The sequence below is a fragment of the Clupea harengus genome, chromosome 10 (genome assembly GCF_900700415.2).
Source record: "Clupea harengus chromosome 10, Ch_v2.0.2, whole genome shotgun sequence".
Classification (NCBI taxonomy): Eukaryota; Metazoa; Chordata; class Actinopteri; order Clupeiformes; family Clupeidae; genus Clupea; species Clupea harengus.
Genome location: NC_045161.1, coordinates 20,807,095 through 20,868,548, shown reverse-complemented (window position 1 = coordinate 20,868,548; position 61,454 = coordinate 20,807,095). Strand labels below are relative to the sequence as shown.

Below are 61,454 nucleotides of genomic sequence, written 5' to 3'. Positions count from 1 at the left end.
TAAAACATTCAGGGCCTCAGAAGAACTGCCTTGACGGAGGCAAAAAGAACACGAACATTCTTTGGAGCTCGAAAAAAGTAAACATTATAACCAGGCAGGAACTCTTCAAAGAAAAACACGCAACAGTGGGGTTAATCAGGAACTGAAATAACACTAGCGGTCATGCAAGTAATACCCAGCCTCTCAACAAGCCTCAGAGCAAACACAGCCAAAACCACTGGGCCGCGGGTTTCATTTTTTTGTACACTACATGGTCTCGAATCCATCAGTCTGTCTTGCCCGAGTTCTCAAACACACTAGGCACTACACCTGAGAGCCTCAGACCTGGCTGTGGCCTGAGTTTTTTTTTTTTTTTTTGGCGACCAAGTCAGACATCTCCCTGGCGTAAAACTGGGAGACGCCAACACCAAGCGTACAGCTAACAGCTGCAGAAGCCAGGCCAGCTATGGGAGTGCTGCACTGGCAGGATGGAATACATGGGAGTGGAGTCAGAGCGGAATGGAATAGGGAATTGTGGCTACATTTCCAGTCATTCCCTTACCTGATGCTTGTGTTACATGAGTGTGTGTGTGTGTGTGTGTATGTGTGTGTGTGTGTGGGGGGGGGGGGGTTGCATCAGACATGGTAAGAATAAGAATGGAATACAGAACACAGAAAAAACACACTGAACAGCTTAAACATCCAGCCCTACTCTGGCAAAGTCAGTTGAGTAAAAGTCACTGCATCCCAACAGCAAGTGCACATATTAAGTTTTTTGTTTTTGTTTTGGCTTTTCTCTTCTTCCAAACACATCCGAGCTTTGTACTGTACGCAAAAAAAAAAAAAAAATGTATTAAAACTTAACACTGATCCTCTCCATCCACCCCTATCCACCACATTGCATGGTGAGGTATGGTGGTAGGAACAACTGATCTGACCTTTATCACAAGTGACTTCATGAAAGGGAAATGTCAGAAACTAAAAGCAGCCCTCTAGTAGCACAGCGCTCAAGTATAAAATCCCCTCCGGGAAGCCCAGCGCAGGCAGCCATCCTCCTTCTTTAATTTATATCTGCGAGCAAAAAGAAGGACGGGAAAGAATAATAATAATAATTAAAAAAAAAAGACATAAATAAATACAATAGGAAAAAAAAATCGTCATATCTGACCTACTAAAAGTTCCAAACTAGGAACTCCATGTCATCATCCCATACAAAAACGAAAAAGAAAAAAAAAGTCAAAGAAGGCAGTTTTGCAGCTTTCGCAATTTTCTTTTAGATTGTGTGTGTATTTGTTTTAAATAGTGTTGGCTAACTCGTAATATGTACATGTAATCCATCCATCCATCCATCTTTTCATCTTCATCTTCCTCCTCCCCTTCTCGTGCACCGCTCTCTCTCTCCCTAGTCCTGTGATTAAGTGGAGAGAGGCAGTGTGGTCAGTGGGGTCTGCTGCTGGACTCTGAAGGCTGGCGTTTGCGGGGTGTGATGTAGCCGTTCACATAGCCGTTCTGCCTCTTGGTCAGGCCGCCGTTCACAATGTCCTGGATGTGCTGCACGATCAGGTTTATGGCAACTAGTGGAGAAGGAGGAGACACAGAAGAGGCACAAAAAGGTTAAGTGTTGACCTAAAGATATACAGCCCATTATTGAAACCCACAATGGAATTATAGCCAACATTTCTACAAAATGTAACTGTATTTTGCTAGGTAATGCGTAAACTTAATGGACTATTTCTTTCATGACTATTCCTGAAACTTATTTCAGTTTGAGGCTTTCAGTTAACACCTGTGATTTAATGTGCTAGGTAATTGCATGCAACTAAATGTAAATGAGACAACACACACACTGGACAAACCAAAACCTACAAACAAACAGTATAGGCTAATAACATGACTTCAACAAACAACATTTCTACATAAATCAGTGTAAAATGTCAAGTATCTACATAAAGCATGACAAATCATTGTGTGGATCTCTCATCAACCTGGTGTAAATACTTGCAGTTTCATGTCCACTACCAGACATGGTTTGTTATCAGTAGACAAACCGGAAGTAGATGTTTCAGTTTGCCATGATAAACAATCTTTTGAATATTTGTAAGACAACTGGAGCAGACTCACTCAGTCACCATCAAAGTGTTCCCACACTCTGTGGCAAACTAGACACTATGGGGTAAAATTCTGGTAAAACTTTAGTTTGGACCAAGACCATGGGCTAAAAGCTTGTGAAATACACCAGGCAAACGCTGATACACCAGGCCAACGCTGATACAACAGGCCAACGCTGATACACCAGGCCAACGATGAAAATAGCTTCACTGCAAAATATCTTCTTTTGGAGTTTCCCAATTTGTACAATAACCACTCATACCCGAACATTTTCGCAAAAGAACCTTTAGACTTGCTGACATGGATGGCAAGGTCAACGTTCCAGTTGTGGACCAACCACACACAGGACATTGGTCCTACTCCAGACACAAAACAAATTAAAACTATTGACCAATTTAATATGAGGATTGTCCAGGCTCATGTCCAAAATAACCACACGCAGCTGGGTAATGCTCGTCTAGGGCCCCGTTCCTTTGCTTTCCGTTCGGATAGACATTTGTGCTTAGGAAGGTTCCTAACTGAGTGAAATTACCCGGAAGTATCTAAGTGGCAGCCATATTAGGAGCTGGTCGAATTCTTTAAATGCTTGGGAAAAGTGTTTCAGTGCTTCCTTTCGTAACTCCTTTAGCATAGGGTACACGACCATCCTTTAGCATAGTGTACACTGGACCATCCTTTAGCATAGTGTACACTGGACCATCCTTTAGCATAGTGTACACTGGACCATCCTTTAGCATAGGGTACACTGGACCATCCTTTAGCATAGGGCACACTGGACCATCCTTTACGAAAGGAAAGCAGATAGTATCGCCCCACAATTCCTTGCGGCAGTGACAACAACCCAATCAACCACCTATTAACATCCGCCTTCGCATAATGAGAACCTAGTGTGTGTGCATTCAGATTCTCTTAGCACTGCAGTTGTCTTTTCCTAAGTCCTTAGGAATTCTACTTCACATCTTTCCTTGACCTCATGATTTTTTCCAGTTCATGGGAAAGTAGTTAGGAAAAGACAATCCGAACCTGGACAATCCGACCGCAGCCCGGGTCTACCCTGGCGGCCCCTTACATTCTAGGCATATCCTCCCATAAAAAAAAGCCACTTACCACTATTGTCAGCCCCTCGAGGAATAATTACGTCAGCGTATTTCTTGGTCTGAGGGAGAAACAAAATGTTTTTTTTTTTTTTCCTGAAACACCTATGCATTTTCATTTCAGAAGCTTCTTCAGAAAAGACTTCTTGTGCAATTCAATCCATCCTCATGCAGACTAATAGAACTGCTGTGGGCTTTTACATGGAACAGTTGTGGTTTAGTGTTCCAACCAATCTTATTTTCTCATGCGTCATCTAAAATTAGACTCTGCTAATTGAAGGATGAAACTCCGAGCATCAGTAACCATGGAGACGTGGTTTTAAACACTGAAAAGCTTCACGAGTGATGCCTGTGAGCATTTTTCTGAATAGCTCTTGAAGTGCTGTGAATAGCTCACAGATCTTTACAAATGCATACAAGCTATGATTCAATGCACCTAGATCTATATCACATACATGATGCATATCCTTTCAAACAAGGTTTCAAACCATTTCTGAAAGACTTTCACAACAACAGAAGCTTTGAAAATATATGAATTCAGTTAAATAGCCAAATGTCATTGGAAGTTATTCAGTCATTCACAGTCAATTATTATTATTATTAGTCAATGCCTTACTGAATTCAACCCTTAATGACTGAGGGCCTATATATTTACACCAGTTGAACTAAGACTACTGTACAGCATGGGAAAAACAGAGAGGTGTAACTTACAGGCAGGCAGAACTCCTCAAAGGCTGGTTTGACGAAGGTGATATACTGCGATAGTACCTGTTCCAGATCCCTGCCTCGTTCGTTAATGTCGCGCAACACTGAAAACCACACAAGCAAGATAAGAAGTTAGCAGATGACAGTGAAAATATCACACATTCAACAAGTGTAAAAACAATTAACTTTGCATGCATATTGTCCTATGATAATTGTGTGTAGCTTGTGTCCATTCGACTACTGAAGCCAACTAATGTGTCCTTGGCAAAATCTAAATAACTCCAGGGTTACTGATTTTTCTAGAAACATAATGTATTGGAGTCATCCAGTCATCTGTGACGACTGCCTTGGCTATCAATGCTCAGGAATGAAACAGACTTGAAATGAGAAAAAAACGAGATGTTTAACATCCCGGTCATTTGTTGGTGTTTAAAGGGCTTCTCACCCCGGCGTGATAGTCGAGTGTCTGCATCTGTGTCGACAAACAACTTCATCTGAAACAGGTCCCTTATCTCCAGGGAGTAGAACATTAGGATGCCCTCAAACAACACAACATCTGCTGGGTAAACTGTAACGGTCTCCTCCTTCCTGTAGAGCAAAACCACATGCTGTCACTCGTAGAAATCACACGTAGACACAGGCTACATATATTTCACCAAGACACCGGATACATTTCTGAGCATGATTACAGCATGTTTGCAAATGCCATACGACAACCATGATTCACCTGGAATGAGTGACAAAGTCATATACTGGAATCTGGACGGTTTTGCCTTCAATGATGTCCCACAAGGTCTTCACGACGAGCTCATTGTCGAATGCATCTAAGTGGAAATAATGACAAAGGTGATGGAAGAGAGTGTGAGTGTGTGTGTGTGTGTGTGTGTGTAGACCTAACACCCAAACCCCTTCAGCTGCCAATCCACCCAGACTGCACACTTGCCACAGACTTGACCAGCTGGACAAGGTGTTCTAGGTAGAAGTCAAACTGTATACAGCGATAAAGAGCAAGAGAACATCCTTGGCTGGAGTAAAGACAGGAGTCGAAGCAAGGATCCTAGTGTATGAGGTCATAATGCTACTGCTATTATGCCTTAGCACTATGACAAACGAATTTACAGTTATATAGATTCAATAGTAGCATAAGAAGGACGTAGAAAGGCAGTTCTCAGTGATCTGATCGGGTCAGGTAGTGCAGAAAAAGGGAATGATAAAGCAGTACGAGTGACAAATGTCACCTCTGTATCAACTTGATGCTAACACGAGTCCACAGCACAAATATGGCGGCAGGCTTTTTGGAAGTGACGTCTTTGGAACCCATGAATAAAGTTATATACCGTATGCAGAATTAACCGCAACCTACCACCTGAAGAATTCCCTCTATTAGCAACAGCTAACAGCTGTCAAAGTAACACCACCAAGACAATGTATCTTAGGGCTGAGAACACTTCAAGGCTTGCATTTTCATAATATTTATTGTTACTGGATGTGAACAAAAGAACAGTCTTTTTCAGCTACTTCATTCATTTCCCAAGTGGTCTTGCCACAGACTTTTTCCCACACCACCCACACATCTTCCCACAGTGATCACGCTTCGCCTGAGACACAAACAGATAAGCAGACCAACAGTCATCACAGGGCCAGATAAGGGGAGGGGATTTGGGGATGAACCCCAGCCAACCTGGATGGTCAAAGTTGAACTGGCCCTTGAGAGCCTTGGCCTTCTGCTCGGGTGTGAGGACCTTGTAGAAGCTGTCTTGGCTGAGGATGGCGACCTGTCTCTGGTGGTGGTCGATCTTATTCTGCCCCAGCAGCTCCAGGATCTTCCCGCAGACTGATGACTGGAGGGGATCAATGACACACATACAATAGCATATTTAAAATCCAAATTCAAGAATGATGCCTGCACAACCAAATCGGTAATTCTGTAATATATGCTTTGATTATTATGTAACACAAACCTACAAGACATTTAGATACCAGGCTACAGCTTCAGTACATTTTGTCTTTTCAGTGTCATCTTCACTCAGGCAAAGACGCTGAAAGAGTTTGAAAGACTGACAAACCAAAGCTGACTTTACTGCACTGCTGTCCTTTGAGTCGCCTCCGCACTCCTACGCTTCCTGACGATCACAGAAAGTCTGTCTTACCCCTCGGCCGCTCTCAAGCGCAGGCTCCCTGCCTACTCTCCAAACCTGCTGGCCTGCTGAAGCAGCGTCTGCTCAGCAAGCTGCACAGGGCTAAAGAGTTCCTTAAAGGCATTGACCGAGGCTCAGTGAGGTATAACATGCATCTAGGCCCATCCACACCGGCATCAATAGTTATAACGACAACTGAAAAAAAAACTATGGTTTTAAATATCTCTTTAGCTCATAAGAATGGCAACGTCCACACCGCAAACTATAACGACAACAACATGAACAACGATATGGTTTGGCATAACTTTCACAGTGTTTATGTGAATGATAGAAACACTGACAGCCAATCAAGATCCATTGAATTTTAAAAGGCATCACGTTACAACATGAATGACAATTCTGAGAGGCTCTCCTTGTCGTTGGTCAGCGTGGACGCTAATATCATTATAGTAACACTCTTCGTTATAGTTAGCAACGGCAGTGTGGACAGGACTTAACATGTTAAATCCTGCAGATCTATGCTGGAAAAAACCACCACCCGACAGGCAATAGAAAGGCAAATTTCACAAGATCTTTTAACATTCGGCATCCACACACACACACACACACACACACACACACACACACACACACACACGCACTGGATGCTTAACCCACACGCTGTTATTATACACTGGCCATCACCGTCTGCATCGTGCCATCTGACACCCTTCTCCCCAACCAAAACAGACTCATCAGCTTTAAAGTGTCTGGATTTAGTCAAAAACAAGGTTTATAGTTTACTGCAGTCTCCATTGATCACTCATCTAGTCAAACAAAGACTTGTGACTCAATGGATGACACACACCTCTCAGCATATGCAAAATGGTTGTCACCCAACTACTGACATCATATGGAATGTCTTCCTTTCCGCTTTTCTTTCAGTACTGATCAGATTACTGTGTAGGAGTGAGCAAACTCATAACTGATAACAATTTAGGAAGGTTCACAAAAAACACACCAAGAGTCATCATTGTGTCATCTAACCGGTGGCAGTAAAAAAGGAAAAAAAACATAGTACTTCTATGCAATCCCCCGACGACACTGGGGTCCAGTCTCACTTGACAGTACTTCAAAGAGGGTGTCTTATAGAAATTCTCTATGAACTGTGTGGCCGTTTGACGCCTGCAGCACCAGCACACATGACTGATACAGACAGTCAATAGCAAAGCACTATTCTTAGAAGCCCATCACCTACACGTCACCACAGAGATTGCACTGGTAGTCTTACGGTTTACTGCTAGCCTGATACTGTGACAGCAAACTCACATCACCTGAAATTCACACTAAAGTAAAATAAACCTAGGAATTTCCACAGTGCAAAAGCTACCACAAGAGATTAGAGATCGTGCTTGTGACACGGTTGTGGAATAGCTTAATATGAGCAAAACATCTGCTGAAGAAAAGGTTGAAGACCTGGAGTTTGGTCACCACATTTTACACAGCGACAACAGGCCTCCTCCAGTCTCTGTGAACTGTGCATTGCACTTCATCTGCATGTTCCTTAAATCCAGTCTCAGAGCGTTCTCTTTAAAGCCTTCTCCATGCCAGCTGCATCTCTAGCTGCAGCTCTAGCTGACTCCCTCAATCCTTTTAACAATTAATCCAGACGCCTGTTCAAGCTTGTCCCTGGACTTCCCCAAGAAAACCCAAATCAGATGGCAAATTCCCTGTTTCAACCACACTGTGGTAATGACACTCACTGAGCTCACTCACTTTTATTTGTCATCAAATAAAATTATCCTTTTTTTTTTTTTTGCAGTTTCACACAATTGTTGAGTCAATTATGCGGCCCAACCAAACTTATAGGGGTAAGAGAAATGACTGCTGTGTTTCTAGTCTTTTCGGACAGATCAAAGTGCTTTGGCACAGGGCATAAGCCAGTTAGGCCTTGTTCACCATTGCAGACAGAGGGCCCTAAACGAACCTTGCATGACAGACAAAAAAAAGTCAGTCCCTTGCCAGTGCTGACTAAACATTCTTCTGCCTCAGTCCAAAGTTCTTTTGTGTTCCCCCAAAAAAGGCAAAACTGCCATTCAGAGATTCTACATTAGTGCTGCTTCAGCTAGAGCTCTGGGCATCAATTTTATTTTAGTAACATTAATAAGGTTCTTCAATGTTCTGTAATGGGTTACATGTCCTCTTAAAAGGAACCTTGGGAAACAAGGCTAGTGCACTTGCTCGCAGGAGACAATGGTATATGTTTCACAAACGGTGTCGTTTAACAAGATGGTCGGAGACAACCCAATGAAAACATTCCTAAACAAAATGATGAAGGACTATTAAGGCGACACTTAGAAAATATTTACCAGCATGATAACATTTGTGTGCCTTCTCTGCACAAGGCCAAAACAAGCACTACCTTGACAAAAGCAGTCAAAGCATACAGTCATTCAAAAAATGAAGACTAAACTTCCTTCTAAGAAGAAAAACAAAGGGCGATGGCGGATGAGCACCTGTTTTTAGGCAGGTCATGTGATATCACCTACCCACAGGATTAAGATTGGCACTTGAGCTGTTGTAGATGTTGAAAAGCTAACAACTGAAATACTCTGTTCCTCACAGGAATCCTATGCTTAGACTGACTATGAACTAATCTGTTGATTAGCATGGAGTGCTGCAATACTCCACCGATTATCAAGAAACATGTAATCACCCCAGCCAAGGAATCTCAAATTCAAACATCCAAAGTGCTGATGATCCTTGACATCCACCTGCACCTAACATACTTATTGAGGAACTCCTTTGAGTCATTTAGGGGATAGAAAGGATATAATAAGTCAAATTTTGACATTGGAATAGTGAGTGGACTTATTGAAATTTGCGTTAAATAAAAAAAGAGAACAAAGACAAAATCAAGTCAGCAACTACATTTATTTCTAAAGGAAGCCCTTTCAGACGATTATATATTGATGCTCTATCTCTGGTTCATTCAGCTATCTGGCTTCGCCACACAGACCACGCAAAGCCTTACGTCATGAGGTCCGAAATGACACATCAACCGACATCCGTGTGCCGCTGACCCCATTCTCTTGGAGTTATGGCGGCTTATTAGCGTCACCCTCTGAGTTGACATAACATTTTGCAGCTTGTGTTCCGGTAACTTGAAAATGAAAGCGAAATTTCATAACGTCGTCTATTCTAAAGATATTGTAATGGACTAATTTAACATAACGAGGCAATGGATTTCTTTGTCTGTGTGCATGGTTTCTGCAATATCCCGTAACACAAGAGCACTAGGATAACTGGCATTGCGATTTCCGTTAGCTTCTCCGTTAACGTTGCCACTTCAAAACTAAGAAGGTCTCCAATAACCGGCATTAATGCCATTCATTATAACATCAGATTATTTAAATAACTAGCGAACTTTATACATAGAGCTTGGTTTTCATGAATTCTTCAGATGCGATTCAAAGATAAAGACAAGCCATGGAATCTGATTCATGAGCCATGGAATCTGATTGAAAAACAATGTAGCTAGCTAGCTGCGCACATTAGCACTTCTAACAAAAGATGTTCACTGACATTGTTTGATACAAGCAATATCAACGCATTTCATCAATGTGGACAATGTAATTGTACTTAAAATGTCGGTCTTTTGCCATCATTATAACATCGTTTACCTTACTAAGATAAGAAAAATAGGTTGAAACAATTATTAATTGTTGGTTAAATGTGGTTGTGTGAAATTGTAGGCGGAAAAGGTAACGTTAGCTAGCCGCATGTTGATATCCTAACTAGGATAACTGTACCACTCTTGACACACATCTTGGGGATGTGCATTGCAAATAATGGTTAATATAGTATGAAGACAGTTGCAGTTTTACATGGTTTGGTTTTAAAAAGGGATACAGGTCAGATGACATTGATATTTTCATTTAGCCTGTTAAAACAATAAGATAGCCTATTTTACTTAGTGGTAATGGTTAGCCATCTAAAACCTCTGAATTAGTCACCTAAATAAATGAACAGACATGGCAAACAGCATGTCATTGAAGTCAACATAATTACACTTTTTATAATGTGTCGAGTGTTTCACGTTGATTTGGTAGCCTATGACATGAGCCACGCGGTCTGAACATTCTCATCTTTCAGCTATCGCCGCGTTCAAATAGCCCGTAACATAAGGCTGGTGACAATCAATTGAATTTTAGATAATAATAAAAAAATTCAAAGAGGTTAAGAATCTGAATGCCAACCTTGCCACTGGCAGTACCCCCAGCCACCCCGATGAGGAAAGGCTGCCGGGTAACATGCTCTTTTTCGGCTTGATTATCCAGCCGGGTTTCGCTGTCGCCTGCCATGCTTGCCGTCAACACAAATAGTCGCTCAGGTTTTGGTTTGGTTCAGCTGGTGCGCTCCTCCTACATTCTACCCCCACCCTGTCTCAATTATGCGCATTGAAATTGAAATACAGCCCAGTCTTCAGTTGGTCGGGTTTTAAAAAGAGAGGTGTACCATGAAAAGAAAACGAAATAAAGCCTTTGTTTGCCCACAGGGTACTTTATGTGTCTTTGTGTTAACTGTGATTATACTTTTGCACGTCTGTTAATTGTAATCATAAATTGGAGAATAAGTAGCCTAGTAATGGTATAAACTTTTTTTTTGTCAGCTGATATGCACTCTGTGATAGCTAACAAAAGGCTAGTTTGGTCACTGCTAGGCTAGGCTACACCTAAATGTGTTTTATCATGCTGGTCATTTATCAGACTATACTGAAGCAATTGTGAATGATGAATGGGTATTTTGTTCTATGTGGGGACTGATTCATTGTAGTATGTCTGGCTATAGTCATATACCACATAGGTTAACAAATCAGTATCCTACTGACTGTGTCCTACACAGTAAGTAACATGCTTTTTAAATAACTTGTTTTTATATAAAATGGATCTGTTCACTGAATTTAAGTATTATTATACTATTTAAGTTTCATATAATTTCGCATACGTTATGGCATTTTAGATTTTAAGAGCATTATCTCATTGTCCGTCCTACATATCTGCATCATGAATATTTTAGTTAGTTTAACATGTTCCAATACATAGACAATTCAATTAAATTCACACTATGTAATTTTGATGCAAATAAACAAATCTTTGTTTAATTTCACATTGGATTAAAGTTGTGGGAGTTAAGTCCTCATTTATAACCATTGTGCACCACCTCAATGTTCCCACAGTGAGTGGTGCACTGATTATTTTAATTCATAAATGAACAAGTAAGAGGTGGAAATCATTTTCTACTCTATCACTACATCTTAGGAACATGTCACTGTTTAAAAGTTCAAGTAATCATTACACATATGCACTCCCAACAGGCCTATTCCCCCAAACCAGATCAGGATATTGCCATCATATAGCTTGAATAGGAGAGCCTCAAACTTTGTCTGAAAGTACCATCTGCCAAATCTGTCTCAATCTGTACCATTTTGACTTACTGAAAGCCCGAGGTCCCCATATTTGGAATAATTAAAACAAAAGGCCCACGTCTTTTCCACTCTACGATGTCCTCAACATTCCAAATCAGTAGGTGGCGGTAATCTTACTTTTGGTTCAAAACCCTCCGAATTATCTACCAAAGAAGAACATTTTGACGCACGTCTAAAACGTCACTAAGCTTGACTTATATGCTGACGCTGACTATCAGCCTTTCAAATTTTCTCGCATTCATGATATAATATTTGTGCTTATATATGTATTGACACATCCATTATATCTCAAGATGAGTACTATGTTCGCAGACACAATTCTTATTGTGTTCATTTCGGTTTGCACGGCGCTGTTAGCCGAGGGTAAGTTAATTAAAAACTCGCTGTGTCCTTGTAAGTGAACATTAGCCTTCAATGCTATGTTAACTAGCTATCGCTATGGTACTTAGTTGTTTTGTTTGGCAATGTGTAACCGACTTTCGAGATGTTTATAGTAATTTGCGTGAATTTTGAGTTTTGCAATTTTACAAATTTCAGGTATCACTTGGGTGTTGGTGTATCGAACAGACAAGTACAAGCGATTGAAGGCGGAGGTTGAAAAACAGAGCAAGAAATGTGAGTAACGTTACTCGGCTATAGCTTGCTAGTTAACGTTAGACCTGAGCATGCTTTCCGCTGTGGCCTGGATCTTGGATTTACTGGGGATTCATTTTAGTGGGGAGTAGCAGCTAAACTATAAATTAGTTTTATTCATCAGAATTGCTTATTTTGTCGGGTCAATTAATTGGTGAAGCTAACCTATTATAATCTCAATTTTGATCTCAGAAACACCATAGTGCTGGCTGGCAATCCTTATTTGATAACCGTGTAAACTACTGTAATTTAGATGCAGTATGCCCATTTATGCTTTATTTGATCCTGATGGTGTTATCATAATACAACATTTCAGATACTTGTTAGGGTTGGGGTCATACCACCTAACCCTGGACCGCTAGAAAGACATTTTCTAATCTTGCTTCAGTCATTTGAGACTTCCACTCCACTGTGTTATTTATACGACGACGGTTGTCCTAAAATTAGATTATACCCCCCCTGTATGTGTCGTATTGTACGTTTCTGATAGGTATGGTTTTGCCATATTCTTGCCAATGTACAGAATTAAGCAGCACTGGGTAAAAACATGCGAAACATGCCAGAAAGCCACATATTTAATAGACTGCACAATGCAACAAAAGCTGAATCTTGGCACCAAACTTTGGTACCACACCCCTGACTTTTGAGCACTGTTATCTTTAAATCATATGATGTATATATATTAATGCAAGTCCTATAACCCAAACCTGGAAATAATATAGAATATACAGTTTTGAAGGACCTATGTAAGAGTATACAGGAGTATACAGGAATGTTTTCTGTATTGACTTGTTGACAGTATATCACCACAGATGGTGTCAATTTAGTTTTAATATGTTTGTAGTTCACCTTCATGGTTGTCCTTATGAGAAGGAAGTGCAACTGTGGACTAATGTTACATCCCAGAGTAGTATACTGATTGTTTCTACTGTGGCAATTTCAGTGGAAAAGAAGAAGGAAACCATCACAGAGTCTGCCGGACGTCAGCAGAAGAAAAAAATAGGTATAGAAATGTTTCAGTGGGTGATGTGTATTGTATGACCATATAAGCACTATGATCTGTAAAAACTATATTCAAATCATTTTAAGTGCAAGTTATCCTAGAAGGCATTATGTTGCTAGTCAGTGTTCATGTTCAGAAGCCTGAATTGAAATGTATTTTCCATGATTCTCGTAGAGAGACAAGAGGAGAAACTGAAGAACAACAACCGAGATCTGTCCATGGTAAGAGACACTTGCAGCCACCTGAAACTTAAAAAATATTCTCTCACTTGATTTAAGTCTTTATTGAGTCGCAGTTTCATTGGGAACACCTTTGTCATGTTGCAGGTGCGGATGAAGTCCATGTTTGCTATAGGTTTTTGCTTCACGGCTTTGATGGGAATGTTCAACTCTATGTAAGTAAAGTTAATTGTAGGATGTCATAAAGTGTTAGTTGTCGGTCATTCCTAGGCATAGATATTAAATTATGGTTTGTAAATCCATAAAATTTGTGCTTGACATCCGGATTTATTTCACATCACAAATTAAATGTTGGCCAAGAATAGCAGGTTACTGGGGGTGTAAGAGTATGCGGTAGCCTGTGTCCGACGATTGAAGTATGTCATGTGGAACCAAATTCCACAAGTTTGAGTTACACCCCGAAACCTTAAGCTGTAAGCCGTTAGCAACTAAACAACACTAGGTGGATCAAACTGTACATTTGTGTACAGTTGAACAACTGTACACAGCACTACCAGCTGTTCAAAATAAATGAAAAGACTGCTTGCTGTATGCATTTGGGGGTGTTGCTTTTTCCCCGTTGGACCAAACTTGTACTGAACCGTGATGTCCAAACCGAGACTTCTGTGTACTATTACACCCCTACACGTTGCCACGTAATTATTTTCTTCCCTGTTTATGTTTCCAGCTTTGATGGGCGAGTTGTGGCCAAGCTTCCCTTTACACCACTGTCCTACATCCAAGGCCTCTCTCATCGTAATCTACTGGGAGAAGACTTCACAGACTGCTCCTTCATCTTCCTGTATATTCTATGCACCATGTCCATTCGACAGGTAATCCACTGACTGTCTAAAGAAAAATGCAGCATTAGTTACCTCTTTTAACTGAAAATGACTTGCATAAATAATCTTTTCAGATAAATTGATATAGTGTAATTCAGAGGGCTATTCCAGTGGTTGAAATGTAGTATTCACAACTGTTTAAAATTGTCCCACCAGCTGGCTGTTCGCCCAGGTCTTACCCAGAATCGCCGCTCCATGTAGGGTTTAAACCGTCTTCTTTGCCTTTTCCCCCCATCGTTCAAGCACACCAGCGAGTACAGCACTCGCCTTCTGCGTAGGAGTAAAGCTTAATTAACGCGTATCTATTCAGGACAATAACTTGTACCTGAAGTACACTAACTAAACTAAGTAAATTGTAGAGACAGAGCAGCATATTCATTTCACCTTCCATGTTTATTTTGACGTTATAGCCTCTCGAGCGCAAGCTACCCCCAGTGCCATGGCAACCAAACGTCATTGTATCTGAACCTCCGTTTCCCCTGACAATGCGAACCCGGAGTTTTCAAATGTATCCGCCTAGGGCAGTGTTTTTGAAAAGCATCGTTTTCAGTGTCGGAATACGCCGTTTTATTGTGGCGTAAGGGCTAAACGGAGAAATATTTATGCTTTTCCCATATTTACCCAGGTTAGTGTGGACGGGGTCTAAGTTTGCTGTAACCTCGTGAACCAAAAGCTCTAATTCTAATTCTAACTCATCATCCATGGTGGCAGGAACACGCAGACCAATTCTCCCCTATTTTAGCGGCGCGCTAATGACCGTAGAGGGCGGAGTAAGGCGTTGATTACGCGACAAGGTTCTTGTTTGATAAATACTACGCAAAATGTGGAAACTCATCGTGCGCTGTATGCGATTTGGCAAAGGCGCTGATTACGCTGCGCTCGCAAATGTACGTAAATGAGGCCCTGAATGTGGTCCTCAATTAACACATTGTGCATGCTGCTTTGCAGAACATCCAGAAGATGCTGGGCCTTGCTCCATCTCGTGCTGCCACCAAACAGGCCGGAGGATTCCTGGGGCCCCCCCCTCAGGCTGCCAAGTTCTCTTGAAGGGTTTCCCAGGGGAAGTGAGGCCTTATGTTCAGCGGACCCACCAGACCTTGAGGTTGGGAGGGAGCTCTGCCGGTCTCCTCTTGGTTCAGAAACTGTAGAGCCCTCCTAAAGAATTGGGGGTTGTGACTTGAGCAGGTGTGTTCAGATTGGGCAGCTATTTCCACCTCCATACCACACTTTTGAAAGTTTTTTTTCTTGTCTTTTCTAGATTTGATTTGATTTAACCTCTGCACATTTATGTGTATAATTTATACAAAAACCTATGATTTTAATTTAAAGTACCAGTCTAAAGTAGTTGCTCTTTGAAATCCCTTGGTGTTTGCAAAGCCTGTGTGCCTGTCCCTGTCCATGGTATACAGGAGACACTTTCATCAGTATGCATAAGGTCTTTGACAAACCAGTGAGAATTTTGTCATATGTGATTGTTTATAGAAGTAGAATAAAGGCCACCTGACCACATTTTGGTGACATTTCTGTGTTTTTCTCTAACAGCAGACATACCCACTGGGACAAATTATGTTTTGAATATCTAATGTGAAATTATTAAAAATAATGTGTAATCTAATGTGTTTATTAAAAATACCCAAACATTGCCCTGCATTTTTATGTTTGGTTATTTACATTCTTTTACAGATCTGTGACTATGGAAAAGTAATTTTAAAAAGCAAATTGCGGTCTGAATGCTGCGGTCTGTGTTTAAAAAAAAAACAACGAAGCTGTTCATTCACAATTAGTATGGACTTTTGGACCGGGCCTTGTGGTTTTGTTCAAATTTGGCCCTGATGCTGCTCTCTGTTATAGAATTGGGCCTAAATGCATTTGCCTGTCCTGGCACAGTGCAACAGACTATTTTGGGCATCATCAACCCATTAGGACCGGCACCACAGATTTAATTGCTGCCAGACCGCATTTGCACTGTCTGGGCTGAGATGATGTGGGACACATCTAGGTCCTAGGGCAACTGTGGAAGATTGGTTTCTTTTAATTCTCTCTCTATGGCCATTCACTGAAAAACGGACATCATAGGCAAAGTGTAAGATCAGGACTCAATGAACAAAGAAATGTGCCATAGATAACATAGTTATTAAATAGCTGCATAGTGCTGTGTCAAAATGTAGTGATGTGAGGTTTATTGTTTCTGACGAACCAATAAAGCACGGGTTAACGGGCCAGATGGATTTTCAATTGGCTACGCGAATGTCTATCAAAAACCAAGATGCCCTTCTTCTGAACTAAGGAACGATCCCGCCCATATTGAGATTATGTAACACTTCAATTTATATTCTGTGGTTCAGTGCACAGAACTGAGCGGGTGTGCACTTTTCGTGGTCAACTGAAACAACTAAGGATAGAAGTTCAGCGCATTGAAGGTGGGATTTCATTTATCTATCACCCAAAACTGTAGTAGTGGTAATATATAATAGATAGACCTGCTGAAATAGTTTTAGTAAGACCAATCGTAAATATTGCTAACAACAGGTTTTATATATGCACGCAGGGTCACTTGTTGTCTGTTCTGCAGTCTTATCAGTATTTTACCAATACATCATCAAGACAGCTCAATCAAGATGTTTAAACGGGCGTAGCCAACTTTTGACGTTTGCTGCCAAAAGAGTCCCGACCCAAACTTTAATACTGTAACCATATGCGCCCATTTGCATTTTTTCAGTCCAAACAAAATGGCCCAGCGACCCCTTATTCAGCTTCCCGAGTTCACCAACGTCTCCACCGGTACTCTGGTGGTGAAGGAGCCGTTGAATTTTTGGAACGGCGAAAGGGTGAGACCGAAGGACACAAAAAATGGCGAGCACGTTTATGAACCTGCAACAGGTAGGTAACGCTGTAATCCTATACAACATAGCCGTTCTAAACACCAAGATGCGTGTTTCAACGATACAATGTTTCACTTTCAAGAAACTGCGTGATCTATGCTGAAACAGTGTAACACCTCTCTCAGCGACGAATTTGGCGAGACCATGGAATTCCGCTGTTTAGGATTTATCATTGGTGATTAATGCGATCCTCAGACAACTCAAGATCAGCACAGAGATGTAGATGTAGCATTTGGTTCTCCTGAGTTCCAAGAAGACAAGTCTGTTAAGTCTTAAGTCAGCTGATATGGATGGAACATCGCTGGACAACCATGGCTTACTTCCAATAATTCTGTCATAAAAAGTTGATTTGTAGAGTTCAGTAGGCCTTTCACACCCACACATTGTTTTTTTATGATGAAGGTAGTACCCTTTTTGTGTGTATGAATGCCCCAACAACATGTGGTAGGTGTCATGGTTAGAGATGCATGCCTTCTCCCAGTCCCCTTCCTCAGGTTTGATTTGGCATGACTAGTTTGTATGAAGTGTTGTTTGATGACTGGCAAATTCACCTGTTTTATGCTGCTGTTCATTGTTTAAATACTCTGTCCAGGCCGAGTGCTCTGTGACCTGGTGCCCTGTGGAGAAGAGGAGGTGGACCAGGCCATAAAGAGCGCCCACTCTGCCTTCCTAAAATGGAGCAAGTTGTCTGGCATGGAGAGAGCCCGAATCATGCTGGATGCAGCTCGCATCATCAGGGTAGACATGCAAAAACTTAGGTTTTTTTTTTTAACAGACAAATGTATGTATGTGTATGAAGTTTGTGCACTTCAGAAGTATTGATTGTTTGATCATGCTAAAGATAAAGATTTTTTCTTTTGTTTCTCTCTCTCACACACGCACGCACACACAGACACACAGACACACAGACACACACACACACACACACACACAGACACACAGACACACAAACAGACACACACACACACACACACACACACACACACACAGACATTGTAATTGACCGTTTCAATCTTGTCCAATCGGTCACTACTCCCATGCACGAACGTGGGCATACTGTAGACTGTTATAGATGTTAAAGGTTAAATGCGTTGTGCCATTGGTTGTGGTCTTCTCACAGGAGCCAATCCTCTCACTGTCACATGCAGGTACTCATACACCACCTACCCTAACCAATACAACAACTGCCCCACCATAGACCCTGAGCAGCAGGATACAACAAGAACAACTTAGTATTGTCATATGGTTTTACTTTTTGTGATCTTGTAGTATTGAGTACCAAGAACCACTGTAGGCCCAGGGTCTTGCTCAACACTATTAACGACTTCCTTAACCCTTTTACTGGCTACACAACTTCCTGTACACTTTCCAGCGAAGACTTTAAATTATTTTGTTAATTAAATGAATGGGCTCAGATCATCAAAATCATCATCAGTTACCAACTGTCACAATACATATTATAATGCCTCTTATATCATTTGAATGTGGTGTCACTCTCGTGCCTCACTGACCTGGTGTCCCATATGAAGCTCACAACTTGGTCCATAGATGTCATTCCATCACGTCTTTTAAAGGAGGTGTCTCGTGTTGTGGGTTTTAAGTGTGGTTGACAATATAAACAAATCACTGGTCTCGGAAGTTCTACCTTCAGTTTTTTAAGCATTCAGTTGTGCAACTTTTTCTTAAAAGGCCTAATCTGGATCCAGATTCGCCCTCCAGTTTCTCTAAGCTTTTTTTATCAAAAAGGTTTAAAAAAAAATTTTAGTTATTGACTGAGAAAAGGTTGCTCAATAGTTACCAATCAGGATAGGGTAGACTCCTAACTAGGACCACAAGGTTTGAGCACATCGTAGCTGTTGCACTACAATTGGCTTCAGGATAGTTTTTGAGATTTTACTGTTTGTTTTTAAGGCTGTGGATGGTCTTGCTCCAACCTGTATTTCAAATGTTTTGTCTTGTGTTATCCTTTTACTATTATTGATTTTATATATCCTATATATTTGATATGTTTAAGTCTTTTTAATATCTTACTCTATTCTTTTATTCTTTTTTATTTTGTATTGTCAATTGATTTGCCTCAACTGGAAAGCACCTGTTTTTCTACAGATAAATGTGACTTGACTTGATACAATGATGACTATCTCCGTGTGGTTAGATCATCCTGTTCATCTCATCCTAACAGGAGCGTAGAGATGAAATAGCCAGAGTGGAAGTGGCCAACAATGGGAAGTCCATCCTAGAGGCGAGGGTGAATATCGACACGTCCTCAAGGTGCATAGAATACTATGCTGGGATCGCCCCAACTCTGGCAGGTGGGGAGTTTATAAAAAGACTTAAGCTTATATCAGTAACCTGGGCTGTGAAATGTCCTTTGTGTAACTGCTTGGTGGGCACTGTTGTTAAGATTTTGATATGATGTTGTTGATATCAAGAGAAATATTTCTAAAAAACGTTTCACAGTCAATCTTTTCTATATGTAATCAGTAATATTGAATTTTCTTTTAATTTGTGTAAATTCTATTTGGGGTTGTTGTGTGTGTATATATCTTTGTCTACTTGTCCGTAAACAAAACAGTGCCATTGCTCCTCAGGCCAACACATCCAGCTCCCAGGCGGCTCCTTTGCCTACACCCGTCGGGAACCCCTGGGTGTGTGTGTGGGCATCGGTGCCTGGAACTTTCCCTTCCAGATCGCTGTGATGAAGTCTGCTCCAGCGCTGGCATGTGGTATGACTGTTACGGCTGTATGTGTTCCCTGTGCTTTGTTTGTCCCTTGTCTATGTTGTTGGTGTCAATTTTCGGTTTTCAGAACGTGGCTTTCACAGTTATCTTAACGTAATACATGTCTCATTTGGTTAAATGTGGATTCAGATGCCGTTAACTCCCTTTGGACATTTAAACATATCAGCTCATGCAGTTGATCCAGGTCAAGATGATTTAAAGCTCTGTGCTTATTGTTTGCCACTGCTAAAATAAATTTTTCTGACCTTTGCTAACCCAGCATTTTCCCTTTTCAGGTAATGCCATGGTGTTCAAACCCTCCCCGATGACACCAGTCACAGCAGTCATACTGGCAGAGATCTATAAGGAAGCCGGGGCTCCAGACGGGCTCTTTAACGTGGTCCAGGGTGCGGCAGAGACCGGGACCCTATTGTGCCACCACCCAATGGTGGCCAAGGTGTCTTTTACAGGCAGCGTCCCGACTGGGAAGAAGGTAAAGTACGATGGCTTTTTAGTCGTTTGACAACCCAATTTTTTTTTTTTTTCTTAGTCTATTTTACCAAGAGGGTCATACACGTAGCATTTATACTTAGATATTGCTCTGGTTAAGATAAGATACGTAATGTTGCATGAATTGACAGTTAAAGGTCATCAATTCTGTGTTAACCTAGTTGTTTTTGTAGTAGAAAATTAGACTACAGCCAGATGACAGAAGTTTGGTATTTTAGTTTTATGGACGAAATAGGCTACACAGTCAATTAAAGTTCATCCAATCTTCAGGACTTTAGAAATGTACCCTTTGTGAAATGGCTGACAGAACACTGGGGGGACAAAGTATACCAATAGATATGCTACTGCTTACTCAGCAGTTCATACTAATATCTAGATTTTACTAGATAAAAGCTTATCTGTCGTTGCTCAATTAGCTTTGAATTCTTAACTACAACCGCATTTAGTATCACATATACTGTGTAAATTCACTGTGTAAATCGACTAATATTATCTTCATGTCTTCAAGGTCATGGAGATGTCCTCTAAAGGAGTGAAGCACGTGACCATGGAGCTTGGGGGGAAGTCTCCTTTGATCATCTTTAAGGACTGTGAGCTGGAGAATGCCGTAAAGGGTGCGCTCATGGCTAACTTCCTGACCCAGGGTCAGGTAGGTAAAGTTTTAAAATGTTTTGGTCTTAAAGAATGGCATCCTGAAGTGTGTGGATTGCATTGTCTTAAAGTAACTGAACTTTGGATAGCTGTTTCTACTGTACAAAAGGCTGCTGAGGACAAGGTGTCTCAGGCTTAGGTTTTAGTTCGATCCCAGTAGGCTACCCTTACTGTTTACTACCCTGCTGTTCAGTGGGTATAATACATATTAAGACCAAGATCCATGTCTGCGATGGCGGAGAACACTGTATGATGGTGAAAACATGCCTTGTGCGCTGCTGTGCTCAGGTGTGCTGTAACGGCACCCGAGTGTACGTCCAGAGGGAGATCATGCCCCAGTTCCTGGAGGAGGTGGTGAAGAGGACCAAGGTCATCCCTGTGGGGGACCCCCAGCTGGAGGCCACTCGCATGGGGGCTCTGATCAGCAGGCCACAGCTGGACAAGGTGCTGGGCTTTGTCACCGAGGCTAAGAAACAGGTACAGTTCCACACAGCGTGAGAAGAAACGGAAATAAAGGTTTGACTGTGATCTGATTGGTCATTTCATGACTTTCATTCTTGGATTGACTATTCGTTTGCAGGGATTGATGTGTTAGTTAAGTAATGTGTCGCATCCGTCTGAAACACTTGTCAGTACAAATATGACGTGACATATCTAAACACTTCAGTTGCTGTATTTGTTTATTTTGTTCAGAAAGTTCCAAATCACTATTGTTAATTTCAGAATCAAAACCTCTGTATGTCTAAAGTTGTTTTGTTGTGGTGTGTATTCTAGGGTGCCAAGGTGCTTTGTGGGGGTGAGCCGTTTGCTCCCAGCGACCCCAAACTGAAGGGAGGTTACTTCATGTCCCCATGTGTGCTGGGTGGGTAGCCTAGGGTTTCAACACTATCATTTTACCCTAGGCCCTTTTTCCACCATTCTTTTACTGGGGGCTTCCCAAGGCCTTAAAAGGGTATTTTTAAAGGGTGAAAGATGGAAATTAGAGGGCAAAGGTGAACCTGTTCATTGCAAATGTAGCTATCTGCCTGTTCTTATAGACAACTGCAGGGATGACATGACCTGTGTGAAGGAGGAGATCTTTGGGCCTGTCATGTCCGTCTTGCCCTTTGACACGGAGGAGGAGGTCCTGCAGAGAGCCAACGACTCCACCTATGGCCTGGCCTCGGGCGTCTTCACCAGGTACCAACTCATCTTCACCCGCTTTACATTTATATGATACTCCTCCATCAGTAGCACTTTGTTCAAAAATAACTACTTGGAAGACCGAGCATTTAATTACAATTCTACTGTATTTTTTATGGCTCTGTGAATTAGGTATTAGGTATATTATTAGAATTAGGTTTTCAATAGGAGGAAATTATGACTAAACCAAGTATTTCTTCTCACAGGGTCAAATTACCCAGTATGCACAGATGTTGTGCTGTGATGGCTATCTTTCTGTGTTTATTTGCTTTTCAGTCAACTTTAAAAACGTTCACGTCAGGCTTCTATGTTTAACTACCTGCCTCTGTCTCATTCTGCTGTACACACATAATAACTTGTGCACGCAAGATAACAGTTTTGTGCACGAGGTAATATGACGCTTTGAAACATTAGGAGGCTCAGTAATTCTTGTGTGTTTTTGTTTTCTTCCTGCAGGGATGTGTCCCGCGCTCACCGCGTGGCTGAGGCCATGCAGGCAGGCTCCTGCTTCATCAACAACTACAACACCAATCCCTTGGAGATGCCCTTCGGCGGCTACAAGATGTCAGGTACACCTACCGATCCAAGTGCAGCTGAACTCAGAACAGCATTTATATACCATGTCATTTGTCAAAAAAAAACATCTTGTCTCTCCTTATCAACTCTTCATCTGTTTTGTCTGCCCACAGGCTTTGGTAGGGAGCTCGGCCAGGTGACGGTTGAGTACTACACCCAGCTGAAGACTGTGGTGGTTGAGATGGGAGATGTACAAAGCCTTTTCTAACCGTCGGTGACTTCATATGACTTATGACCCTCCCATGATGTGCCTAAACCTCATATCCATGTGATATGCAGCAAAGCATTGAGAATAGTGAAGATTTGCACTTCTATGGCATTAATGTTTTTTTCATCTGAAAAACACTAACAATGGCCCTTGATGCTGACCGCTTGTTAACTTTTAAAAAGTTAGTGATTGTATTGATTACCTAGTGGTTTGGCATTCCTTCTGTAGCTGCTCTTAATTTCTAATCTCAGTGAGCACTTTTGTATTTTACTTAATTCTGAAGTATAAATCCTCAGAATCTGACTTGGACACTTTAACACATGTTCAATATTTTCAAGGCATTTCAAAGTGTACTTGAATTTGTTTTTGTTTTGTCACATTCAAAATAAAAGACTATTGTGGATGCAATGAAACAATGAAACAAGTTGTTTGGTGTACAAAGTATATCAATATATTCTTCTTTATTTATGATTGGACAGCCTTTGTGTTTGAGCTAAACCTGGCCGTCTGGAAAGGAAAGTATTGGAAACAATGGAAAGCACTGTGTTAAACAAAAATTGTATTTAAAGGTGCTGTATGTCATTGTAGAACACATTCATGTATTTACAGCACAGGCCTTGATAACACTACGTCACTACTTTCACACACATTCTGTTCCGCTGGGATGGACCAGCACCTCATTCATCTGCTTTTCTCTGCACATGATCTTTAGAGATGGACGACAGGGGTTGGAAAGTTCTTAAGCAGGCTGAAAACTGAAAGGGGGGCAATCAGAAGTTATTTAGGGTTATGGGATTTTAAACTTCTGAAGACCCTCTAGAATTATTGTGGATGAAAACATATATGTTAAAAAATTTAATGTAAGCCTGGAAAAATTCTAGACAAGAACAGGATGTGTGCAATTTTTAAAAGTCGTGAGACTCATAGTTTCATTAGGCCTATGCTGCTCAGTTGAACTATTGCACATGACCCACATTGAACCTGGACAGTTTATTGAGGGTCAAACAAAACCAGAAGCATCAGAATGTAGACTAATTAATGGCCTGTTAGGTACAAAATATGCGAAGCTATCAGCTGTTTCGCCTGGCAGTGGTCTAAAACTTTTAAAATGGGTGCATCGAAAATAATTGTATCTCATGAGGGGTGATAGTCATAAAAAACGTAGTCTAGGTTACCTTACATTTACATTTAGTCGTTTAGCAGACGCTTTTGTCCAAAGCGACGTACAAGGGAGAGAACAATCAAGCTACGAGCAATAGAGACCTAGTGTAACAATAAATACTATTTTAAATAAGAAATAGAAAAAAAGTGCAGGAATGTAACTGCTGTAAGTGCAAGTTAAAGCAGCAATATTATGATCTGTTCCCAAACTAGTAAGCTAACTACCTAAAAGGCATGCAAAAACCTCGCAAACACCACCAACAGCCTAGCTGACACTGACAGAAGCTTGCCAACACACTAACTGGTGTCTTTTGGCAGTTTAGCTGGCAATGTCATGCGTGTAAAAGCTTTTCATCCATTTTTGCAGGGTGTACCAGCCCGTTACACATAACTACATAGGGCATATCCTGGATGGCTAGTGGGGAAGACACAGGTGTTTATGTGTCCTTCACATGACCCTAAGCTATCAAAATGAATTTGAGGATGGTACCAAAACTAGTTGCCTATAACCATATCTCAAGTGTCAAATTGTTGCATAGTATTACTTTAAGTACTAGTAGAAGTGCAAGTTAGGGAGGAAGTTGCTCTGTGAAGAGTTGGGTCTTCAAGAGCTTCTTAACGGTAGAAGAGCTTCTTAAAGTTAGCTCATGCTGACCACGCAGAAAAGTAGTCAAGTTCACAGATTGTGCAACATTTTTTGCAATCGCGGAAATAGCTGTTGACGTGGATTTATCTTTGCCAGACACAATGATATGAACGTAATATTCCCGACCAATTGAACAGGATTCCGAAATAGGGAGCGATCAAGTAGCCCAGTTTTCAACTGGTTAGTTTAATGTCCATCACACGCTGGACTTCCACCGTCCCGCCTACGTCAGGAGTGTGTAAGTTCAATGTCGAGTGTTTTAGCACTTCCTTGTGAAGCAGGACAGTGCCATCAGCAGTCCAGGGCGTATTTCATACTGTGCAACATAGTGTCGCCTCGCACGCCCGCTTTTAGGCAGGAACCACACACGGAAAGGTATGAAATAATCATTTCGTGAATTCGTACTGTAAGCAGAAATGCTCACTAGTGCATACTGAATACAATTTCATGCAACGCGGGCTAGCGATAGATACCATCTGCATGTTAACAATGTTGCAGCTATGCACGGTTGCTCGAATTGAAATAGTGATGCTTTCATTTTTTACAGTTTCTTAGTTCATGCAGATATACCTGCAGGTACATTAAAGCTACGTCAGTTAAAGTAAACGGTTGTCAAACACTTGTCAAGTGTGTTGAGTCTGCCTGAATACCCTTAACTGTGGCTAGTTTTCACACGTCCTAGTAAGCTAGTGATCTTAGCTAGTAAGGTTAGCGAACAATCACTCTAAGGTTGTGTTTTTTTTTTGGCAAACTAATTATGCTGTCAAAATCACCCCAAGTCTGATGAATCATTTTGTTAACATAAGGTTGTCTTTGGCGTCTTTAAATCTAACAGAAAATGGCCCAGAAACCTCTTCTTCAGCTCCCCGAGTTCTGCAACGTCTCCACTGGCACACTGGTGGTCAAGGAGCCGCTGACTTATTGGAATGGTAGTAGGGTGAAACCTAAGGACACAAAGACTACTGAACCTGTGTACGAACCTGCAACCGGTAAGTTGATGTCCTGAAATGACCAGGCAGCCACCTAAAAACACACAGGGTAAGAAAGGGTGAAAGACGCTGTTAGTCATTAACTGTTGGACATTTTGGAAAGTCAATTGGGATTTATAACCTCTAGAGTAGTTTGCGAAATGATTATTGATTAACTCTGTTTCACAGAACCTGTTGATAAGGTTTTTGTGTCAGGTGGTCTGGTAGACCTGGGTGAACTGAACCGCAGGGGATCAAGAAAAAAATCCCTTTAGCTAATGTAACGGGTCCTTCTGCGTTGTGTTCTTTTCTTCAATAAAACGACCACGAACTGATGTTTTTACTCATTTATTCCTGTACACACACATAACATGTAGTTATCCCATATGCTAGACATTAGTCTGCTCTCTTCAATTCAGGAACCGTTGACTGAAGCTCTTACAAGAATAAACCTCATGTGAAAGCACATCAAATATAGCATAAACTCTTCACACATTAGAACAACAATAGAGGAAACAATACATAACATACACTGAATTCAAACATACCTGTACACACACATAACATGTAGTTATCCCATATGCTAGACATTAGCCTGCTCTCTTCAATTCAGGAACCGTTGACTGAAGACTAAACGGGGTTACCTACAGACTAAACCAAATCTCTTAAAGGGACAGTACAGGTTAGTACTTAGTATGTTCAATAATCAACATTTAATATATACAAGATAGAAAAGAAAGACATAATCAAATCAGAATGTGGTTACATTTCATTAAATAAAATGCAAACAAAATAATACATGATAAAAATGATTCGTTACACTAATCAATTTTCAATTTTCAAAGACAGAATTGTCTTTTAGAGCCATTGAATACATCATAGGAGCTTGATTCATGAAATAATTTTGAGGCACGATGAAAGTTTAGTAAGAAACCATCAATGTCTGGAGATAAACCCATGCCTGATTTCATAGAACAACATGTCATATTGTTAGCGAGTATGCCTGAGAATGAACCTGCCATAGCTAGATATTGATGTCTGTTTCTCACTGCACATATACGGAAAATCCAGGTCATGTCCGTGTTTGCTGTCTTTTGTAAATCTTGAGAAAAATACAAATTATGAGATTACAGAAGTGTCAATCAACATTTTCCCGGCTGGCCTATTGATTCTGCTGCTTTTGCTCTGTCTAGGCCGAGTGCTCTGTGACCTGGTGCCCTGTGGAGAAGAGGAGGTGGACCAGGCCATAAAGAGCGCCCACTCTGCCTTCCTAAAATGGAGCAAGTTGTCTGGCATGGAGAGAGCCCGCATCATGCTGGAAGCAGCTCGCATCATCAGGGTAGACATTTGCAGGCCCCCTGCACATTTATGTATACTAGGATGAAGCCAACTTCATAGTATCATGTTTTTTATGGAGCTTGCGGCCATTTGTCTTTAGAATGTGCTAGCAGAAAACTGACATTTGTTAATGCTAAGAAGTCGTCCCCCGTTGTTACACCATGTTGGTTTTCAAGTGAAAATGGTCAACGCCGCGTCATGCTTCACCATTGGCCCATGCTCTCTACAGGAGTGTAGAGATAATAATAATAATAATAATAATTTATTTTATTTGTAATGCACTCTTCATTCAAAAGAATCTCAGAGTGCTAACATGTTAAAAACTAACTATAATAATACAATAAAATAAAAATGAATTAACATAAGCATAATAGAAAACTTTTAACATTTTAACATACGATTTAACACAAGGCCAGAAATGCCTTGAAGATGAAATAGCCAATGATGACCATCTCCGTGTGGTTAAATCATCCTGTTCATCTCATCCTAACAGGAGCGCAGAGATGAAATAGCCAGAGTGGAAGTGGTCAACAATGGGAAATCCATCACAGAAGCCCAGGTGGATATAGACATAGCCTGGCAGTGCATTGAATACTATGCTGGCATTGCCCCAACTCTGGCAGGTAGGTTTTTACCCCCCGTGTGTCAAAGTTCTCTAGCTCATTGACCTTTGTATCTCTGTATCTCACAATACGTTGATGGATTTTTCAGCATTGTAATATTGTCATTTATATTATGAAAGTGTTTTTATATATTTAGTGTGGTCTATCAAAAGCAAACTATTGTCTTTTTCATTATCCTCATTGTGTTCTTCAGGCCAACACATCCAGCTCCCAGGAGGCTCCTTTGCCTACACCCGTCGTGAGCCTCTGGGTGTGTGTGTGGGCATCGGTGCCTGGAACTATCCCTTCCAGATCGCAGCCTGGAAGTCTGCTCCGGCCCTGGCATGTGGTATGTTCAGTCACTTTCAGTCAGACTGATTTACCATGCAAGAGTACATTATCATCTTATTAATTATTTTAAATTAATTTATTATCTTTTTTGGTATATTATATTGTCCTATTTTCTGCACTTCATTAGCACTTCTATTACTTTGTATTATTGTTGTTGTGACTGTCTATACTATGTTAAGCACCTTGAGATTTCTTTGTATTTTAAAGTGTGCTATACAAATAAAATCCATTATTATTATTATTATTAACACAAACTGGACGCTGGTCTCATTATGTGTTGATATGTTATGTGTCATTAGTTCAGAAGAATATATTGTAATGTGCAGGTGACCTGTTAAAATCAAATTTATTTCATATGAAGTGTTCAGTCGAAGAATTTAGGATGTCATTTCCAAAAGTGATGTGACCCAGGGATCTGGGTTGAATTTTAAGTATAATTGTTTCTCTCTGCGTCTGGCTTTCAGGTAATGCCATGGTGTTCAAACCCTCCCCGATGACACCCGTCACAGCAGTCATACTGGCAGAGATCTATAAGGAAGCTGGGGCTCCAGACGGGCTCTTTAACGTGGTCCAGGGTGCGGCAGAGACCGGGACCCTATTGTGCCACCACCCAATGGTGGCCAAGGTGTCTTTTACAGGCAGCGTCCCGACTGGAAAGAAGGTAAAGTACTGTGGAATGCTACATGTGTTGTCTGGTTTGCATTTTTGAACCACAAGAGGGCCGATATAAGCCATTTTATGATCTGTTTTGGACAATCAACACATGAGAAGGCTCTGCCGAGTGCATGGCCATTAGTAAAGTCGACTTGCATTGGACTGTGAGTTGTATTTGGATTTCTAGATTTGGTTGTTGTGTATTGTGCTTATTTCATGTGTTAAGAACTAATTTAGAGATGGGCACCACTCTGCACTCTAAAGAACCAGTACCATGTACAGTGGGGAAAATAAGTATTTGAACCCCTGCCGATTTCGCAAGTTTGGCCACTTGCAAAGAAATGTGTGATCTATAATTGTAATAGTAGGTGTATTTTAACAGTGAGAAACAGAATATCAACAAAAAAATCCAGAAAACTGCATTTTATAACATTTATGACTTAATTTGTATTTGATGCAAAAAATAAGTATTTGAACCCCTAGCAAAAAATTCAATTCAATTCAATTTTATTTATATAGCGCCATAACAATACAATTGTCTCTAGGCGCTTTACAGAGCCCAGAGCCTAAAACCCCCTTAGTGCAAGCACAATGGCAACACGGGCAAGAAAAAACTCCCTGTTAGTCAGGAAGGAACCTTAAGCAGAACCACGGCACATAAGGGGGAACCCCTCTGCTTGAGGTTGGCCGGGTGGAGATAGGAAGGGGGGAAGGGGGGAAGGGGGGGAGGGTTGTGTGGCAGAAGGGGAAGGGAAACAACAGGTGTTGTACATAGCCTGCATTTGGTAGATGTACATAATATATATACAGACATCCAGTGGTAAATACATGATACAGACAAGGCCAGTTTAGTGGATATACACTGTGCTGATAGGGTTACTATTACAGGGGTAAGGGGAGTAGGAACAGAGAAACATGTCGATGGTGGCAATAATATATATTGTATATAAATGCTAGTATAGGGTATGAGGTAGAGTAAGTGTACGGCAGTGCGGTGGCGGTGAGTGCAATTGGTCGAGGGTTTCTGCAGGTAGACCGGGTGGAGAGACTACAGCAGCGTCCCATGGCGAAGATAGTCTAGATTAGGAGAGAAAGAAAAAGAACAGTGGGTGGGTTATTATAGGCATTAGCAATGTGATAAGAAAGGAGAGGGAGAGAGAGGGGCTGCCTGGCTGGGTGTATGGGGATTTTATTTAGTATTTAGTTGGCTGGTGACAGTCGCAATACGCGCCGTGTGCTGTACCCGGGATCTTCCGCACTCCTTCACGGTACAACATACGCTGTCTGTAGCCCAGTTATGTTGATTAGGGGGGTATTGCATGTGTTTTAGATGTGTTTAGCTGTGCTGGCATTTAGCATTTAGTTTGGTTTGGCATTTAGTTTGGTTTAGCATTAGTTATGGTTAGTTATGCTGCCATTTAGCAATTAGTTTGGTTTGGTACATATGGAGATTTTAGTCGTAAGCTTTGTTAGGGTTGCAGGGTACAACATACGCTGTCTGTAGCCCAGTGATATACGTTGTTTTTTTTTCTTTTTTTTTTTCTTATGTGTTCAGTTATGTCCAGTTATGCTTGCTGACTGGCTGGCCCAGCAGGTGATGGGTTTGTTGACGCAATTACTTGTGGCTATAGGATGCACTAAAGAGGAATGTCTTTAGTCTTGATTTGAATATAGGTAGGGTGTCTGCATCTCGGATGGAGGCAGGGAGATTGTTCCAGAGGAGGGGGGCTCGGTAGCTAAAGGCTCTGCCTCCTACTGTGGTTTTTGATATTCTTGGAATTACAAGGAGGCCTGCACTCTGGGAATGCAGCGGTCTTGGAGGGCAGTAGGGGACAACTAGTTCCTTAAGGTGACTTAGTACTTGGTGGAATAACCCTTGTTGGCAAGTAATGACTTAGTACTTGGTGGAATAACCCTTGTTGGCAATCACAGACGTCAGACTTTACACACATCTCAGCAGGGATTTTGGTCCACTCCACTTTGCAGATCCTCTCCAAATCCTTAAGGTTGCGTTTTCAATGGAAGGGAATGAGGTTCAAGCCCAATATTCCACGTTACATGGCCCCATCCATAGTCCCCTTGATGCGGTGGAGTCGTCCTGTACCCTTGGCAGAGAAACAGCCCCAAAGCATAATGTTTCCACCTCCATGCTTGACGGTGGGGATGGTGTTCTTGGGGTCATATTCAGCATTCTTCCCCCTCCAAACGCGGCAAGTCGAGTTGATGCCAAAGAGCTTGATTTTGGTCTCATCTGACCACATCCTGTCTTCCAATCCTCCTTAGAATCATTCAAGTGTTCATTGGCAAACTTCAGACGGCCCTGTACATGTGCTTTCTTGAGCAGGGGGACCTTGCGAGTGCTGCAGTACTTCAAACCATTACGGCGTAGTGTGTTGCCAATGGTTTTCTTGGTGACTCTGCTCCCAGCTGCCTTGAGATCATTCACAAGCTCCCCCTGTGTAGTTTTGGGGTTATTCTGCACCTTTCGGATGATCACCGATACCGCACGAGGGGATATTTTGCATGGAGCCCCAGGCCTAGAGTGATTGACAGTTGTCTGGTGTTGCTTCCATTTACGAATAATCGCACCAATAGTTGTCTGCTTCTCACCAAGCTGCTTGCCGATGGTTTTGTAACCCATTCCAGCCTTGTGCAGGTCTACAATCTTATCTCTGACGTCCTTGGTCAACTCTTTGGTCTTGCCCATGGTGGTGAGGTTGAAGGTGTGAAGTATGATTCTTTAGACAGGTTACTTTTATACACGTCACCAGTTGAGATCAGGTGTACCTTGTTAGGCCTAATGAGGACTAATCTGTGTGCTTCTTGGGCACATAACTGATCATTGGGAGCCAGAATTCTTGCTGTTTGCTTGGGGGTTCAAATACTTATTTTCTGCATCAAATACAAATAAAGTCATAAATGTTATAAAATGCAGTTTTCTGGATTTGTTTGTTGATATTCTATTTCTCACTGTTAAAATACACCTGCCATTACAATTATAGATCACACATTTCTTTGCAAGTGGCCAAACTTGCGAAATCGGCAGGGGTTCAAATACTTATTTTCCCCACTGTATGTGATATATTCTATGTAAAGAGTTGTACAATGACTGGACCTAAACAGAAAACGACACCAAGACACCAGAGGGGGGTCTCTGGTCGAGGAACGTGAATGTTTAAGCTCAAGCTATAATGATAAGTCTCCAGCAAGACATGTTTACCAGCAGGTAATCAGGCAGGTTTATTCTACTCTGTGGAGAACTGCCATTGGCATTCACAATTGTCCATGAAACATTAGCAGGTTTTTCTGCTCTAGTGCTGTCAATCAATTTAAAAAGCAATTAATGGCACAATTTGCTGTGATGAATCACTTTCCTTCTTCTTAAGACTGAAGCTTGTAGTTTTAGCCATACACAGGAAGATGTGAAATTCCTTGTGCGGTTGGTGGGGATTTACCACAGAGGCCAATCCTCTCACTTTCACACTGAATATCACCAACTGCTCAACCACAGATACAACAACAATGCACAACTGGCTGAAGACGGCTGCAACACATGCTGCATGTTGTAATATTTCAATGTAAATTTACCACAAGGGAAGTATATTTAATATATTATATCAATGAAAAACGTCATGAGGTCAAGGAAAGCTGTGAAGTACAGTTCATAAGGACTTGGGAAAAGACAATCTGACTGCATTTACAATAGGTTATTGGGTTATTGTCACTGCCACAAGGAATTGTGTGTCGGTACTATCTCCTTTCTTTCATAAAGCATGGTCCAGTGTACACTATGTTATGGTAAGGATATACGAAAGGAAACATTAGAGCACTTTTCCTAAGCATTTCGAGAATTCGACCAGCTCTTTATCATGGTTGCCACTTACTGTAGATACTCCTGGGTCATGTCACTCAATTAGGAATCTCCCTAAGCCAAAATGACTGAACAGGGGCCTAAGTCTGCAGCCTGCAGCCTGTTGGGCTAGTTAAAGGACTCAATAGAGTTGCAAGCTCAGTGTCGGTGTTCATTGGATGCCCCCAGGTACTTGAACCATTACACATGCACTAGCAGACATAAAAAAAAAAAACCAGGCCATATGAACCAGTCCAATCCAATTATGAATCATAGGCTTAGAGGAATGATGCAGTAGCATGATATCATCTCGGTTAGAAAACCGCACTACTTCCTTCGGATAAGTCCCTGGCTCTTATTGAAAAGTACACAAGGGCACTGATGTGGTATGTGATTAATGTGTGACGCGTAGTGCGTAGGTTGTACCTTTAACATTTACATTTACAGTGGGTACGGAAAGTATTCAGACCCCTTTACATTTTTCACTCTTTGTTTCATTGCAGCCATTTGCTAAAATCGATTAATCACATTAATGTACACTCAGCAACCCATCTTGACAGAAAAAAAACAGAAATGTAGAAATTTTTGCAAATGTATTAAAAAAGAAAAACTGATATCACATGGTCATAAGTATTCAGACCCTACGAAGGTGGCACTGAGAAAGAATTGTGTTTTTCCTTTTCAGGTCATGGAGATGTCCTCTAAAGGGGTGAAGCAGGTGACCCTGGAGCTGGGGGGCAAGTCTCCCCTGCTCATCTTTAAGGACTGTGAGCTGGAGAATGCCGTGAAGGGTGCGCTCATGGCTAACTTCCTGACCCAGGGGGAGGTATGTGAAGTCCGCAGGGCTGACAGAAACGCTGGAGAATTTATAACAATTATTCATTAAGATTTAAGTATGTTATGTCATTTCTTAAATGGACACAAACTGTCACGTGTGAGTCTGATGGCATTAGATTGGTGGAGATAATGCATCAATGGAGAGAGGGAGGCTTTACTCAAAAGATTCACCTATATCTCTGATTAGACATTGAAACAGTCCCAGTTTTAGTATCCTACATAGCATAAGGGGTGTCACCATAGCCCCGACCCTCCATGAATATGCATCAGTCTGCTATTCCTGAGACGGGAAGCTTCACACTGTTGGTTTCACAGGGGAAGTTGTTGATTAACAGATGTGTGAGAGGCCTGTAGGTGGGGGTATAGGGAATACAAAGACACTTTGACATGACCTGAGAGGGGGGGGGGGGCGCCTATGACCTCACACCTCTTCTAGGGCATCTCGTATATCAGGAAAATCAACCAGAAACCCTTACAGTTTAACCCAAGTCCAATTAAAAGCAAAAAACAATATAAGATTCATTGGATTATTGATTATTGTCAATCATTATGAACTCTGATCCTTATTTCTGATTTGCGACTCATTCAAGTTGAAAGTCAAACAAATGAATGAAAGTGCAGAAATGCAGGCATGGCAATTTGACTACATTATTATTATTTTTTTTATCTGCTGCTGTGCTCAGGTGTGCTGTAACGGCACCCGAGTGTACGTCCAGAGGGAGATCATGCCCCAGTTCATGGAGGAGGTGGTGAAGAGGACCAAGGTCATCCCTGTGGGGGACCCCCAGCTAGAGGCCACCCGCATGGGGGCTCTGATCAGCAGGCCACACCTGGACAAGGTGCTGGGCTTTGTCAACGAGGCTAAGAAACAGGTACAGTTCCACACAGTCAGTGCATATATCAAAATCAAATCAAACTTTATTTATACGACTCATTTCATACCAGGAGGTAACACAACAACATTAAGCAAACCACAGATGAATGTTCGTCATTCAATTACTTGTGGTTCCATCGCATCGTATTAGCAATGTGATAAAACACTGCTGAAATATTGACTTGTGGTTTGGTTTGTTTGCTTTGGCTGTGAGTTGGTTATCCACAGAGCCCAGGGGATTTTTTTTTAACTGATTTGGTTCGTCCCCCTCTTTATTTCCTGGATGTCTTTGGTTGTGGTGTGTATTCTAGGGAGCCAAGGTACATGAACCTGATACCTTAATGGTTAGTTTTCCATGTCTTCAGTGCAGGAAGTTATCCTATTGGGAGTTGGTTATCCACAGAGCCCAGAGGATTTAGTTTTAACTGATTTGGTTCGTCCCCTCTTTATTTCCTGAATGTCCTTTGTTGTGGTGTGTATTCTAGGGAGCCAAGGTGCTTTGTGGGGGTGAGCCGTTTGCTCCCAGCGACCCCAAACTGAAGGGAGGCTACTTCATGACTCCATGTGTGCTGGGTGGGTAACGTGTTCACTGTGTGTTTTCCTTTTAACTACAGTAAATCTGAGAAATAACGGTAAAACTACTTTAAAGACTTAAATGTGTTATGGAATGATCTAAAGACATTAAATAACAGACACGACAAAGAACACAAATAAGTTACTGAACTATCTCTCATATTTAAACTCTCATATTAAAACATAGTTAGGGGTTGGAGTGACTTAACATGCAAACAAAAAGATTGATTCATTGCATATGGAGATCGAAGACAAAACATTCTGACGAATCGCCACATTCATTATTTTAGACACCCTTAGTAGGTGGTAAAAGTGTTACCAGAATCTGCATTTACTGAATAAATTCATCTAGGGTGTTTAGCTAGAGAGATGATATAGGCTAGTAAAACCGGTGTTCTGCAGTGCTACGTACATGTATCTGTTGAGACGATGGGTTTGCCCCACGGCAGTGGGGCTCACAAACAAGCCCCCTTCATCACACTGACTCTGAGTTTGCTAATTCCAATTCACTGCATCTTAGCCCTGCACGTGCCCAAATTGTTTGTTATTATTTAATATTCTATCTTGTAAAACATTTGTCTTTTATTCTTGTTTTTGCTATTTTATTGGTATGTTATGTGTTTTATGTCCTATGCACCAACCACACCAAGTTAATTTCCTGTATGTGTAAATATACTTTGCCATTAAAAGAATTCTGATTAATGAGTGTAAAACGATCCTGTGCTCACAGACAACTGTAGGGATGACATGACCTGTGTGAAGGAGGAGATCTTTGGGCCCGTCATGTCCGTCTTGCCCTTCGACACGGAGGAGGAGGTCCTGCAGAGAGCCAACGACTCCACCTATGGCCTGGCCTCGGGCGTCTTCACCAGGTACCAACTCATCTTCACCCGCTTTACATTTAAATAATACTCCTCCATCAGTAGCACCTATGGCCTGGCCTAAGGCGTCTTCACCAGGTCTGTTGCCATCCAGCACATCTACACAGTCCCTGCAGTATTTTGTGATCTTGTGTTTTCACAAATTCAAGGATTTCCTGTGAAAGTCATGGAATTCCTGAATTATTTGCAATTGATTTTATTTAAAAGGTGCAGTGAGTAGGATTTAGGAGCGGAAATGGAAAATGGAATATGGTATTCGTAATTATGTTTTCAGTGTGTATAGTCACCTGGAACTACGAATCGTTGTGTTTTCGTTAGCTCAGAATGAGCCCTTCATATCTACGTAGGGAGCAGGTCCTCTTCCACGGAGCCCCCCTTGTTGCACAACCATGTTTCTACAATAGACCAGAGTGGACAACATCGGCTCTAGAGAGGGCCTTTCATGTTTTTATGAAAAACGCAAAATGAAATTGGGACAGGCGACAGCAGAAAACAAGGAATGCTGACCAGCTGACCCCAACTTTTTCCCCAGTATTTTGCAGTGTGCTATCTTGAGTCAGTAACAGATCAGTATAAATTGGGTGAGGCAATCCTTATAGAGCAGGTCTCCTGAGAGTAACAAACAATGACCTGTGATGCACTCTACTATACATTTTTGGGGCGATATTCTACACATTGTTTACAGATGTATGAAATAATGTTAATGTGTGCTGATGCACTGATTGAAAGCAGCCAGCAAGCTTCTCCACAGATAAGTGTAACAAGGGCCTCTTGGTTATTCAAAGCCATCTGACGGATACGAATTCTGCTCACCATCCCAATAAAAGCTAAAGTACCCCCAGTTGTTGTTTCAAGTGCATCCTCAGTCTCAGCTCTTCATCACCACTCTCCTGTAGGGATGTGGCCCGTGCTCACCGTGTGGCCGCGAACCTGCAGGCAGGAACCTGCTTCATCAACAACTACAACGTCAGCCCGGTGGAGGTGCCCTTCGGTGGCTACAAGATGTCAGGTACAAAGGCTTTGGATCTAACATGGCGGTTGGCTGCCTGAGCGTAACTGAACATGGCATAGACATTCTGTTACCGTGTTTTGTATACGTAAGAAACGACTGACACCTGTTTTTTTCCTAAACATAGGCTTTGGCAGGGAGAATGGCCAGGTGACCATTGAGTACTACTCTCAGCTGAAGACTGTGGTTGTTGAGATGGGAGACGTTGACAGCCTTTTCTAACAATATGAGCCAACTGTGACCCAAGTCTCCTACCCTTCCCTTAGCACTGTGACTAATGCTAGCTTCACATACAATAGTAACGTTCTTGCTTTTACTCTGTGTAAGGTCCAAACATTTTTTTATAATGCAGCATGGTATTCCTAGTCGGCACTCCCCTGACCTTGATGCAAAGCACGAGTGCATTCAGAACCATTTAGGAGTCCGGTTGTATAAAGTTCCTTATCACAATTCAAGCTAACTGTTTAAGTACATCAGAGGTTGTAGGTTCTAAAGAAAACAATTTGACTCTGTCATTTCTGTAATCAGTGGTGCATAGATTATTTGTAGTCCCGTTTCTTGTTAAATATACCTTCATAGGGTGTGAAGTATCCTAAGCATTACAGACACTGACAGTTTTTCCACACATTTAAAATGTATGTTAAGTGTTTTGTCACTTGTGAAATAAAAATAATTAGTTTCGCAAAATATTCTATTTTATTTGTGTCCATTTTGAAAATTATACTTCCACACATTGTGAACGGGACAGGTAAGCGATTTTCACTCGTTCTATGTCTGGACACGAGTGTTGTAGGCCAACACTGTGTCCGACAGATCAAATGCATAGGTGGTCCCCCTTATAGCGGTGTACAGCAGGGTATAAGTCTACCATCGAGCTCTCTCATTGGGATAGCTTAGCTGGACCCTTCAGGTTGGGATGTGAGTTAGGGAGCTCTGTTGGAACTTCTGCACATAGAAAAGTCCCGTTCGCAACAATTGGCTTCATTGTTTATTATCAGGACCAAGACAACCCTATTTCTGAGGTTTGTATAGTAATATCCTTGTATTTGATGGACAAGGATTAACTCACGAGGTATGAATTGAATTATTTAAAACAGCCGTTACTTTTTAAAATTGGGAGGTGAATTCTGCCGCTCGCGTCTTAGAAAATGGGCTTGGTGCCATACAGGTAACACGTTCTGATTGAGTAAAGTTCAGATAGCGGGATTAAGCCCAATATATGCTTAGTCTGTCGACACTTTCCAATAAATATAAATTAAGCTTTAGATCCAATTGGCCGTAGGGGTCAACCAAACAAAAGATAGGCGGGAGTTACCAGGTAACTTTTAAAAAGGCAAACGCGCCATTCATACAGAAAGATATATCCGTGGACCATCTCCGTATTGTGGCTTAAATACTACAATAAAATCGGTGAGAACAAAACATCTGAGCTTCTGATTGAGGACGTTTTGAGGGAATCCGCAACAAAAGACGACAGTTTGTTTCAGCATGCTGTGTTTGCCTGTCCCATGTGGTATGTGCATTTTGTAGGCCTGGTGCCCCTGCGGCTGTTTTGCCCGACGCACTTTGCCAAGATGTTTTTGAAGCGTCTGCCGATTTAAAAACTCGTTTGGTGTGTTTCGGCTGGCCGCGCAGTTGCATCGAGGGACTCGTTTTGGTGTTGTAACCAAAGTGTCAGTCTCCATTTGGAGGCGTGGGATCGTGGCACCTCCTAGAGCAGTGGTTCCCAAACGTTTTACAGTCCCGTACCCCTTCAGACATTAGGGACTTTAAGCAGCGACGGTTGAAGGGACGGCTACGGCGTTCGAGTGACAGTTTGCGCACGCGAGATTCTATCTCGACATTTCCTGCTGTTGTAGCCCAACTGTCTACTACGGGAGAGCCACTGGTTTGACGTACTCAGTAATACGTAAGGATTTCAAGCAGGTCATTATACGTTTTTATCGTATTTGACACTGTCATTTCGTTTATATTCGATTCCACCGTTAGTAGCTTTATGGATTATTAGTACATTTGTTAAAGATACCCGCTAATTTGACCGATTTTCCTGTTTGTTCATAGACATGTCATAGTTGCCAGCACCCAAGATGATGGTCAGAGCGAACGTCAGTTTGCCCAAGAAGTAGCCGTTGAGAGTTACAATTAGTTGCTTAGTGATAGTCGATTAGCGTAGATGCATCAGTTATCGGGCAGTTTGTTGAAAAATCGATATGCTAAGTCTATTTATAGATTCACGTTATGTATAGGGTTAGCCAAACTTACGGTGTCACAATATGTTTTGACAAGCAAATGTTAATCTAACTAGTGTTATTTTTGTTTAATTTGGGTTATTTGTGGGCTTTCTTTGACCTGATTCAGTTGTAGGTGCAGTCTATTCACTTAAACATGCACAAAACAAACATGGCATGATTATGTATGTTATGTATTAAAAATGAAGACATTTATTATAACGGTATTGTAATTGTACTTTTGTTCGTGGAAATACAACATTTTAATCTAATTCAACTTTGTTTAAGTTAAACTGTAAACGCAACTACGGAAGGCGACCTTCCTCACCAAATCGCGTTATTCTCCCGCCCAATTTCTCAACAAGTGCCTTTCATATTGACATAGGTCTAAACGACCAGAGTAATCGGATTTGGTCTCTGTAAGCATCCGTACTTACATTACATCATGCTAGCTGTTTTTAGCATTTGAAATGACAGTTTAAAATCACAGTCAAACTTCATCTGGAGAGAATAAATCTGACAGTACAACTTTAAGACGAAATTAAATATTCGTCGCGCCGCTAAGTGTCCCACACTATAAGGTACACGCAAAAGTACAACACTATTTCACAAGTTTAAATTAGTTCTACAGAGTACATTTTTTTCAAAAGTAAAGCTTAAATGCCATATTTTTGTGGGAGCTTACGTTTCTTTCCATAGTCACTCACGAGAGTGAATGTAAACATGACAACGCTGAAAGTGTCCTATAATTGACGCGTACCGGTAATTGACGCAGTTAAGATACCACTACTACGGCAACCCGTTGGAATGTTTCGTGGACGCCGTAGCCGTCCCTCTAACGTCACTGCTTAAAGTCCCTATTCAATCTCCAGCTACGTACCCCCCCCCCCCCCCCTTAAAAAAAAAAAGGGTGAATTCCTTTTAGGTGAATTCCGTTATATTCAGTTTTGGCTCATTTTGTTCACCCTGAGGTAGATTGATGGCTTAAAATGAGTGAATAATATGTGCCACAAGTGACCCAAACCTTCTAAGGTTGTTGTTTGCCAGCCATCAACAGAACAGAAGACTAAAAAAACATTATTTGCAGGCGATTGGGGAGATGAGCGAATTAATTTTACAGGCTGTAGCAGAGGTGTGTGTGTCAACCGAACAGGGGGGCGTGGCCGGAGCACAGACGTGACATTTTCTTTTTTTTAATGAATGCTTGTTCATTGTTGCGATCGTTGTTGTGTTTATTAGAAAGAATGTAATGACTACTACCAACCCCCTCCCCCACCCCCTCTCTCTCACAGTCAAATGCTTAATCTTCCGTTAACCCCCAATACTGTTGTTGGTTTCTCATGTGAGATTAATTTGATCTACACACAGTTAAGAATTTGGAATCCCAGGGTCACCCAACATCTCATGTCCATTCAGAGGTAGAGGTTAAGGTGCTAAGGTGATGGACTGTCCACCCTCCCCCAGGGATACACATACCCACACTAAAGTGAAGGACTTGACAATCCTATGGCCACAATGGATACATGGCCCTTGGACACCCGTACACTTCAACCTGCCATCCATGTGCTTGGAAGACCCCTCTGGAAACTGTTCCTGATTCAGCACTTCTTGTCATGGCCGAGGCTGCCCACCAAGAAGACACAAACATACATGACAGAAGGGAATCTCCATATAGATGGTGGTTGTTTACACATATTACAGTTTTTCTCGATTGATTACATTCAAAAACTGGAACTTATGGCACAATGACCACAACCTGTAACTCATGTGCCAACTCCCTAAACCAATTCTGCTAAACTATAAGCACAATTATCTGCTTTAGACACAAATTTCAATTGTTAACCGCACTTTCTTCAAAACACAACACACAATTATCTGCTTTAGACACAAATTTCAATTGTTAACCACACTTTCTTCAAAACACTAAACACCATCCTCTCTACTTTGCACACTTCATCAATGCCAAAACCTCCTTGTGTTCAGACAGAACACACTGCTATTCAATTGGCAAAACTTCCATTTCAAAGGCTGTTCTGCAATTTGAAATCAAAGCTTTAGCAATATGATGGCCACAGGTTAGCTCCTGGTTTGGAGAACAATTGATGGCAACATTGAAGTGAGAGGTGATCAGAAAGGCAGAGGAGTGAGAGGAAGAGGATGAAGAGAAAGAGCAAGAAGGAGAGCCATTATCTCTGATGAGATTCGGGCCACTGTGGTCAATGGTCAACCATGGTTTGACCATGCAGGAGGCTGGCCAGAGGGTTAAACCAAATATAAGCCGCTTCTCAGTTGCATCCATTCTCTGGACATTCAGAAGAGGGAATAGGTAAGAAACACTACTATGACAGGAAAACACTAGTTTGAATGCCTTATCAGGAGCATAGTATTCTTGTATTTTCCATTGTACTGTATCTGTAAAATTACGTAAACAAATACAAAGTGTTTGCCACAGTGGACTGTTCTAAGGCGGAACACCTTGAGAATGAAGCAGGTGTACAGGGTGCCTTTTGTCAGAAACTCTGACAGAGTCAAACAGTTATGCTATGACTATGTGCAAGTAAGTCATATACATTTCCACAACTGATTGCGTCCTATCAGCACTGACACATTACTGTACTGTATTGTAATCCAATCCAATGTTACAGTTTTTCTCGATTGCTTACACACATGAAGCATGCCTCGTTTTCTCAAAACTCTTAACACAAATCCCTAAACCACTCACACAAAATGCAACAACATTCACAACACTGTGTAGGTCTATTTCTGATAGCACATTGTCAATATTGTCTTGAGCTAGAACAGGATGCAGTAGTTTTTTGTCCTTTTTTATTTTACATTTTTCTTTCTTTTTTTTTTTGACTGTACTGGCCTATATCCTATTGTTTGTTCTGTGCAAATCATTTACACATTCATTTGTGTTTGCTGTGATGTATAGGCTACAGCACTTTTGGAAAAAATAAAGAAATATTTTAGTTGTTACTGTATATTTGTGTGTTGTTTTATATTTGCGTAAAAACATTATACAGTTATATTTTACTACAGGAGTAAGCGTATAGTAACATAATGTTCCTGATAAGGCCTTCATACTGGTGTTTTCCCATTTCATAGTAGTGTTTTCCATTGAGAACATCAGTGTTCAATCGATGCTTATGTCTACTCATATAATGGGCTGTGTTTGTCATTAGAAAACAAAGTACCCTTTTGAGGTGACATAACACTGTTTTGAAAGCAAAGTTGCCTTTTGCAGGATATATAAAGGGTTTTGCATTTTGTGTGAGTGGTTTTGGGATTTGTGTTTAGAGTTTTGAGGAAACGAGGCATGCTTTCAAAAACTGTGTGTTAGCAATCGAGAAAAACTGTAATTCTTATGTGAGCATAGAAATGCTCATATGAGGGACTGATGGAACTGAATATTGCTATGCTCCTGTTGTGGCCGACAAGTACATTATCATCTGACTCTGTAACCCATACCCCTGGATATGTACTCTGACTTTGACTCATTAGCATCTGTATTCTACCTGAATGAATTATATAAATTCCAACACATTCCTACAGTCAGGTAGGCCATTCTCTGAGCAACACGCTTAGAGGGTGTCTCCATGCTGAAATAAGCTAATCACAATGAATCACCCACTCTCTGACACACACACACAGGAAAAGCACCACTTCCTGTCATGAGGGCAGATACCTAAGACCAAAACCTTAGTCTCAGTGCCACTTTAACTGTCCCCGGGTGTGGTGTGTCTTACACTCTTAAACAAAAGTCAGGAGGCTGGATGTGTAGATCTGAAGTTTATTGCTGGCTTTCCGTGGAGGTGGTTCATGAAGCATCTCTGTGTGTGTCTGCTGAAGCGTGTCATTTTAGCCATACAGAAAAGTGTGAAGGGACTTTATTTTGAAACAAGGATTGAGATGAAGTTGTTGAGAAGCGGAGAGAAAGATTAGACTAGCAGAAACGATGAATGTGAAAAACTGGTAGAGCAAGTCCAACCCAATGTTCTATTAATGCCCTTGTGACTTCCTTGTGATAACATGTAGTCCAGGGCTCTTCAATTACAGTAGTTTGGAGCTGGGGCCGGTTCTTGAAACTGAGGCAAAGTCAGGGGCCGGAGGATATGAGTAATTATTAGGGTTAAGCAGTTCATCTGTTGTGGCCAAAAGTACACTGCAATTTGCATATCTGTCTATAATTAAATAGCCTCAGATACCTCAATATTCAGTCCAGCTGAACCATACCACATCAAGCAAAACATTAAGTGGATAATATGAGGTGAATTACATCATACTGTTACAAAAATGAACCTTAATTGCTTGCTTGACTAACATGCCTATTAACTTGCATGTAATTTGCCTACATTTGCCATCTAATGAGAGAAATGGCATCTTTTTGACCTGGCAAGAGCAGTCAAGTCAGGCATATAAGTTGTCAGGGAACTAGTGCACACTAGTTACTAGTTATGAGGCACGCGCGCCCACACACACACACACCTTTAGGCGTATATGTATATATTAATATATTACCAACAATGTGTTGGATTTTACGGTCAAATTAGTTACTTCGGGTATTGTATTGGGAAAGTAGACAAGTCAAAGAGAAAGCTATCAGAAACATGGATAGCACTCTGACACACGGTAATTTAATCATTTTATCATTTATCAGAGGTGCAAAAGGCATATATTAATGTGGCCACACCCCTCACTGCCTTCTGCAACACATTTCATAGCCATAGGAAGCCACAGGATTTTTTGCATAGATTAAATAGTTTCCCTTATGAGGTTTTCCAGCAAGAGTTTGCTTTTACCTAGCTGAAAAAAAGGCTCGGAATTAGTTAGGCCTTCAGTCAACAACATGATAGCCATTGGTACACTTGGCATCACAAGAAGAGGTGGGGTGGTGGCCAGATTTCAGATTGCTTTGAAATGTGGTTAGAGCTTGGCCTTGCATATTGTGGAATTAAAAGAAAGGAAAAAAAGAGACCAGTGTAAGGATTTGGATGTGAGGCCTACAGTGTAAGGATTTGGATGTGAGGCCTAAAATTGACTGGTTGGTTGGACACCTGAGACCAACACCAGGACTTTGTCAAACAATGACTGAAGTGTATAGAGGTCTTTTTAAAAAACAAACAACAAAAAAACGTCCTGTAATAAAATACTCAAATTAATTCATGTTGCTTATTACACTGATTTATTGTATTCAATACATTATTTAAATACTTTTTGTATTCAAACCGCCACTTGAGAACGGATAACAAGGAAACAATGAATCACATCAAGCGGAATAAAGGTAGACCAAAAGTAGACCATCAATATTAACTCTAGCTGTAAGCGTGTCTATTAAATCTCTCAGATGTAGATGTAAAAAGAAGATGTAAATTCTGCCACAACCGAATCTTCAATTCCAAAATAATAGTACGACCCCCCTGTTACATGGTTCACATCACACTTGCGGCAGTGGCCATCAGGGTTGTTCCCTCCAATGGAACATTAAGGTCTTTTTCCAGTATCAGAGGATTAGGGTTATAGGTCAAGAACAGGCTCTTGGCTTTTCTGTCCCATCCCGGTCGTCACTCTGCTCAGTGACGAAGTCGTCTGGAATACCGGGAGTATAAGAATGCGTCAGGGCAGTTATCGTCTGTGCATCCATGATGGGTCTGACTGAGCTATAACCAGTTTCTTGCAGAGGCAATGATGGGACGTCATCTGTGGTACAAATTAGAGTTTTCTTTTCAACCATTTATGCACTACAAGTAGGCTGCAGGTAAACAACTTGTCTTTTAAAACAACCTATTTAAAACTATTGTCTTACTATAGAAGGCCATATCTGAACCACAGAAAAATCATACCTTCACGGCATCTGGAGATGTACCATCTTTTCAAGTTGGCCCACGCTCTTGAGGCGTAAACCAAGACACCCGACACTCTGTCTGATAAGTCGAAATAAGAAAATGGTGGTCCAATTATTTTTCCATGGCTTTGTGTAAAGCCGTCAATAAAAAATGAAAATGAAACTGTGTAAAGTAAGCTATAATACTGCAGACTGTTAAAAGTTCTCTTCGAGACACTAGAAATAGTTTGTCCGCATCAAAATCACTAAAGGGTAAAATATCACATAGGCTTGTATGGGTAATTTCTATATGTGTTACGTGAGCGAAGCTACACAACACACTTCCTGAGCGAAATGAACGAAAAAACATTAATTGAGGAAAAATGTATGTACAACTCCAAATCAGAAAAAGTTGGGACAGTATGGAAAATGCAAAAAAAAAGAAAGCATTGATTTATAAATGTACCTTGACTTGTATTTCATGGCAGACAGTATGAACACAAGATATTTAATGTTTTGTCTGGTCAACTTCATTTGATTTGTAAATATATATCCATTCCGGCCATTCAGGCCTGCAACACATTCCAAAAAAAGTTGGGACTGGGGCAATTTAGGGGTAGTAATGAGGTAGATGAATTAAATAATGATGTGATTTGAAACAAGTGATGTCAACAGGTTATTGTAATCATGATTTGGTACAAAAGCAGCATCCAGGAAAAGCCTAGTCCTTTAGGAGCAAAGATGGGCCGAGGATCGCTAGTTGGCCAACAAATGTGTGAACAAATAATTGTTTCTCAAAGAAAGATAGGAAGGGATTTGGATATTTTACCCTCCACTGTTTATAACATAATTAAAAGATTCAAGGAATCTGGAGGAATTTCAGTGCGTAAAGGGCAAGGGCGCAAGCCTAAGCTGAATAACCTTGAACTCCGATCCCTCAGACGGCACTGCATAAGGAACCGTCATTCATCTAAGTGGTATAACCACATGGGCTCAGGATTACTTTGGCAAACCTTTGTCAGGCACTACAATACGTAGTTATATCCACAAATGCCAGTTAAAACTTTACTGTGCCAAAAGGAAGCCTTATGTTAACGAGTCCAGAAGCGCCGTCGACTTCTCTGGGCTCGGAGGCATCTGGGATGGACCATCACACAGTGGTGGTATTTTGGGTCTTTTTTGGAAGAAATGGACGGCGTGTGCTTCGGACCAAAGAAGAAAAGGATCATCCAGACTGTTACCAGCAACAAGTCCTAAAGCCAGGGTCTGTCATGGTATGGGGTTGTGTCAGTGCCCTTGGCAAAGGTAACTTACATATAGGCAATGTGATGGCACCATTAATGCCGAAAAGTACATAGAGATATTTGAACAAGACAATGCAAAACCACATTCTGCACACATTTCAAAGGTATGGCTGAGGAAGAAGGGTGTGCAGGTGCTGGACTGGCCTGCCTGCAGTCCTGAGTTGAAATGAGACAACGAAGACCCCATTACCCCCCATACCGTTGCACACCTTAAGGCTTGTTTGCAGGAAGAATGGGACAAAGTTACACCTGAAACGCTTCCTCACTTGGTGTCTTCAGTCCCTAAACGTCTTTTAAGTGTTGTGAAAGGGAATGGCAACATTACAAAAAATTTGAATGCTTTACTGTCCCAACTTTTTTTGAAATATGTTGCAAGAATCGAAATTGAATTAAGTGTATATTGAAAAAACAATAAAATTCATGAGGTAAAACATCAAATAATATGCTTTTGTATTGTTTTCAATGTAATACAGGTCAAAGGAAGTTTTCAGTTTTAATTTAACATACCTTCCCAAAAAATGGGAAATGGTCTAAAATGGCACTGCTGTTGCTAAAATGGCTTCTGGTGTGGGCGCGGGTTATAAGGTGACTCTTTGTGCATCATAACTAGCTTTTGTAATTTATATTCTCAATACACGTAGAGATAGACAAGTTATTCGTTTAAAGTGGCGTGCCCCTTGCTGCTTAAATAAGCTATGTCCACGATGGAGACAAGAAGCCGGCTTCAAAGACAGGCTTATAGACAGTAGGTTACGATTTTATAAGGACTCATAAACTTTAGGTTAGAGAGTAAAACAAACTCTTGTAAAGAAAACGATGATCATTCTTACCGCAAAACGACAGCCAAAAAATATCCATGTGACAGCACCGTACGATGATTGGGTTTGAAAACTCAGTTCTCGGGAGAGAAGCACAACGTCGTCGCGCCAGATAGCCAGTACCTACCAATCAATGTCAAGTATAGGAAGACTCCGCCCAGGATCTCTCCCAATCTCGTTCCGTGTGTGTGTGTGTGTGTGTGTGTGTTGGGGGGACACGTTCTATGTCTCTATGATGTATTCTAGCAAGTTGTATACCCACAGTAGCATATCCGTGTCTTTGTCCAAACTATCTAGCGGTATTTTTTAGCGGTATGTGCAGTTTTACCCGCACTGTAAGAAACTGGGAGCTATTGACAAGGAACTTACTTTAAAATAAAACCCAGTAATTACTATGTAGGCTACTGTATTTTTTGGTTACAGTGGTAGAGTTTTAAATAGAAAATCAAACACGGTAATTTCCAAGTGCTGTGTTTTTATTTACGGTAACAGTGTTTTAACTGTACAATAGGAACGTTAATATTGTGTTTTAAGTAACAGTAGGCTATCTGTACTGTATGTCATGCTGGTAATTTTACAGGTCACCAGTATTCTGCTGTTAGAATAACATTTCATTGCGAATTCTTGATACACTTTTAGGCTTCAACAATAACTGCAAAGAAACAGCAATACCTTTAGAGAAGAAACAATACATTTACCTTTTTTTATTATTATCTGTAACAAGCAACATTTATCTGTACAATTTAAAAGAAGCTGCAATCTCTCTCAATTTAAATAATTACCAACCAAAACAATTAAAAAACATTTAAATGTCCTTGCAGATGAGAAGGTTTGGTCACACAAAGACATTTGAATTTGGGATGTAGATGTAAAAAGAAGATGTAAATTCTGCCACAACCGAATCTTCAATTCCAAAATAATAGTACGAATAATAGTACAGAACATTTTTCACATCACACTTGCGGTAGTGGACATCAGGGTTGTTCCCTGCAATGGAACATTAAGGCCTTTTTCCAGTAACGGGTTATAATTACGCAGAATTAATTGAGGCTGGATATGAACCCATTACATCGAAGGGGCAGGCTCCATAGAGCTAACAACAAATGGAAATACCACAATACACAACTGTTCAATAGAAACACGTAAGGCCTATAAAATACACAATAGAAACACGTAAAGGCATATACAAGTTAATGTAATACAGACAGCAATTTCACAACGTAAACCTGTATGAACAAATAATAGCTTATGCTAGAAGACCTAGGAATTTGGGGGAAATGATTCACTACGTCATTAAACACGTACATTCTAACTACTAATATGGTTCAAACTTTCATAATAGGCCACTATGTTGGTTCAACAGTTTTTGGAGATCGTCGTACTTTAGATGTTAGTAAGTTTAGACTAACATGGTAGGATGTATCGTTAATGCTAACCTGTCGTTGTACGGGGAACTCAACCCTAGTATGCCCTTCATGTAGATTATTGAAATTACCTTGATATATGTGTACCTCTGTTATCAAATATTCCTTATTTTTCAAAGCTTCACCCCAGACCGACCTAGAGTAATTCAAATGCTGTTCATTCTTTTCTGTCTTTTCTTTACATTGCAGTGGGAAAAAGTGGAAGAAGGAGTGGATGACAGGACGCAGATATCCGTTATAGATTATCTGTTGTCATCCCTGGTTTATTCCTATTTGAACGTTGAACGTGCGTCTGTAAGTGAAAATAAACAGTCAGTCAGTCAATCCGTTTACGGAGTTAATTTAAATGTTTATGTTGGTTGAAAAATAGAATTAAAATAGAACTGCTACAAGGCACAGTCCTCCATTATAATTTCTCCTCCTGGTCCTCTATCTATAGTCGTTCTGTATGTGCACTCAAAAAAAGAATAAAGAAAACTCCGGGCTAGTCCTGGCTCTGTCAAACTCCGGTGCTCCTAGTGCTGGCTCTGTCAAGAGGATAGAGCAGGACTCTAGCAACACCCTATGCCAGCAATTTAACAACGTCGCTTCAGGAGCACTTAAGGGAGGGCTAAACACGCAGGCAACACTGCTCGAAATAAACCCATATGCTGGTCATTGATTTTGCGCTGCTTATGCTGTAAATTAGAGCTGAATTACAGTTTAACATAAAGCCTATAGAACGTAACTGTTTCACTTATTGCTGTGAGACTGGTTTGAATACAGTGATTTCAAATTAGTGGTAGGGCAAACGAATTTTTGGTTTATTACGTTTGCATGTGCGCTCGTCTAATTAGCGTCGTTTAGCACTGTCGTCTGTGCAAGTAGCCTACGGCAATCCAGACTATTCTCATTTGTAGTTTCACGTTGGTGGAACGAACTGCCTAGCACTACCAGAGCAGGGGCGTCCCTCTCTACCTTTAAGAAGCTCTTGAAGACCAAACTTTTCAGAGAGCACCTCCCTTCCTAACTTGCACTTTGACTACTTAACTTGCACTTACAGCAGTTCCTGCACTTCTTTTTTCTATTTCTTATGTAAAGTACTATTTATTGTTACACTAGGTCTCTATTGCTCGTAGCTTGATTGTTCTCTCCCTTGTACTTCGCTTTGGACAAAAGCGTATGCCAAAATTACTAAATGTAAATGTAATGTAAATGAATGATACATTAATATTACGTAACTGTCTCACAAACTCTTGTGCGACTAGGTTGATATGTTCACATTAAATCCATCGACACCTTTATCTCATAGACTATAGCTGCCCTGTAGGCCTACACTAACTAACTAACTAACTTGCAGCAGATGGCACTTACTGCTCTTGCGCGCCTGTGCCATTATTTTCTCTTTATAGGCCTACACCTTGAGGTTATTACTTTTGACTTGTCGGTTCTTGTCTTCCAACGAAAAAGGATGGCCGGAATCGCACACTTTTATCTTCATCTTACAAATAGCCTAAGCAATTAACAACAAATGAATTGGTCTTCCTCATGCTGCAGTATAGGCTAGTGTAATGAAATGACGTTATGTGTGATGTGTTAGGAATGTTTGACATGACTCTTGTATGGGGGGAGGGATCGATCTAGGGATGAGTTAGCGGTGTTAATTAATGGGCTACACCTGGTCATTGATGAGGGTGGAGGAGAGTGAACGTGAAACATAATCATTGCTGAGACAACAGGGATAAAAGAAGACCACAGCGACAGGTGAGGTGTCTGGGAAGCGGTGCTAGATTGCTCACGTCGAGCTGCATTCAAGGTGTAGGGGTGGGTGCCGTTCGCAAGCTGCTTAGGGCTGCCGGCGGTGAAGAGTGGGATACCTGTAGCTAAGGCTGGGAAGAATTAGGAGTGCGTTGACTGCTTCTCAGTTAGGGGTTTTCCGCTGGCGTTACTGGCGGAGACCTCACGAGTGCTGGATCGGTGGTTTCTGTCTCTCCCCTTACCGATCAGTGCCCAAGCTCAGACCCCGGGGGAGGGTCTTGTAACTCGGGAGAGTTACGTTTTAATCGCTATTCTTTTGTGTGTGTGTGTGCGCGTGCGTGTATGAGTGTGTTTTAAACTGACGGCGTAGCCAGTTTATGATCTGGGGTGGGAGGGTGAAAAGAGACGGTGGCTTTGTGTGTAGCCCGGCTGGCGTCTTGTGTTTGCCTATTGCAGTGCCGTGGGAGTGTGTGCAGTGCCCTACAGCGGTGGTGTGTGCTGGAACTTTATTTACTGTGGTGTGTTGTATTGCTGTGTAACCCACCTAGTTTAACAGGGCCTTGGGGTAGTCGTTCAGTCGAGTAGCACTGAGGCTTAGTAGCACTGGCTGAGGCTGAGGCTGAGTAGCACTGGCTGTTTTAGTAACCTGACCTGATCCGGCATTACTGGTAGCTGTATGAATTGACTGAGTAACTTGTATAATAATAAAGATTGTTCACTATTTCTAAAGTCCGTGTACAGCCTCGTTCTGTGTGCATTCTCCCAACCGAAAGAACCTGACTACAAATTAAGTTTATTACAGGCTATTAGCGCTGCACCGTTTAGCGGCCAGTTTGTTAAAAAAAATCGATATGCCAAGTCTATTTATAGATTAACGTCATGTATTAGCTTACCCAAAGGAAAGGTTTTCGAGACAATTCGAGAGATATTTGTATATTTTAACTTGTACGTCTCGTGTAACACCGCAAGAAAACATGTTTCGAAATATTAATATTAATGTTTACGGTGACACGTTGCATGAGTATGGATGCCATTAGGATGGTTATCGGCCACGCCCACTTCCTTCCACTTACTGCATTGGTTTTCAAAATATGAATATGCATGCGCGGCGCCTACTTTTACATATACCGGTCTATGTTCTATCCACCTTTTCCCAAACTGGGGTACACGTACAAGGGCCAATTACCGTTATCCCTTTTCTGCTGTGCCTGCTGTCTTACCGGCATCTGAACAGGAGAGCCTCATTGATGTCACCAAAAAGTGGTTCCATGAAAATTGAATTCAATCAGAAGCCTCTGCCCGATTCCTGGATAGGACTGTGCACAGAGTACCCTACACTGACCAAACGCGATGTCAAGACGTTGATGCCGTTTGCCACCACGTACTTATGTGAGTGGGTTCTCAGTTCTCATGAAAATAAAATACAGGCACAGACTGGAAAACGATTTAAGACTCAGGCTCTCAAATTCAGCCAGACATTGCGGAGTTATGTCCATCCTCTCAACCACACCCTTCTCATAAACCTGTGTTGAGTAGGCTATTTCACAGTTTTAGGTGTCATAGACTATGGCATGATTTTGTATGTTATGTATTCATAATTTAGAACTTTTGTAATAAATAAGAAAATATATCATATAATAAATAAATAAATGCTTTATAAATAAATATATACATAAATGAAATTAAGAAAACAAAATCATGGCTTCACCGAGGACAGGAGCAGTGGAACCATTCTTCACAGAGGGCACAGAAAACCCACGGCACCAGGTCCTCCTCTTCCTCTCTGGGAGGTGTCTGCTGCCAACGCCTTCCACATCGGTCTAGGAAACACGTGAAACAGAGATACAGGCTTTAGTTCAGGCTACAGTATTTGCACTTTTAGCCAAAACGAAACTAGCTAACTAGGCTACTTGTCGGGAGGAATGTAACATGAGAGACAAAAGTAACATAAAATCATGAACATTTCCCACAACACCAATATCTTACAACATACCATGATTGTTTCTTTAAAAATGTGTTATTTTACTGCTGGGTAACACCAGGCGTTTGTACCATACTTATCTGTAAACATAGCCCTTGTCATTATCAAGCTTGTATTTTATGTAAATTGGGCGGTTATGGAAATATGCTGTGCTATGGATGATTTTGCCTTTTACATAGATATAACTGTAAGTTTTCGCATCTTTATCATGTTTCTAACTTGCAAAATGTTTTTTAATTCTGTTTATTTGGGAGTCAAACCGTTGCACTTCCAGATAGGTGCGCATCGTGACCTTAGCCCATCTGCCTCGATAGGTTATGGCCACTACCTAAATCCCCCTGATACGCCCAAAGATATTTGTATCATACTAAAACTGTTCTTCCATGTCCCACTTTAATTCTCCATTTGTTTATTATTTCGTGTGGGCCTAGGCCTACGTTTTCTTAAAAAATCCACGCTTGACCGACCCCACGAATATGCGTTAATGAAACGTTTAAAATTATTTCGAGACATTTCAGATTATGAAATATTTCACAAAAATATATATAGTTTATCTTCACTTACTTCAAAGCACGGACACTGCAATATCTCCCAACGTCATTTAGCCTATACGCTTCGCTTCATTTATAAGCAAGCAGCCCCTTTTTATTTCAGAAGTAGTGAAAAAAATGTAATGTAAAGTTCGACATATAACAAACACAGAAATTATTGTAGGTACTTCAATTATTTTCCCTAGGTGAACTTTGAAGCTACGAGCCACTAGGTCAGTTGTTGCTCCCCCTTATTCTCTTATAGCCTAATTCTGATCATTATATAAAGCTAAATGTCTCTCCGTTAGGACACTGTATGGTCTGTACACTGGTTGTGTGTAAAAATGTGTCCATCACATTTTTCACTGACTTAGTCGATTCATCTGCTATTTCACATTAATGCTCAATCCAGGGTTTCTCAGAATGTGCTTATGACATAACACAACATGATTAACAGTTATATTCATATAACTCATGCAATTCAATCATACAAAATTTGCAAATATTTTGGTTTTGAAATCATGTGAATTTTCATAATAGTCGCCACGCCGCCTGCTAAATACTCTCGCATATTTTGTGCAGAATGCGTTTATTCTAATTTGATATGACATAACTCTACATGATAAACATTTTATATTCCTCATGTGCAAGTTGATCTTCCAATAACCCACCACCAAAATCAAAGAAACAATCAAAACACTAACTTACCAGAGCTCTTGGCCATTAACGTGCTTCCGAACAAAAAGCATTACGGAGAAATAAATATGCAACGGACATCACAACAACGAGATTGAGGATCAACAGGCAAAAACGAAAAACCTAGGCTATGAGATGGGTCCAAAACAAATGAACGAGCCCCCCATTTTGTCACGTCCCTGTCTAGGGCTTTAGGACATGACAAAGATTTTAAAACACGGGCAGACAACGGAATAAAAATCACCGTGAATTTATTGGACAAAGAATAAAATAATTAAACTAAGGCTCAAAAGTAAGTAACAAGCAAAAAACACAAGGCTTCGCAAACAGGCCTCAACATCCTGGCACTCTCTCTCGGTCTCTCACTCCGGCGAGTAGCGAACATGATTGTAGTGGCGCGGGTAAGGCCCGAGGTTGGGCTTAGCGGCAACGAGTGGTGGCAGACAACAGAAAATGCGCGATCCCCAAAGCCAGCCACTTATGATGGAATCCCGGACGCTTTTAAAGGGCGGGGACTTCTATAGGCCCAATGGGATTAGAGCCCCAATCAACTGCGCACCAACCCACCTGCAAGACACACAAGACAAAACAGAAGCACAGGCAAAAATACATAGGCAGACCCACAGGGTCGTAACAATGTTCACTCCTAAACTGCACCTGAGTTATTCTTATGGCTTTTCCTCGAAGATGTGTATGAACTGCTGCTGGTTGATGACAATATACCTATAACTTAACAACCTGTAAAGCCCAATTTATACTTATGTCGCCGACACTTTTGAAATGGTCGCCGACAGAAATTACGTCATGGTCGACACTCTACTGTCATAAGTAGGTTTCCCCATCTCCTCCCATACCATGGGCCAGAGGAGCATGACCACCTGGGTGAAAGCAATGAAAGCAATTACTAAATCTGCGTTCTACCATCTCAAAAACATTGCCAAACTTAGGGATTTTATGTCAAAAGATGACTTGGAAAAACTAATTCATGCCTTTATCTCCAGTAGGGTTGATTACTGCAATGGGCTGTTCACAGGCCTTCCCAAAAAAAACCTTCAAATGATACAAAATGCAGCAGCCAGAATTCTTACAAAAAGAAAAAGAACTGACCACATAACCCCTATACTGAAATACCTGCACTGGCTCCCAGTAAGTTACAGGATTGACTTTAAAGCACTGCTGCTTGTTTTCAAGTCACTTAATGGGATAGGGCCAAAGTATCTATCTGACATGTTTCAGCAGTACGTACCACTCAGATCTCTCAGATCGCAGCATAAATTTCTATTAGTAAAACCCACTGTCCAAACTAAACAGGGTGAAGCAGCACTTAGCCACTATGCGGTTCACCTCTGGAACCAACTTCCAGAAGACATTAAAAACGCTCCAACTACTTTCAGTTTTAAATCTAGACTAAAGACCAAACTTTTCTCAGATGCCTTCTGCTAACTGGCCATGAACAGTTCCTTTGAAGTATTATTGCTTACTCTAGTATACTAGTGATTGTTATTATTCTTTTTATGCTTTTATTTCCTATATTTTACTATTGTTATGCCTTAATGTTCTCATGCTTTTATTTTCTATAATTAACTGTTTTCATGATCATGCACTGACCTTTTGCTTTTTTAATTTTTTTTTTTAATGTGAAGCACATTGTTGTGCATGTATGTGAAGCACATTGAATGACCACGGTGTATGAATTGTGCTATATAAATAAAATTGCCTTGCCTTGCCTTGCCTTGGGTGAGGAGTTTCTGAATTATCAGACCATGCCAACCACCTCCCTTCAGGACGAAACTGAGATGGAAAGCCTCTGGGCTGGAATAGCAACACGGAAACATAAGGTATACATTTTTTTTGTCTTTCTTTTTGGCAAGTGTGGCTTGGCTACATCTGTTGCTATTATTGATGCATGCATATATTGTGTCATACATGATGCAAACTATGCATGTTGTATCTGAACTTTGTTACACTATACTTACAGTATTAATCAAAACAAAATATGGTATGTTTTTCCATTTTGTTCTTTGTTCATTCTCAATAGGTGGCAGGAGCCAAAGAATTTGAGAGGCTTGCTGCCGTCGCCAAGCTGGTCCTGGTGTTGCCCCATTCGAATGCAGATGCTGAGAGGGTGTTTTCAGTTGTGGGACTGAACAAAACTAAGACCAGAAATAGCCTGGCATTGGATGGCACCCTGTCTTTAATAATGGCCATAAAGATGGCCGACCTGGAGCCTTGTTTCAGATGGGAGCCCCCCTCAGAGGTCATCAAGGCCACCAAGAAGGCCACAGGCCAGTACAACCTTGCCCACAGATCTTAGAAAATGACTAACCAGGTTCTGATCTGCATTTGATACCTCATTTTTAGTTATTTTTGTCATGTGTTGATCCATTTTATTGCTCAAAAAGGCTACTGTGTAAGCACTTTATTTGTTGCACTTTTTTGTTTGATGGAACGTGTGGTGGGAGGCTTTGAATAATGAAAAATATTTCTCCCTAACTAATCTTGTGTCATTTTTTGCTGGACATAAATCATTAAGTGCTCTTAAATTAAGTGCTCATAAATCATTAAATACAATTATTAACAATATAGGTTAGGTTTCAGTTAAGAATTAGTTGAATACCATTGTAATAAAAATGTCAATCAACCTACCTTGGTAAAATCTTAAACACAGGTCTATTAATTAGGCTATATTGTGGTACATAGACAGTCATTGAGGCACAAGAATAGTTTTCAGGTTGAATGTTCAGCTCAAGTCTAAAAGGCCCTACAAGTCATGATCAGATGAACATGAATCAGAATAAGTTCAGGTATTGCACATCTTTAGCATACCACCCAAAAATCCACTAGAATGCAGGAAATAACATCTACTTAAACCAAAATGTCCTGGGGGTGGACCTTCAGCTATGTCTTTGCTTCACATATCGTAACCAATGTTGTCCATCTCCAGTAGGCCCCACAGTAGGCAGACTTTGGGCCCAACAAAACAACAGAATGCAGAGCACAACATGGGTACAACGCAAAATTAATTCCAATTCCCTGATATTTGAGCCACCAACGTGTGTGGCTGCGTGCGCGGCAAAATGTTGGTCACCCCCGACAAAATCTCACTCCAAGGTTTTTTGAAAAGTTGGCAGCTCTGAAGTTAATGTGTGCAGCTGAAACGACCGTTTTGGGCGTAATTAGCATAACAAATTGGGGGAAGTCCTATGCAAATGAGGAGCGTTTTTGCCCGGCAGCGGCTAATCAGATTGTTTGGTGTTGTCTCTGACAGTTTGAATATTGCAGGACTATGCCGTCGTTCGGTCGTTTACTTTGCTAAAAAGAAAGGCTTGGATGGCCTTTTAAGGGCATGTTGTTGTTCCTGGTATGTTAGATATTTTATCCTGGGCTTACTTAAGTGATGTAATTTGGATAGTTCCTGGCAGTGACATAAGGTAGATACGACGGGCCGCAGTGCAAGCTATTATGACAGGCCCTAGTGCACGTTAGTTTCTAGACACGCACACACACACACAGATATAGCCTATATATATTTTGACCAATAACGTGTTGGATTTTACGGTCGAATTAGTTGTGCTGAAGCGTTCTGATGAAAGGCATGATTTGTTTTACGGCGGAACACACAGCAGCTTAACCCACATCTGAAAAACACATACACAATGAAACAGGCGCTAGTCTGACCTGACTCCGAATTTATAACAACCTTTTAAATAGGGGCACGGCCGCTTGAATGATAGCAGTTGTGCAGGAAACGTTATTGCTATGTCCCTGTTGTAGTGGTCATCAGCTCGCAGGCGATGGTGCGCTATGACAAGGAAAAACGTCTCTCTGACCACTACAACAGGGACATAGCAATAACGTTTCCTGCACAACTCCTATCATTCAGGGCCTGTTTAAGAGCAGAGATTAGTCAGCAGTCACCAGTCTCCCAATTTGCCAAGATGCTGATTGTGGATTATCTCTCCGTAACATCCACCTTCGGTGAGGTGTGCACTGCCCTGCTATTGTTTCTGACATTAATCGTAGCAACAGCCGAGAGATCCTTTTCCAAATTGAAACTCATTAAGATCTACCTGAGGGGCAGAATGGCGCAGGAGAGGCTGAATGGGCGGGCTATCCTGTCCATTGAAAAAGCAAATCATACATCACCACTTTTTTGTTTGAAAGGCATCGTTTGGCTTGCAGGTGTATGTGCCTCTGCTGTCCTCAGTCAGCTTCGGTCTTGATGTTCAGATTTTGCCCTTTTGTGCCTCGGCAGCACGGATATGTTTTTGAGACTTGACATGTTGACGGACGTCATTCTTACCGCCGTGCCCTATGTTGAAATCGATACGACAAGCTTTGCAAAAATCTTGACTAGACTAAATCTAGATGACTGTTCGATATGCATGGAAACTCCTCTGTCCAACAAGACTTAAATTTACAAACATATGTACACCGGCGTCGGCTTCTGCCATTTCCCCTTTCCTTTCAGATTCAACTTCGCGCGTCAATATCCTGCGCAGAAAGATCAACTGCGCAGAAGGATGTAGGTTGCCACATTGACAAATAGGTTGAAAATGGTATAGTGTATTTATTGCGTAAGACATGATTGTGTTTCATAGATGATCTGCCATCTTTAGAACATTGGACAAACATTTTGATTTGATTATTAATAAAATATGTTTGGACCTCGTAAAATACGGGAGATTACCGGGAGAAATGTTCAAAAGGGAGAGGGGCGGGAGATGAGTCAGAAATACGGGAGACTAGCAGGACAAACGGGAGACTTGGCAGGTCTGCATTAATCTGAATAAAAAAAAGTCCTGCAGCATGGTTGATGGTCGTAACAATACACATTGAACGCCAAAATCTGGCAACATTCTTTACATGACACTCCATAGCTTCCTTAAGCTTACACTACCGCTGATTTCAAAGTACTCCTGCTAATTTACAAAGCCCTAAATGACCTGGCTCCAAACTACCTTAAGGAATTAGTTGTCCCCTACTGCCCTCCAAGACCGCTCCGTTCCCAGAGTGCAGGCATCCTTGTAATTCCAAGAATATCAAAAACCACAGTAGGAGGCAGAGCCTTTAGCTACCGAGCCCCCCTCCTCTGGAACAATCTCCCTGCCTCCATCCGAGATGCAGACACCCTACCTATATTCAAATCGAGACTAAAGACATTCCTCTTTAGTGCATCCTATAGCCACAAGTAATTGCGTCAACAAACCCATCACCTGCTGGGCCAGCCAGTCAGCAAGCATAACTAGACATATCTGAACACACAAGAATTAAAAATAAAAATGTATAACATTGGGCTACAGACAGCGTATGTTGTACCCTGCAACCCTAACAAAGCTTACGACTAAAATCTCCATATGTACCAAACCAAACTAATTGCTAAATGCCAGCATAACTAAACATAACCAATGCCAAACCAAACTAAATGCCAAACCAAACTAAATGCTAAATGCCAGCATAACTAAACACATGCAATACCCCCCTAATCAACAAAACTGGGCAACAGACAGCGTATGTTGTACGAAGTGCGACAGATCCCGGGTACAGCACACGGCGCGTTTTGCGACTGTCACCAGCCAACTAAATACTAAATAAAATTCCCATACACCCAGCCAGGCAGCCTCTCTCTCTCTCTCTCTCTCATTCTCCCTCTCCTTTCTTATCACATTGCTAATGCCTATAGTAACCCACTCACTCTGTTCTTTTTCTTTCTCTCCTAATCTAGACCATCTTCGCTATGGGACGCTGCTGTAGTCTCTCCAGCCGGTCTACCTGCAGAAACCCTCGGCCAATTGCACCCACCGCCACTGCACTGCCGTACACTTACTCTACCTCATACCCTATGCTAGCATTTATATACAATATATATTATTGCCACCATCGACATGTTTCTCTGTTCCTACTCCCCTTACCCCTGTAACAGTACCCCTATGAGCACAGTGTATACCCACTAAACTGGTCTTGTCTGTATTATGTATTTACCACCGGATGTGTCTGTATATATATTATGTACATCTACCAAATGCAGGCTATGTACAACACCTGTTGTTTCCCTTCCCCTTCTGCCACACAACCATCCCCCCTTCCCCCCTTCCTATCTCCACCCGGCCGACCTCAAGCAGATGGGTTCCCCCTTATGTGCCGTGGTTCTGCTTAAGGTTCCTTCCTGACTAACAGGGAGTTTTTTCTTGCCCGTGTTGCCATTGTGCTTGCACTAAGGGGGTTTCAGGCTCTGGGCTCTGTGAAGCGCCTAGAGACAATTGTATTGTTATGGCGCTATATAAATAAAATTGAATTGAATTGAATTGAATTGAATTGAATTTTATTCGGAGCTAAGAGACAGATATTTCCTTGAGATGTAGGCTATCTTTTTAAAATAAGTCTTGTGTTATTTCGACAAGGACACGACAGGCAGTCTACACCGTTCCACGTTGCACCAGAAGTCTATGGGAAGCAGATATATCCCAAGACACGAGCGAATTTGATACTAATTAAGTCTCCGTGATAATCTGTGCATTGTGCTGTTTTAGATATGGCCTGTACGGTCTTAACTTGACAGTCTGGCTTCACGTCAGGGTCCTGATCGTCCTCTCAGGATTTATTTTTCATAAATGAATAGTCTATGTTAACATAATCCATAAGTCTACATAATTACCAAACTCATCCTCAACATATGGTATTTTAATAGTCCAAATACTTTTATTTTATTAACATCTTTTCAAATAAGAATCACCTAAAAAGGGCCTTTGGCATGAATTAGTCTTGTTTTTTATTTGATCTATTTGATTTAATGTATTTTCATACTACCTTCATGTGTGGTATAAGGTCACACATTTTTCTACATTACAGGGGTGTCATGTGTTATACAAGGCTATACAAACTCCAAAGTAAGCCATAGCCAAAGTTGAAACTCTTAAGATTATGGCGAAAAGAAGCTTCATGAAACCTTGAAGCTTTCCAGCACGGTGTGTTGAAAAGTGGTTCCTTGGAACTTCTATCAATTTCGCTTTATAGGCATTACAAATTGCGAGCTTCGTGTCTACTTTGTGTTTAAATCTGTAAGGCTGTAAGGCCATTTATGCATGTTTTCCAATTGTTCTCATCACAAGCTCAATCCCATTGTGTAAATTATGTATGTCAACATCCTTTCCTGTCTGCCTACGGTAGGTCCCCATGGTCTTGCTAATATGTTTCTCATGTTCCTCTTTAGGACAAGGAATTTGTGTATGCACCAAAATGCATATTGCATTACGCATCAATCACACTAATACAACTTAAGAAGAGCAATAGTGTGATTGCTTATGCAGCAATCATACTAATACAAATAAATGAGAACTGTTAACAGTGATTTGTGCATTATCTTTGATCTGTATTATATTAAAAACAAATGTGTACAATACATTGTATATATAAAATAGGGGATATTGAATGATTAAACCCCAAAAGGACTGTATGACTGGTAACTGAATGACTAGGTGACAATCGCCACAGACTGATTGATGACTGAGTTATTGCAAACACACACTCGAGACATGAATTGAATGATAATGAACTGTGAATATGATTATACGTGTAAAGGACTCATATCCACACTTGAATCCTTGAATTGAGTTATCCGTGTTAGAACCGTGGTTTCTATGGAATGACATGAATAACAAGACATACAGATATTAACAATGATGTACAACAAGCATGACTATATTATACACACGATGAATAAGACGGCTATGACATGAATATGGATAACACCGTGCCGCGTAACAGTGAACATTCCACTCCTCCGTTACCGACAGTAACTCGTTGGTATAACAGTACCATGAATGAGATATGACAGTGAATGATTCCTACACAAAAAAACTTACATATATGATCTACACTGACATGAAACAGACTAGATAACTAACACACATACACAAACACTCACATTCTCAGTGACGCACGGCAATGATGAAGTGTAATGGCTATGCATGCAACCCGAATTGTCCAACTGCACGACCTCTCCAACTCCAATTTCTTGTGCCCGACAAGTTGGTCATCGGATGGTCGGACTTATATAGTGGAGATGAAGGGGAGCTGTCATGGACAGAAAGTTCCGGCCTGCCAGAAGTTCCGGATGACGCAATGGATGACGTTAGGATCAGCTGTTTTGTTTTTTCACGTGAATGATATAGAATCTTCATAGCTAGGTGCTACTGCTAACTAGAGGTGGGGACTTGCTACGTGCCTGTTTTGAGATACTTTGTGATGTTTC

At 41.2% G+C, this 61,454-nt stretch overlaps 4 protein-coding genes across 5 annotated transcripts; 3 read left to right on the top strand and 1 right to left on the bottom strand.

Annotated features, from left to right (window-relative positions):
- Positions 1 to 1,202: 1,202 nt before the first annotated feature.
- Positions 1,203 to 10,483, bottom strand: uck2a (uridine-cytidine kinase 2a). Its single transcript, XM_012828266.3, has 7 exons — positions 10,264 to 10,483; positions 5,569 to 5,728; positions 4,615 to 4,711; positions 4,333 to 4,475; positions 3,894 to 3,991; positions 3,196 to 3,244; positions 1,203 to 1,553 (listed from the first exon to the last, which is right to left on the bottom strand). The coding sequence occupies exons 1-7, from the start codon at positions 10,366 to 10,368 to the stop codon at positions 1,417 to 1,419; spliced, it is 789 nt and encodes a 262-aa protein (XP_012683720.1). The 5' UTR covers positions 10,369 to 10,483; the 3' UTR covers positions 1,203 to 1,416.
- A 1,176-nt stretch (positions 10,484 to 11,659) lies between these two features.
- On the top strand, positions 11,660 to 15,830 carry tmco1 (transmembrane and coiled-coil domains 1). Its single transcript, XM_012828267.3, has 7 exons — positions 11,660 to 11,855; positions 12,030 to 12,107; positions 13,069 to 13,128; positions 13,303 to 13,349; positions 13,455 to 13,522; positions 14,035 to 14,179; positions 15,137 to 15,830. Exons 1-7 carry the CDS (start codon positions 11,786 to 11,788, stop codon positions 15,233 to 15,235), a joined length of 567 nt encoding a protein of 188 aa, XP_012683721.1. The 5' UTR covers positions 11,660 to 11,785; the 3' UTR covers positions 15,236 to 15,830.
- Positions 15,831 to 16,481: 651 nt separating this feature from the next.
- On the top strand, positions 16,482 to 23,338 carry LOC105900888 (4-trimethylaminobutyraldehyde dehydrogenase A-like). The gene is made up of 12 exons (XM_012828265.3): positions 16,482 to 16,608; positions 16,908 to 17,068; positions 17,663 to 17,808; positions 19,253 to 19,382; positions 19,662 to 19,796; positions 20,087 to 20,283; positions 20,809 to 20,949; positions 21,240 to 21,428; positions 21,726 to 21,813; positions 21,989 to 22,130; positions 22,590 to 22,702; positions 22,823 to 23,338. The coding sequence occupies exons 2-12, from the start codon at positions 16,918 to 16,920 to the stop codon at positions 22,915 to 22,917; spliced, it is 1,527 nt and encodes a 508-aa protein (XP_012683719.2). The 5' UTR covers positions 16,482 to 16,608; positions 16,908 to 16,917; the 3' UTR covers positions 22,918 to 23,338.
- Positions 23,339 to 24,946: 1,608 nt separating this feature from the next.
- Positions 24,947 to 37,348, top strand: LOC105900887 (4-trimethylaminobutyraldehyde dehydrogenase A). 2 transcript variants are annotated; one of them, XM_012828264.2, is made up of 12 exons: positions 24,947 to 25,099; positions 25,560 to 25,713; positions 26,886 to 27,031; positions 27,524 to 27,653; positions 27,847 to 27,981; positions 28,448 to 28,644; positions 33,173 to 33,313; positions 34,008 to 34,196; positions 34,684 to 34,771; positions 35,502 to 35,643; positions 36,549 to 36,661; positions 36,789 to 37,348. In XM_012828264.2, the coding sequence occupies exons 2-12, from the start codon at positions 25,563 to 25,565 to the stop codon at positions 36,881 to 36,883; spliced, it is 1,527 nt and encodes a 508-aa protein (XP_012683718.2). In that variant the 5' UTR covers positions 24,947 to 25,099; positions 25,560 to 25,562; the 3' UTR covers positions 36,884 to 37,348. The 2 variants fall into 2 exon arrangements, with proteins under 2 accessions (XP_012683718.2, XP_031430208.1); XM_031574348.2 differs by having other exon boundaries at positions 24,954 to 25,099; positions 25,531 to 25,713.
- The last annotated feature ends 24,106 nt before the right edge of the window (positions 37,349 to 61,454 follow it).

Coding starts and splice junctions, on each gene's coding strand:
- uck2a (XM_012828266.3), bottom strand. CDS start 10,368: ATGGCAGGCGACAGCGAAACCCGGCTGGATAATCAAGCCGAAAAAGAG. Junction 5,729..10,263: donor GGGGTACTGCCAGTGGCAAG/GTTGGCATTCAG, acceptor GATCCCCTCCAG/TCATCAGTCTGCGGGAAGAT. Junction 3,245..3,893: donor TTGAGGAGTTCTGCCTGCCT/GTAAGTTACACC, acceptor TTTCTCCCTCAG/ACCAAGAAATACGCTGACGT.
- tmco1 (XM_012828267.3), top strand. CDS start 11,786: ATGAGTACTATGTTCGCAGACACAATTCTTATTGTGTTCATTTCGGTT. Junction 13,129..13,302: donor TCAGCAGAAGAAAAAAATAG/GTATAGAAATGT, acceptor TGATTCTCGTAG/AGAGACAAGAGGAGAAACTG. Junction 14,180..15,136: donor GCACCATGTCCATTCGACAG/GTAATCCACTGA, acceptor GCTGCTTTGCAG/AACATCCAGAAGATGCTGGG.
- LOC105900888 (XM_012828265.3), top strand. CDS start 16,918: ATGGCCCAGCGACCCCTTATTCAGCTTCCCGAGTTCACCAACGTCTCC. Junction 19,797..20,086: donor TGCTCCAGCGCTGGCATGTG/GTATGACTGTTA, acceptor TTCCCTTTTCAG/GTAATGCCATGGTGTTCAAA. Junction 22,703..22,822: donor CGGCGGCTACAAGATGTCAG/GTACACCTACCG, acceptor GTCTGCCCACAG/GCTTTGGTAGGGAGCTCGGC.
- LOC105900887 (XM_012828264.2), top strand. CDS start 25,563: ATGGCCCAGAAACCTCTTCTTCAGCTCCCCGAGTTCTGCAACGTCTCC. Junction 27,032..27,523: donor AAGCAGCTCGCATCATCAGG/GTAGACATTTGC, acceptor TCATCCTAACAG/GAGCGCAGAGATGAAATAGC. Junction 28,645..33,172: donor GCGTCCCGACTGGAAAGAAG/GTAAAGTACTGT, acceptor TTTCCTTTTCAG/GTCATGGAGATGTCCTCTAA.